The sequence below is a fragment of the Coenobita brevimanus genome, chromosome 68 (genome assembly GCF_032717465.1).
Source record: "Coenobita brevimanus isolate Jiangsu-jjx chromosome 68, ASM3271746v2, whole genome shotgun sequence".
NCBI classification, from domain to species: domain Eukaryota; kingdom Metazoa; phylum Arthropoda; class Malacostraca; order Decapoda; family Coenobitidae; genus Coenobita; species Coenobita brevimanus.
Window position 1 is genome coordinate 19611676 of NC_137021.1, and position 72089 is coordinate 19683764.

The following is a 72089-nucleotide window of genomic DNA, read 5'->3' on the forward strand; positions in this document are numbered from 1 at the left end:
AATGCATATAAGATACAGTATTTCAGACGTCACATATATAGTTCACACTGCAAAGTCACACATATATCCAAACACTTTTTGGTTAAAACTATGCATAAATAACTGTTACTCAAAATAAAGAGCATTATTAATATAACCATAGAACAGCAATAATAACAAAACATTATATATATATATATATATATATATATATATATATATATATATATATATATATATATATATATATATATCCTCCATGAGTGCCACAGTTGCCTTGACATTGGCACTAGCAGCCTTACCACTTACCTTGATGTTATGGAAAGAAATAAAGTTTTTAAACTGCAAAAATCAGCCATGACTAGTATTAAAGTGCATGTCACATTCAGGATCGTTACTCTCCTTTAGCATCACAAAAAGAATACAGGTTGTAGGCTTGGTTTCGAAATAAAACGAATGCATCCTTGGTAGCAAACTGTCATACAGTCTGGCATACATATTTTTGCAGTGAAGAGAAAATGTAAACAGTAACATATAACAATAAACAGTACATTCATATATCGCTAACATATCTGTTTATTGTGACTGTAAAGAATTAGAAATTTAATATTCAATACCATAATTCATAACTATGGCAGCGCAATCGGTTTATTATGTGAGCGAGTCTTGGTACGACTACTGTTCAGCCGTCGTTGGTTGCAGATTGAAAGTACTTGTGAGAGCTTAATGGGGCATTCATCATAAGTTCGAGTTGGTCTTAAGTCTAATGGTCGTAAGTTGAGAAATATCGGCATTTATATCGGCATATGAAGTATGTGTATGATAGTTATAAGTGTTATGTGTCAGACTGGTAAGTGCTTTATTTTGCCAGTCCAGCTACAGTGCAATTTATAGACCATTTTGTTCCTCCCCCCACACACCACTGTACACGGTGCACCTGGGGAAATGACAGCAGTGGGGGAACCCAGCACGCGAGAACAAGGGACGCGAGCATGCCTTGGGACATGGCCAGTGCATGGCACAAAAAGTTACCCCTTTACCCCTATTCATCATCTCATTGACTAGCACCAGTGCTTGACCCTCAGGGGTTATTTGCAGTGAAAAGACGAAAGACTGGTGAGTCTTTTGGTTTATATAACCCTTCGTTAGTCAGGTGGGGTGTTTTGGCACCCCATTTTTTTTTTTTTAAAGCTCATATTTCCTAGCCGGTAATTCGAATACTTTTCTCCGTTCCAGTACTTTCATGATTCAGTGAGAGGAGGGAGCATGTGGCTTGGTTAGGCCTGCCTCTGCTGTAGTGAGAGAGAGGGGCACTTCCCCCCCCCACCCCTGGGGTGTCCAGTCACCCCATCAGACTAACCATTTAGATCATATTGTGATATAGATTGTTTTTTTAAATCTTATGTTTGCATATTGTTTATCATTATACTTATTTTAAAAATCACAAAATGTATTTTCCTGTGCATGTTTACCTGACAAATGAGATATGAGTCCATTTGTTATTTTTTTTACAGATATAATCTATTGTATTTTATTATTATAAATTAATAAACACAATCTACAAGGTATTCAATTTTTTCATTAGTGATTGCAGAGATATGCTGAAGCAGCAGTATTAATATAGTTTACATGTTAGTAACACTACATGTATTATTGTACTGGGGTGTTGTAACACCCCACCAGACTAACGACTTTTGAATACTGCACAGGACTAACGAAGGGTAAATGTTCTAGGTCTAATAATTGCCAAGATATGAGGCCTTGAAAACAGGCGAGCTTGTGAATTTCATCATGTTAGAGCAGGCTGAGTCAAAATCTAGCCAAGTTCAAAGGATAAGTCACTGTCCCTATCTGGCAGCTACATTCCACTGTGCTGGGTACTTTATTTAATAAAACATTCCTCACTTGACTGCTTGCTCCATCTCACATTTCACCAGCCTCCCTTTCATACTGATTTACCATCAGGCACACTGAGGAAATCTGGTATGCAATGAATTGGGAATAAATAATAAAAAATGTTTAAGGGCAGCAAAAGAGCAAATGAATGTGGTATTAGGGGGTAGCTACAGCCAGAAGCACAACAGTGCTTCAGTTAAGTTCCCATTATTTCCGTGTGAGCATGCATTTGGTCTGACATTCATTAAAGATTATCAGCTATTATCTGTCTGCTAACCAGTACTTACTGAAGAGAGGGAGGAGTGGAAGATGACATATAGTAAGAAAGTAGACCAGTGTAACTAGGCTAGTACGGTAACTTTCCTGGTTCGGCAGTTACCATATTGGCCCAATAAAACTTGCTGGATTCGTGAGCATACAAAATATATTACTTCATTTGCAAAATTATTACACTGAAATTGAAAATCCGTCGTTAAAACAAGTTTACATCAGATTTTTAGTAATTCAAATGACGACATGTTATGGAGTAATAGGTCCAAGACGGACTGTGGAGAGACACATCATGACATCCAATTTATCAGCCAATCAGAAACCAACAACAGTGTTGCATCTCTAACTATAAACAGGGTCTCTCTCTCTCTCTCTCTCTCTCTCTCTCTCTCTCTCACACACACACACACACACACACACACACACACACACACACACACAAAAGCCAAACAATGCATCCTAACGCGACTGTAAAAAGATGTTGCTTACTGACCGTAGATGGTTTTGCTTCCAGAAAAAAAGTGTAAACTTATGCCTACTGATTACACGAGGGGGCATTAAAGTAGACAATTGTTGTGCAGTCTGCCCCGGGAATACGACCTGCAACAGTCAATGTTACATCTAGGTTGCCAACTGCACTATTGTGTGAGCAGGGAAAAGAGAGAAGTAAATATTGTCCAAGAATCTGACATTCCCGTATCGAATGCGAGTTCTACCATTTGCAAGCTGGATCTGATAACAATACACCACCGGCTCTCCTGCAAAGAGAGAATTAATTAGACTTAGCAGGTGACTAAGTCTGAAATACAGTATTTTCAGTAGAGTGAGGGGATAAACTGAGTCATGAGAGTGAGAGTACAACCCTGGTGCTTCCATATAATGATGTGCATACTGGTCAGAATCGTCGAGGATTGGTATATAATAACATGCTTGCCGTTAATCAGCCTTCACTGTCATTTCTGAGTTTAATTTCTCACTCTCTCTCAGCCATGGCACTATCCCCTTCTTTTCTGTCTCTCCCATTTTCCTGTTCTTTCGCTTTATCTCCTATTTTTCATTTGTGTGTTCTTCCATCCCCTACTTCGTCTAGCACACGAAGGGCAGTAAAGTAAGAAAGTCATGCCCTCTTTTCTTTTTCTCCCACACCTGGGCTCTCACAGGTATTGCTCTCTCTCTCTCTCTCCTCACATATAACATAAAAAATATCGTAAAGTCAAACAGATAGTCGTAATAATTTAAGCTCAGCAGAAGGAAACGTCTTTAAAGTATATTTATTATAAAATTAAGTATCTTGAAGACAATATCCTATAACGGGACAGTCAACATGAACTTTGATCAGAGAGCTCCTACTTAGCAAATATGACCGAGTCACAAAAATGTATTCTTTCTCTGGACAGTATCCACTTACATTTATGAATGCTTTCGATATAGTGCCACACAAGAACTACTATACGTACTGTACATGCAGCTCGTTCAAAAGCTAAAAACTGATGCTATAATAAATAGGTTGATAACTGCTGGCTGAAAACCAGGGTACCATAACTTATCAGCGCATAACTGACCGGAATGACGATTTGAAAGTTGATCTTCCTGATCGAAATTACCGAATACAATATATATATATATAAACACACACACACACACACAATATACATGTGTGTGTGTGTGTGTGTGTGTGTGTGTGTGTGTGTGTGTGTGTGTGTGTGTTAAATCATATGGTGACACACTAAAACTGAAAATCAATAACCTAGATTCCTTGCAGAACTTGGAGGGTCATGAACATTACGTTACTGGATCGTATGCTGGTGCAGTTCCATCCAGTTGACACCAAGTTGTAATTTGGCATGCATAGGTATGTAGAGCCTAAGTGTGATGTCATTTTACCACGGCAATCATGTGCTGATTCTAAATAAAGCCGATGTCGTTGTTTGTCCCATAACGACAAAGCCACAGGGGTTACTGCACATTAAAAAAGGTTTGATTTGTTACAGGCTGCAATAACCAGTCAGAAACTTAAGGTGAGTTTCTTTTTCTTCTGTTCCGGGAGGATGAACAGAAAATAAAACGAGGGAAAAGGTAAGTATATCCCAGAAATTTCCCACTCCATCGTCACCAAAATGTAGCAGCCATTTTAGCTAAAACAAGCAAGTAAACAGTCCCACTATTTAAAAAGAAAAATACTGCCGAAAAATGTATTGTTCATGAAAATAAAACAAAAGACAAGAAAAGTTGTAGAGTTTGAGGAAATATGCAGAATTTATGGAGAGTAAACCAGGTCCTGGCACTACCAAAATTATCAGCTCTGCCAAAATAAGGAAATATTATCCTCCAGTCTGTTAGAGAATGCCGAAAGGGAACCTAAACTTTATAAAACTGGAATGAAATATGAAAGAGTAATGTATTTGCTAAATTCATGCATGATACGATAATGTGCATATTCTTTCCATGGGGTCTGTACATCCATTTTTTTTTTTTTTTTTTTTTTGATGTATGACTGCCATATATGTGCAGATGTTTTCTGGTTGGAAGTTGAATCAGTCACTTTAGAGGACTGAATTTTTGTCATTGAAAAACCACGAGAATTAACGAAACTCCATCAGAATTAAACTGACATTTACTTGGCTAATCACTTTCATCGCAGTACATGTGAGAAATGACATTATTGTACATGTCCTTCAAAATCTGCTACATGAGGACTGTGGTGGTACTTTCTACAAAAGAAAATCTCAGCACTCCTTTTAGGGAATTTTGTGTTCTTTGGAAATTGCAAAATGGTTTTACATTGCACAGGCACTGAAACTGCAATTTTATGCTGTGTCTGGTCAAAGGACAACTTATTCAGCATATATTACAGTCATGAATGTATTCAAAGTTCTGTTGCGTGTTGCACAAAAAGCTGTGCTCAGCTATGTTGGTCCTTTGTACCCTGGATCAACATCTTGTAAAGTTTTTGTGAAAAGATGAGGATAAGCCCACGTCATTTGTCTTGGTTGGCGATTTAATTTTCATCTGATAAAAGGAGATTTATTCGATACATAGCAGTGAAGGAATCTGGCAATGATCCATCATTTCACAGCGATGGAAATTTTATTAGTACTGCGAGTAAAATAAAAATGACAAAGACTATGTAAAGTGCAGAAAACACAATCATTCAAATAAGAAATGCATGCCTGAAAATTTTAAGACAGTGAAATATATACTAGCATGTTTCAGATGATATGCAGCACTTCTGATAAAACTGCTAGCAAGAAAGTTTAATACCATCTTAAATAAAGTACTAATGATAATATATATTTGCTACCATAATCATTCATCTGGTACAGAGTACCACTACATCTAACCTAACCAAATGAATCTTGACCCCAATATCTTAGACTGCCACTGAACGTAACGAAACCAAACCAATTTTGACGATTAGCAGAGGCTGCCATGCACTAGGCCTAACTCATCAAACCAAATTTTGACTTAGTTAATATTAACTACTCCTTAATATGACTGCTCCTAAACCTAATCTAGCTAAGTCTATTCTATCTATCTATCTATAGCCCGACGCCCTAATCCCGCAAAGGGTGGCCGCAGACAAAACGCCTCCAAGTCACTCTGTCACCCACCATTTGACTCCCCTCCCCCCAACTCACCCCCCCCCTCCCTCACATACCTCTCAACTCCATCCCTCCACCTCATCCTCGGTCTACCCCTCCCTCTCCCTCCCTCCACCTCACCTACATACACCCTCTTAGTCAGTCTTTCATTCTCCATCCTCTCCACATGTCCAAACCACCTCAGTGTATTTCTCCTAATCTTTTCAACCACATCCACATCTACCCCACAACGTTCCTTCACTTCTTCATTCGTCAACCTGTCCCTCCATGTCACTCCACATGCTCCTCTCAAGTAACTCATTTCCACTGCTCTCACTCTTGACTTGTTCCCCTCTTGCAAGGTCCACGCCTCGCTTCCATACGTCAGGGTAGGGATCACAATACCATCATGCAGTGACTTCTTAACTTCCATACTCACCTCCCTATTTCTCATCACTGCTTTCAGTGTGCCAACAGCCTTCCTTCCCTGCTGTACCCTTTCACGTACTTCATCCCCCAAAGTTCCATCCTTACTCATCACACTACCCAAGTACTTGAATGCACTCACATTCTCCATATCCTCACCATCCAACCTCACTGCACACTCTGTGACTTCATTCCTCTCAAACACCATAACTTTACTTTTGTTTACATTAACTTTCAGCTTCCTCCTCCTACACACTGTCCCAAATTCATTCACCAAACCTTGCAACTCCCATTCATCTTCACTCAACAATACTGTATCATCAGCAAACAGCAACACCGGAAGCTTCCAAATCTCACCCTCATTCATTAGGGCCACCCCACATCCACTGCCCTACCTTGTACCTCCTTTACGACCCCATCCATATATATATTAAACAGCCATGGAGACATTACACACCCCTGTTTCAGTCCCACATTGAGATCAAAGAACTCACTCAGCTCACCATCCACTCGCACCGTAGCCCTAGCTCCCTCGTACATACTCTTCACAGCACTCAACAATTTCCCCTCCACTCCATATATTCTCAATACCTTCCACATACCTTTCCTATCTATTCTGTCATAAGCTTTCTCCAAGTCCATGAAGGCAGCGTACACTTTCCTTCCCTTCTCTAGATACTTTTCCACTAAACATCTTAGAACAAATATCTGATCTACACACCCTTTTCCCTTCCTAAATCCCCCTTGTTCTTCTCCAACTAGCTCCTCTGTCATATGCCTAACCCTATCAATGAGTATTCTACCATATATTTTACCAGTCACACTAAGAAGGCAAATACCCCTATGGTTACCACATACTTCTCTCTCCCCTTTTCCTTTGTACAGAGGAACAATTATACCTGATTTCCAGTCCTCTGGAACCCTTCCCTCTTCCCAAGCCAATCTACACAACTTCCATATCCACTCCACAACAATCTCACCCCCATACCTAAGCATTTCACCACACACTCCATCAATTCCTGGGGCCTTTCCCAGCTTAATCTTCTTCATCGCTTCCACTACTTCTGACCTACTGATCTCTTCCTCCCTCCTCTCATCTCTTCTTCTCCCAGCCATTCCCCAACCACTTATACTCACACTGCTCTCACTCTCTACATTCAACAAATCCTCAAAGTGCTCCTTCCATCTCCTCAATTTCTCTCTCTTCTAGCTAAGTCATACTCTGATATGACTAACACAGACTGCTACTAGACTTAACCTAACCACACCAGATATTGATCTGACCTAACCTAATCTTACCTAAATTTTGACCTAGATATTATTAACTACTCCTTAATATGACTGTTCCTAAACCTAATCTAGCCAAGTCGTACTCTGATATGACTAACACAGACTGCTACTAGACTTAACCTAACCACACCAAATTTTGATCTGCCCTAACCTAATATTACCTGAATTTTGACCTAACCATCAAACGAAGTGGGACCAATAAATCTGAAATAATAGTAAATGAACCGTAATTTGCTGGTGAGCATAGTGTATGGTGAAGTGTGAACCATTAACAATACTGTACTGTACATAAAGAATGCCAGAAAGCTAAAAAGATAATTGCTAAGCACCAGTGCTTGCTAGACTCTGCAAGTAATTGCTGAACACTAACTTTTCAAATATGTATTGGGTTCTACTGTGCTATTTAGTGGATACAAGAAAAGTACAATAGTTGGCATCAGATGATGCAAATATCTCCCCGACTTCGTTACCAAAGTTTGTGGAAAAACAATCAATAAAAGGGTATATAAACTTCATTTCTGAAAGCAAAGAAATAAAAAAGGATTACTAGAAAAAAAAAATAGGAAAAAGTAGGCTATATAACCAAACCTGACACAAAAACTCCAGACACTGTAGCTATGTATATTTATTTTTGATGTTATCCTTAACTTTATATTGTTACGTCTCCATCCCACATTACCACAGGCTCCAACAGCAGTTGGGGTAACTGCCGGGAGGTTCACCTGCCAACCCGTCAGTATCGCCTAGGTATCGGCATTCCCCCAAGAGAAATGTAAAGGTAAAGGAAAAATTTTAGACTAGTTTGTAAAATTTGGTAGGAGAGAGATAGTTGGAGAATAGTTGTAAGAAAAGCTTAAGATACGTACGTTCACTCCGCATCAACTCTCTCTCTCTCCCCTCTCCCTCTCCTTCCTCCTCTTCTCTCTCTTCTTCCATACATCACATAGGAAACTCTTCATATTTGCCATTCTCTCCCTCACTTTATCCTCATCTAATTCTTCCAATCCAGACAACCATGCTATCCCTCTATCATCTTTTCTTTTCACTTCTTCCCATTTCTCTGTTCCCACAAATCTCATTCTTTCTTCTACCACATCTCTTTCCCTTTTATAGGCCTCACACTGTGTCACTCCATATTCAACAGTCTCTTCCACTCTCTCCCCAACCAACCAGCAATTCTCGCATTCCTTGACTCCCCCATTCCACCTCCATGTTCTTGAATTTAGCTCCCAGGTACCTGCTCTTACCTTAAAGAGAATCTTGCCACCCAATCTCCCATCGTACCATCCTTCTCTCCCCGGTTTCGTTTTCTTCTTATACATCACTAATGTCTTCTTGTCCATTCCGCTTTTCCATTATCCCCAACTCCTGAACACGTTTCTCTACCATCTTCATTAAGTTGCCCCCTCCTAAGTTCTCTAAATTGCCACCCCCTCTCTCTTTCCGTTCTGCTCCTGGTCTGTCTTATACCATCCCTATCCCTAGTCTCCTCTGTCCTCTCCAACATTCTCTTTCCCATCTGCTTCTAACCCCCGTCCACAAGTAGATTCTTCTAACCCAGGTATCATCCTCCATTGCATCTAGTCTCAGCCTGAATTTCATATTCGACTTCATTATTCGTTCTCTAAGGTGCTCCATCCCATATCTCCTCTCACCGCTTCTACCGCTGTCCATTTCTTTGCTCCCAGCCCTAGCCTGCCTACTCTGTTTTGAACTTTTCCAACTGTTCTACTTCCTCTTCTGTACATCCAATTGCCTCCATTCCATACATTATGGCTGGCACTCCAATCCCCTTCCACAATCCTCTTATTACCTCGTACCCATTTGCTCTCTCTTTCACTGCATTTTTTTTTTTAATAACGGAACGGAGGAAGGAAAAACAAATGAATAAAAAAAAAATAATCCATACACCAGATTACTGGTGTCGTCTGTTCATAAAATACCTGTAACATTTAGACTTGAACAGCTATGGGTTGAAATTTGGAGGGAAACAACTCTGGGGTGGAGAATGAAAGAATTCTGGTAGACAGAAGTTCTGCAGTATGGCTGAGTGACATTCCAGTCATGAGCGCTACCAGATGCCCGTGTAGCACGAGGGAAGGCATGGAGAGGTGGCACCATGGACGCAACTTCATCTGAGCATTTGCCATAAAAATATCTGTAAGATAATGCAAGGGAGGCAACATTCCTTCTTACTTGCAGAGGAGGTAGTTTATTTGTAATGGCAGGGTTGTTAATGATTCTGACAGTTTTATTCTGAATTTTGTGTAGTGGTTTTAATGCAACCTCTCCACAACCATTCCACAAGTGTGAGCAATATTCAAGCTGAGAGCGCACAAGACTTATAAATTATAGCCAACTGCTCATCAGCAGTGTTTTCATTAATCTCTCTCTTAAAACCGTTCCTTCTTATCCACATTCTCAGGTATTTGTACTCTATTACTTCCTCCATTCTCTTCCCCCCTAACCACCACTCTCTATCATCCATCTCTTCAACATCGCCTCCTATTTGCATCACTTTGCTCTTATCTCCACTAAAGCTCACCTCCAGTTCCCTTCCATATGTCTACTTCCTTCAGCAGTCTTCTTAGCCCACCTCTAGTTTCGGGCAATACCACCACATCATCTGCAAACGTTAACACTCCAAGTTTCCATCGATCTCCTTCTACCTCCTCTCCCACCTTTTTTACTCTTTGCACCAACTCTTCCACAAAGATACTGAAGAGTATTGGTGATAGAGTGCATCCCTGTCTCACCCCTTTTTCACTCTCACCCAGTCTGTTTCCTATTCCCCCAACCTCACTTTCACTTTTGTTCCTTCATACATGTTTTTTAAGGTTTTCCTATTTTTTCCCGCACTTCTGCCTTTCGTAACACCTCCCAAAGAGCTTCTCTATTCACTTTATCGAATGCCTTCTCTGTGTCTATGAAAGCTAGCCACACCGTCTGCCTCTGTCTTCTTTTCACTTCTAAAATCTCCCCCAGCACAAACACATTATCACTCCATCTCCCTCCTTTCCTGAACGCATTTTGTTCGTCACTTAGCACCCTATTTCTTTCTATCTCCTCGCTCAATCTCTGCTGAACTACATTTGCAAACAACTTACATATCACATTCACTACTGTCACTGGTCTGTAGTTCTTGATGTCCCCCTGGTCTTTGCCTGGCCCTTTAGGTATCATTGTAACTCTTGTCTGTCTCTAATTATCAGGTATCCTCTTCTCTCTCATTATTCCGTTCATTAACGTTCCTCACCATGCATTCACGCCCCTCTAGGTACATCTCGGGAGATAGTCCATCATTTCCAGCTTCCTTACGTCTCCTTAATTTCTTTATGCTTTTCCTTACCTCTTCCAATGTTATCTCCTTGTCTAGCTCCCGTACATTCATCTTTTTCTCTTCCATCTCCACTATCCATCCCCTCTATGTTTCTTCTTCCCTCTCCTCTCCAACCCATTCCCAATATTCCTTAATACCTCTTTCTCTTTCACTGCCTTGAAAGACTCTCCTCTTATGGATAGCTTATCCACGTTTGCCTCCTCCTGCTCCTTCCCTTTGAACCACACAAGCCATCCCCTGCTTCCTTCGCCTTTCTCCCTTTGTATTCTCTACATTTCATTTCTTTCCCAGCCTCCTACTGCTTTACACACTCTCTTGTAATTTCTCTCTATTTCTCGTAATCTTCTTTTGCCTTAATTACCATTCTTGCATCAATCCCTTCGCCTCTTTCATGTTGTCTTTTTAGCCTTTTTCTATATCTATTCACCTCTTTCCTCTTTTTTCTTTCTTGCTTGACTTTTTTCGTCCACCATGTTTTCTCTTCGTTCTCCCGTTCATTTTTACTGTACCAACCCCCTTCGCTGCCGCTCTCATTATATTCCTTTGTAACCTTTCATTTAGCTCCTCCACTTCCTCTGTATTATCCTCGCAATTCCTCCCATTTACCTCCCACCTTGCTTTCTTCAGGCTCCATCCTTCACCTGTTATCTTGCCTCCATTTCTTGCCATTTGTGCTTCTTTTTTTGTCATCAGATCAACAATCATCATACTGTGGTCACTGTTAAGCTCAACGTATCCCTCCTCGTCAACCAACAAAATCTTTATTCTGCCCCTCACCTTTAATCATTTGCTAATATGTAGTCAATCGCTGATGCTTCCCCATCTGTCCCCCTCCAGGTTGCCTTTCCCCCAGTCATTGTTAAATCGAGAATTTCTACCTCATTTTATTCTGAAAAGTCCATTAGCAGCTCCCCATTGATAGTGATTCTCTCTCCAAGCAGTCCAGTATGCCCATTCATGTCCTCCATCACCAACACCTCCCCGTTGCACTCCCTCATTACCTTGCTCATCACTTCATATCGTCTTTTTTTTTTCCTTCCCTCTCAACCCTCCCCTTTTCTACTTCCATGTAGCATACCATTACCTCCAAGTTCCTCTCTTCCCTCTTTCTGTTTTCCAGCTTTATTGCCAGCACATCCTTCTGTTCCTCAGTATCTCCCAGTTGTAATTCAGTTACCTTCCATTCCTTTGCAACTAGAGCTACACCTCCATCTTTCTTTTTTGTCCTCTCCCTTCCCTTCCTTCCAAATTGAATTTCTCACTCATTTTCTCCACCCTCCCTCTCATACCTGTTTCTGTCAATGCTAAAAGTTCTAGGTCCCTTTCTTCACACTCATATATCACCTCGCTCCACATATCCGTTCTCCATGCCTGAACGTATATATCCTACCTTTATTTTCGACTCTTCCTCTCGTATTTCTTCTCTCTTGCTGATCCGCCCTCCATTCAATTTTTATGGTACTCTCTTTTTACTCTTTTGCTCTCTAGGTTTCTCCTCTGCATCTGCTCTCCCTTTGATCCCTGTTTCTACTTCTCTTCCCTCCTAATCATTGCTTTTTATTGGTCTATCTGATTTTCTTTTTCCCTCGCTCCTCCTCTCTTCTCGCCTTATGGCCTCCTTAATCCTTCCTGCTATATGCTCATCTGCTTTCTGCTTTAAATGCCATCCATTTTCCTCGAAACTCCTTGTGTCCACTACCCCATCGAGGTCCATGAAACTCACCTGTTTGATTCCTTCCTTCTTGAATTCTGAGTTCATCCACTGTGTGAGTTCTCCTGTCTTCTCATTTGTAGCCAGCCTAACTTTTTCATAGATCCAGCTTTCTTTTGGCGTCTTCAAAATTCCCACCATTATGATGTTAGCCCACTTGTTATGTTCCCTGATAATCTTAATACCTCATTCTATCTCACTGATCGTTCCCCTTACTCCTCTTCGTTCAAGCGCATTTCCGCCTCCCTGAATTATTATTGTTCCTTCCCCTCCCTCGCATCTGATATCTCTCGCCTGCTTCATCACGTCACGTATACCCGCCCGTCTAAGGCTAATTTCTTCTGTGTCTACCTCCTCCAACCATTTTTTTGTTGTCCTGATTGAACTACCACCACACATAATCACTTTCTTTTGTTCTTTTTCCAACCTGTTATACTCTCCTTCCATTCTCTTCGTTATTTGTGTTTCTTCTTTCCCGTCTCTCTGTCTTATCCTTCTCCCCCCTGCTGTTCCTTGCTCCCTGGGATCTATGTAGTACCGATACCCCCTGAGACGGGCTCCATTCCCCCCACTTTCCTGCACTTGTTCTTTCCTTTTCCTCCCTCCTATGTGTAGTCTAATCATCTTCAATCTCAGTTTTTCTCAAGCGTTCTCGCCTCTATCTCTCCTCCACTGTCTATATTCTATCCTGATTTGTTCTATACAGTGCAATACAGTGCCTTCATCATCTGACTCTGTACACTCTCTCTCCTCCTTTCCCCCTGTAGCCCCTGGCATGTCCAAATTCCCTGAAGGTGGCTGGCTTCCTATGGGAATCCCCAAGAAATTGTTCAGGTCTGTATGATCCTCTTCCGTTCTTGCATTATTTCCCCGAGTTATTTTTGATTCACTCCCTTTGTTGTATTTTCTGTGATCCTGGTGCCAGTTCCGGTAGTCCCTTTTCATGACATGCTTCTTCCTTTCCCTGTTCCTCTCGCTCTCAACTGCCCTCCTTGCTGCTCTCTCATACATAAACTTCCTGTTCCTAGCTATCTGCCATCTTCTGTTTTTATCTTCTCTCACGTGCTTTATCTATTCTTATTTGTTCTTGACTTGTCTCCTCACTCATCACCTCCCCCTCTTCCTCAATCATCCCTTTTCTAATAGCATCCCTCACTCTCTCAATTCTTCCCCTCTCCACTGTCATATCTTCCGCTCTCTGACCTTCTGCATTCCCTTCTGCACTAGACTTGGTGGTAATTCGTCCATTTGTTCCTGTTTTTTCTATCCTTTGCCCTATGGCTCTTTTATTTTCTTCTCATTACCCCCTTCCACTATCCTTAGTAGTCTTTCCGTAAGAGCCACCTGATCTCTGTACCTTTTTGTTTCTCCCTCCAACCTCTCCTTTAGGGTTTCCACCAGAATCAGAAGGCACACCCTGCACAACATTCCCTTCTTTTCTATGCTATCCCTCCTCTTCCCCTCTGCGTCCATTTTCACCGCAGCCACCCAGCGCTCGCATCTTTCCTATTGTACCATACTATCTTCATCCAGCACCTCTGGCCCCTGATCATCTCCACTCTCTGATCCAACCTCCTTTTCCCTTCTTTCCCCTTCATTCTTACTCGTAGGCCTAATAATCATAGACTTCACCTTAAGCCTAGTAGACCTTGATCTACACGAACTCCTTGTCACTCTCTTGCTCCCTCCGCTTACTCCTTTAGCACCCATTCTCGCCAGTCTCCCTGTACTGTTGGTAGCACACTAAGGGAAGCAATTGTAAAAAGGAAAGAATAGGGTACTTCACCGAGCTGACCCTCTTCACGTCAATCTTCCTCCAGAGCACTGTCCAGGCCCCAGCACAGAGTATCAGTGCACAACTAAGAAATAACGAGTGGGAAAATGCCGGGTAGGTGTCTCCCTTGAGAGTCTTATCTCCTCCAGTTTGTTTCTCACGTCTCTTGTATCAGCTTCCCCCAAGATACCCTGCATGAGACGATAAGTTGAATGTGAGCAAGCTTCTCACGTTCGTTGTCTTTATTTACCAAGTGGGTACACGATATCCTCGCCAACTACACTTCACTGATATGTACCAGAGCTACACTAACTTCGCAAGGCCACGAATCAGACTAAACTCAAACTGAACTGAATACCCTCTAGTCGCTGCCCCATCCTTTAATAATCTTGCATTACACTCGAATCTGCGAGTATACTCTAGCTACCATAGTTGCCAAATCAGAGACATCCAAAACATTCTACAGTAATCTTACATTATGTAGCACTCTAAATTCTTTGGCATGCAGACTTAAATTATATTACATAATTTATCAAACAATCACATAAATAAAACGTTACTGAGAAAAAAGATCATAAAATTTAATACATAACTTTACAAAATAACTCTGCTTACAAACAGCAGGCTAACTGGCAACTCCGACAAGTGGCGGAAAAATTCAAGAATCGGGAATACTCCAGCACTACCTAACTGGCAAATCCCTCTTCTCAAACTGCCCCCTCCCTAGTCCTTTGATATCCCGACAAAATTACACAATACTTACAAGCATAATCATTAACACTACTGAAACACCTAATTGTACACAAAATAATCATTCAACTTACCGGGTCTTCTTCCTATGCCACTTCCAATAATGTCCCTGCTCTTCCACACAATATACTCCTCCTGGAATGTCTTGGTCTTCTTCCTGATTCACTTCTTCCGTCGAGAAACTGTCACCAACCTCTTGTACAACCTTGGCTGTGGGTGAGCAAGATTCCTCGGAGACATCCCAGCTGTACTGTCCTGGCCCATGGTACTGCCAGACTATTAACGTGTACCACCTTTGGGCTAGACTTCCTGCCTCCCCGAATCCAGTACATTACATCTGATAGGCGTTCCAACACAGTATAAGGCCTGTCCCATGAGCTCCGCAGCTTCGGTGTGTCCCTTCTTCTGCTGCGGATTGTATAACCAAACTCTGCCACCACCCTTGAAGCTCACCTCATTTGCCTTGGCATTATACTTACACTTCATCACTACACCTAAAAACTTTAGAGCTTCTCACACTTGCTGTACCTCAGCCAGCCTTTCCTAAAGATGCTTCACATAGCTGGAGGTGTCTGTAGGCAGCTCCTTACCAGGTGGTCTTTCTATTAATGAGTCAACTAGTAAACGTAACTGGTGGCCCAGCATCAGTTTTGCAGGGGTGTAGCCGGTAGACTCGTGGGATGCAGACTGTTATGCCATCAGCTAACGCAGGTAATTTCTGGTCCCATACCGTTCATCCCTCTATGCAGTACTTGGCCAGTTCTTGTCCCAGGGTCCAGCTGAATTTCTCCACCATCCCATCTGACAGTGGCCTTAATGGGGTCGTCCTGGTCTTCTTGAGCCCTTGAAACTTGCAGTACTCACGGAACACAGCAGACTCTAAGTTTCTACCCTGGTCTGAATGTAGCTCCTGTGGCATCCCAAAACGATAGAAAAATTGGTCGACCAACACCTGAGCAACAGTCGCAACCTCTTGATCGGGGGTGGCATAGGCTTCTGACCACTTTGTGAAGTGATCCATGGCAATACATATGTACTGGTTTCCTCTTTCAGTTAGTGGCAGAGGTCTGGCAATGTCCACCGTGAATCTTTCCATCGACATACCCACTTGGTACGGCTGAAGAGGGACGGAACCACTTTTCTTGGTTCCCATCTTGGCAAAGCATTCATCACAGGCTCAACACCACTCTTCAGCATCTTGACGCACGCCAGTCCAGTAGAACCTCTGTTGCAGCTGACTTAGAGTTTTCTTCACTCCCAGGTGCCCACTAATGATCTGGTTATGGGACTCTTCCAAGATCTCGGACCTCATTTTCTTCAGAACCACAAGTTGCCAATACTTGCTGATGCCATCGCCCATCGGATGTCTCCCACTGTTGCTCCAGTAGTCTGTGGTTCAAACGAAGAAGGTCCCACTGACACTAGCTCCTCTTGGTCGCAAGGCTGAAGCTGGAAACCTCGTCCCAAGATGGTCACATTATATTCTGCTGCAGCCACTCTAGTGTTGGTTGTAAATCTGCATCCTCCATCTGCATCCTCTTCAGGTCTTCTCCATCTGACACTGGCCCTGCCACTGCAGTATGGCTGTATTTCTTGCTATGATCTTCTCTTTTACTGCACTGCCGGCACTCTGGGTCACAAGGCCGACTCAGCATTGCCATGTACCCACCCAGGACGATGCTGCACCTCATGGTTGTGCTAGTCCAGCTTCCCAAGCCACCGTGCTAGTTGTCCTTCCGGATTCTTTTAATGTCTTCGCCACTTCAGTGCTGCATGGTCTGTCCTGATGATGAAGTAGGACCCATAAAAGTAGGGATGGAAGAAATCAAGGCTGTTCATCACTGCCAAGAGCTCCTTATGGGTCACACACTAATTTTGCTCAGGTGGGCTGAGCTTCTTGCTGTAATATGCTATCACCTACTCCTTGTCATCCTTCTTCTGCAACAGGACTCCACAAATACCATGGTCACTAGCATCACAGTCCATGATAAATGACGGACTCTAATCTGCATACAGCAATACTGGAGTGCTTGCCAACGCATGCTTGAGTTCATGGAAGGCCTTCTGAGTCACTGCAGTTCAAATAAACTTCTGCCTCTTCCCTAACAACTTATGCAGAGGTGCAGCTATAGTTGCAAAGTTCTTGACAAAATACTGACATTAGGTACACAAAACCAGGAAACTCCGTAGTTCCTTCACACAAGTTGGAGTCAGCCAGGTTTCCTCAGTTCTCTGGATCTGTACGGATGCTGCCCTCACCTACAATGTGTCCCAGGTGCTTCACTTCCTTCTGGAACAAGTATAATTTCTTGGGGTTAAGCATGAGGTGCGCTACCCGGATCCTGTTGAGTACTTCTGACAGCCTCTCCAACTCTTGGTCAATAGTCCGTCCAAACAAAATTACATTGCCCAGATCAATGAGAGCTATCTGCCAGTGCAGGACTTCCAGCACACTATCCACGAGATGCTCGAAATTAGCTGGGGCATGCACAGGCAAAAGGGCATCACTTTAAACTGCTATAAACCCTGCCCCTACAAAGGTCTGTTCTCTCATTGTCCTTCTGTGCAACCCTGACCTGATGGTATCCTGCTTTCATATCTAGGGTGGAGAACCACTTGGCACCTGACAGAGCATCCCATGTGTCATCAGTTCTTGGCAAGGGGTATGCATCCTTCACTGTCACTTCATTCAAGGCTCCATAATCTAGACAACACCTTATTGAGCCATCCATTTCTCCTTACCAGAACCACTGCTGATGCCCAAGGACTGCTGGACTTTTCTATCACTCCTTGACTCTGGAGATTCTCCATCACCTTTTCCTTTTCTTGTCGTTGGAGTGGCGCCATCCTCTGCGCTGGCTGTTTAATCAGGCAGTAATCCCCGGTGTCAATACAATGCTCTTCCAAATCAGTGCACCCCAGGTCAGGGTCTTCAGTGGAGAAGACATCAGCAAACTTTGTCAGCAGCTGCTTCAACTTCAGCACTTGTGAGCCATCCAGGCATTGGCAACTCCTTGAAAATAGGTCTTGTAAGTTGTCTGGCATATATATATATATATATATATATATATATATATATATATATATATATATATATATATATATATATACTGTATATATATATATATTCTTTGACTATACTCCTTTTACAGACCTTCCTCTGTTGCCACTCAGGGTCCACCATCTGGCACAGTCCCACAATTTCTCTTTCGTTGATCCCCTGTGGCTCATGGGAGAAATTTGCCACCACAACCGGCACTTTACCTGCACCTGTTACCACCAAAGTTCTCCCCACCATTACTCTGGACTTTTTCTTGCACTGTACATCAGGCTCCACTACCCCTAGACAGCTGTCAAAAGAGCCACTCACCTTGCACTGAAGCAACAGTTCTGATATTGGGGATATCACTGTTGTGTGGCACACCCTTACCTCGCCACCAGAACTGGTACATCTCACTGCCTTGACGGGAACTGACTTTCCTCGAACCTTTGGCTTCATGGAGCAGAAATCTAGCTCACATCCCATGGACATCTGATAATCCAGATGAAGAAAACAAGGATCCTCCACCTCAGCTACATAGACTGGATGAGTGACCTCTTGCCTTGCCACTTCAGTCCAGACATCCCAGGGTTCCCTCAGTTCTGCATGGTGCCCAGTTATGCCACACAATTGTTCTGATGACTCAGGCATCACAAAAGTCTGCTGTAACTTATCTGATATAACACATCAGGCATCACAAAAGTCTGTTCTGAGGCTGAAACAATCACCAGGGAACACTTCATGTCGGCTATTCTTCCATCTACATGGACACTGTCGATCGAAGTTCTCTTGCATTTTCTTTGTGGTGAGGCCACGTGGGAAAAGCAGGCTGGTGGTTGCCCCTTAACACCAGCCTCCACTAGTTTTCTTATTCTATATGGTCTTCGATAGCCTTCTTCTTATCCTCCTTTTTCTTCTTTGAACACTCAGAACTGAAGTGTCCTACCTCACCCTTTTGTTACAAATGTAGATTTCCTTGCAGTGTTCTGTTCTTGCTCCTTCTTCCACGTGTAACAATCCTCTTTCTTCTGTTCTGGATTCGTGCAGAACCAGCACCCTCCTCCGATCTTCTCCTGTTCCCTCTTCCACTTGTAGCTGTCCTCTTCCTTATGTCCTGGCTTTTCACGGTATCAGCAACTTCCTTCAAATTTTTCCAGGTCACATATCTGCCCTTTTCTTGCCTTGAGTCCTGGATCACAACCTGCCTGAAAAGTGGACATCCTGGACCTGACGTAGGACTCAAATTCTAGAGCCCTCGCCAGTGCTTCCTGCTTGCTTTTTGGTTGTGCCTGCTTCACTTGCACTTTCAACTCTGCAAAATCAAGAGCATCGATGAACTGGTCCCTCAGAAGAATAGTCAGCAGGTTAGGTGCTGCTCCAGGGTATGCCTTGTATGCCATACTCTCCAGGTCATGAGCAAGCTGCCGTAGGGATTCGCCTTGAGCCCGTACACGGATCCGAAATCTTGCTGTGTAATCCTCAGTCTGCGCTCCAGTACTTCTACTAAGGACTGATAACTATTTCTCTCCTCAACTGACATCTGGCCTAGAATTTCCATTGCGGCACCCTTGAGGCTAATAGCCTCACTGCCGTCTACCCATCATCCCAGCTATTCTGATCAGCAAGTAGCTCAAACTGCACATGGTAAACTCCCCAAGATACTCTGCCATCAAATTCCTGAGGTTTCTTTTCAATTGGACCCTATTATAGCCATGCACTTCATTGGTTTGGGTCTAAAAACTGGGGCATCATAATTAAGTCCAGGACTTAAAACCTCTGCATTCCGATTATTCAGTCCTGTAATGCTACCTTTAATGTGGATGCTTGGAATTCATCAAGATCCACCATACACTTTTTTTTTTCCTTATGCTCCCTGTACACTAACCTGAGGTCCAGCAGTGCAATATTTCTCTACAGCCTCAATTCTCTCACATATTAACTTCAAATGGCCGTCTACATGCTTCAACTGGTGGTCTGCTTGCTGTCTACAATCCATCATATTATTGCTTACCTCACACTTCTCCTGCTGTAGCTCAGCATAAACTTCCTCCTTCAAGTGTTGTAATTCTTCCTTCATTTCTCCCATGAAAGCATCTAGCTGTCCTTGTAACCTCAGTTATAACTCCCTCTGTTGCTCCTGTAATGCCTCTAGCTTTTCACTTTGTGCTTGTATTAATTGTTCTTTGCATTCTTTCTTTCCTTCCTTCTGTGCCTGTAATTGTTCATTGAGTTTTTTCTGTCCTTCATTCTGTGTTTGTAGTTGTACACTTTGAGCTTGTAGTTGTACAATTTGTCCTTCCAATGGCTTCAAGATTGCAGCCAATGACACCTCTTCCTGCCTAGCCTGGCCTCTTGTCTGTATACCTTCTTCCTCCATGTCAAAGGTTTGACTCACTGCAGCACTTTTCTAATCATCCACAATCCTGACACCACTGTTACTTCTCCGTCCCTCACTGCCACAGGCTCCAACAGCAGTAGTTCAATATAGTAAGGATGTTGCCAAGTGAGTTGTTCCTCCTAGAGGCAAACTTTCAGTGTACAACAACAAGAACAGCACAGGTGTTGAATGAAAACAAGCTTCTCACATCCGTTGTCTTTATTTACCAAGTGATTGCACGGTATGAGGGAGAGGCGGTGACTCAACAGGTAGAGAGGTGGCCTGTATTCCTACTGGACCCAGGTTCAAATCTCTGCTGGGGCAGGGAACAGTTTATGGATATGAATTTCACAAAATCAGACTTTACTGATCTACCAGAAGACCTGCTGACATGTCGTAAAAATACCCCCACTAATACTAATACACCAGTCCTGTATGAGACAGCCCTAGCATGTATTCAATATGGACGGTGGGTGTTAGCGCTGAAGTGAAGACATGTAAAGTATGGTATGTAGGAGGACTACTGGGCCTTGAGAGCAGGTTGTAAAGCCTATCCCCAGAGTTGGACACTTAAAAAAAAAAAAAAAAAAAACTACTGTACACTTCACAGATATCATAAACACCAGAGCTGCACTAACTTCGCAAGGCCACACTCAAACTAAACTCAAACTGAACTGAAAACCATCTAGTTCCTTCCATATCCTTTAATAATCTTGCATTGCACTCGAATCTTTTAGTATATTCTGGCAACCACAGTTGCCAAATCAGAGACATCCAAAACATGCCAGAGTTTTCTTACATTATGTAGCACTCTATATTCTTTACCATATAAACTTAAATTACATAACAATCACATAAAACATTATAGAGAAAAATAAAGCCTAAAATTTAATGCATAACTTTACAAAATAACTCCCCTTACCAATAGCAGGCAAACTGGCAACTCTGACAGGTAGTGGAAAAATTCGAGAATCGTTGGGAATACTCCAGCACTACCTAACTGGCAAATCCCGCTTCTCAACACTAGATTATTAGAAAACTTGAATAAGAAAAGATTAATACATGATCACATTTATAGTGGCTTTCACTTCCTTTCATTAAAATTCTTCCACAGAGATGAAAGAAATAAAGGACGACATTGTAAAAACCACCGTGTTGGATATTTGTTTAGAACCTGCAGACCGCTGTCACTGCAACGTGGCATCATCGCTTCGAGTCTTTATTTACTTCATCATTGTTTTGCTCATTATGAAAGTGTTACCGAAACATGATGGGTTCAGAGATGCACCAATATTAAGATAAATCCTATGGGGTTTTCAATTAGCATATCAAATGAGAAATGAATAAACGAATTTAGATTATCTTGCTGCATTGTGACATTGAGAGATGCATTTGTCTTACCTGCCACCTGCATGTTATGATTATTTCATGAACCACAAACATTCTTTTTGCACTGTCTCTTTGACCAGAATGTGCTTATTGTAAACATTTTATAATGGCTTTTTCTCATGTAAATGTATACCAGTGGTGGGACAAACACCACTGGTACTGGACGCAGTACAGTACTCATCTCTGTTACTCAGGCCTTTGATACTGGCAAGTCCTTCAGCCACTTTCCTGGGATATAAGGCCAATGCACCACACAGATTACCACTTTTACCTCTCCTAGGCATTACCCTAGGTATTCAATTTAACTCCCAATGAAATTTGAAAATGTGGATGGACAAGTAGGCTAAGGCCACTGTAGCCAGCTGCCCAGACCTGGATTTGAACTATGGCGCTATCAGCTCATCAGTTTTATGGCTAGCAAAGGTAACCACTTGGCCACAGAGGCTGATGGTGTGTTGGGTGCTGGTGAAACCGATACAGTACGGTCGAGATGCAGACAAGCTTTTTAAAATAATGGCTGAAAATTTGCTGAATCACCCACTTTTGCCAATAGAGGACAGTTTTTATAATAATACCAATAGCATGTAGCCTACTACTGATGTACTGGGGTAGGACACTGGATTTTACCATTTTCATACAAATTGTTGGTATCAATACCTGTTCAAGATTACTAAGTTGTGAGAATATATAACACTTCCAGGCAATGCCGCCCTCATTAGAATTTTATAAGTTAAAGCAACCGTTGTAAGTAGGCAACCAAAAAACCCACATGGATTCAGAATGGTAATTTCCTTCTCGCGTGCTGTGAAAGCAGCAATTATACATAGTCTGAGCCAGAGTAGACGGTTACTTGTTGTGACTTGACAGGGTAAGTACTCAAACATTCCCACAGGCATTCACGCACAACTGTCAGTTTACGAAACCTGACAGTTTGTCGATGTTGTATGACGGTAATTGTTTTATTTCCCACCGGCTTGGAATAGTGATCGTTGGGTGGAAGATTTTTTTTTTTTTTTCCTTGTGTTAGATTTTATCGAAAAACTATTACATACATAATGTAAGATATGACAAGCAACTTGGAAAGGAACAAGAGGACTACAGTATTATTGTTTATAATACTTTCCACTCATTTGTACACAAGAAACCCAGGAAGTCCAAGTCTATGAGTTCAACTCACACGCCGGCAGTGCCCATCTTTCATAGTAACAGTTTCGAGAAAATTGACTTCTTTTTTTTTTTGTGCTACGTGATGTTCCCTCTCTCTCTCTCTCTCTCTCTCTCTCTCTCTCTCTCTCTCTCTTACGACCCACTTAAGATTATGGTAGTAAGTAGCGAGAGGGTAAGTTACGATGTAGAAGAAATGATTGGGAAGGAAAGGAGAAGAATAGCAGGACGGAAAATGGGAGAAGAAAGAGCAGAAAATGAAGAAGAAGAAAAAAAAAAAGGTATTGAGGAGATAGTTGAAAATAAAACTAAAAAGAAATAATTAGAGAAAAGAATGGAAATGGAAAAATGTCAGGGGAAAAATGTGGAACATATGGAGCGAGAAATGGTAGATAGAGAACTAAAGAATGGATGAAAGCGAGTATGATATATACTGAGAGAGAGAGAGAGAGAGAGAGAGAGAGAGAGAGAGAGAGAGAGAGAGAGAGAGAGAGAGACTGGATGTAAAAAAAAAAAAATCTATTTTCCAGTTACAAAGATGGGGGAAAAAGAACCAACAATTAAACGACGAAAGGCCATTTCTTATTTAAACATAGTCGTCTGGCGATGGATAGAATTAGTCTCTTCAGTCCAATGATTTTTTTCATATTGATATACATTTCATCAAACCATTTATTTCTCTTAAAGAGATGTTTGATGGAGAAAAATGCTTAGTCGCAAAGTTGGAAAAATCTCTCCAAAGCTGAACACATGTGTCTGAAGATAGCAAACGTAGGATAAAGAGGTATGCCTTCATATTGATGGAGTAAAACTTTAAACAATCGTCTTCGCTGGGTTAGTGAAGACTGCTGTTAACCTGTACACGAGGAGATGATACTCCTAAACTGAACAAACTCATCTGAGGATTTGAAGAATAGACATGTTAAGATTTCTGTCTTCGTCAGAGGGTGAGTAGGCTGGAGAGGAAATAAACTCATACCAATTCGCTTATCTTAACGTATACTACGTAGCTAAATGTATCGTTAAAAAAAAGTTACAGTCGTCATTCAACAGTTTGACATAAAATGAACTTTGAACAGCTGTTCCTAATGTCTTATTACTGTATAATATAGTTATGTGCTTAAGTATGCGACTTTGAGCATGCATTAGACATTTCGTTCTCACAAAGACATCAGGCCACCTACACGCAACAAATGGCGCTATTTAAATTAAATTGTCATCACTTGAACGCTAATATCATATGCATCAACCATGGTAGGGGTGACTCATTAAGAACTGGAGTGATTTGAATAGATGAATGTGTCTATATCATATCAGTGGTTCTTGTTGAGGATCAGTATTTTTTTTTTGGGGGGGATGGGCGGAATTCAACCCTCTTATTCACCCACCCAAAATTGTTCCCGGACTCGGATCGAGTGTGATATCACGTTTATTCGGACAGCAGTTCACTACATCATGAGCTCCCCGCTGCGGGGGGTCACCTTGACATGGTGGTGGGGCTTGAAGAGTGGTTGGCAGTGCCACCTACTTTGGAGGCATGCCTACCTTTGTAGGATTTGGCATTTGTCTGCCTCGTGGACCAAGCACCCCGTACATCACTGGTGGAGGCTGCTGATGATGTTCGTCCCTGCCCATTTGCCATCTAGGGCGAGACTGTTGCCTCCCCAAGTGTTAGCCGTGCATGGAGTCCCATAATGCTGTGAGACGTGAGTCCTGAAAGTTGAGCAATGCACCCTGCAACTAGCAATACACCTTATTCTGGCTAGATGAGCGGCCTAGTTGGGTCCGAGCAAGTCAATCAGCTGGTCATGTATTGGCTAGGGTCAAGTGGGCAGCAGGGGGCCTGGTGGCTCCTATCATCCTGGAGTCATCCTTGCCCAGGTCCCCTGGTGGTTACCCGCGTATACTCTCCTGCTACCTCTGGGGTCGCCAGTGGTGTTGTTCCTGGCATACGACCTCCCTTTATTGGGCTCTGTGGGAATGAAGTTTTTGTAGAGACATGGCTTCAGTTAATAAATATTTTGGTGACTGGCTTTGTCCCTGGTAACTCCCTTACTGCCACCTTGGATCCTTACCAGGCCCCTGGTGAATGTCCTTCTTTGCCCCAGCGTTCAGCTGGGACCGGGAGGCGGTCACGTCAGGAAGGTACGGCTATGGGGTTAAGCACAGAAAAGCCAGTGCTGGCATCGTATGCCAAATATCTGGTGCTGAAATCCTCCGTAGGAGGGTCAGTCCTAGATATTGATATATTTGCATTGCACCGTGCCATAGTGTCAGCTTGTGGAAGACAGCCCAAGATCTCATCCCAGGGGGATGGATGCATTCTAACTGAGGTGTCATCCCCAGAAGAGAGCTTCCACCTAGTGGCTTTGACCTCTGTTGCTGGCTCTGCTGTTACCTGTGTTCCTCATGGAACCTGTAACAAATGCAAAGGAGTCGTTTTTTCTCGTGACATCCTCCGGTACTCAGAGGAGCGAATGTTGGAGGAGCTGCAGTGGTTTGGTGTGGTGAAGGTTGAACACCTTCAGAAAAAGATAGATGGGATATTGACCCTGACTCCACCTTGACTTCTGATAGGTTGACGTTGCCTACATTTGTGAAACTGGCATGGCCATCACCTCCCGTGAAGCCGTACGTGCCAACCACAAAGCGCTGCTTCCACTTCCAGGGGTATAGACATTTTAGCCAATTTTGCTGCTGTGCACAGGCTGGCCTTCCTGGTGTCTGTATCTCCTGTGGAGGACCAAGTCACACCAGTGACTGTTCAAGACCCCTTATATGCTATCACTGTGGGGGCCCTCATGCTATATCTTCTGAAAACTGTCCTCGCTACTGCCTGGAATAGATTTTGTTCATTCGAACACTCGAGAAGGCTTCGTTTCCCCAGGCTAAGAGAGAGCCCAGACTTGCTTCTTCCAGCCCGGTGTTACTTATGCTTCTGTCCTTTTTGAAATGCCGGCACACCGCCCTATGTCTCAGAGACGGCCTCAACCCAATCCAGTGCCCACATCATCAGCTAGTTCTTTGTAGGATGGTGTCCCTGTGGTTCATACTCTTTGTGAAAATGAACCTCACCCGCCCCCTACTCTGACTATTTCCATCCGCACTTTGGTGGCTGATGGTTTACGCACCTCCGTGGTGGTGGCGGATATAAACGTTGACATGACTCCTCCGCCTTTGTCCAGTATGCCCGAGGCTCCATCTGTATCCGGCAAATGTCATCATGGTTCTTCAGAGTCTTCTGAGCCTGAAGACCGGCCACCTAAAGTCTCTGTTGCTGAACCTTGTGTTACCTCTCTTCTGTTCCTTCTGCCTCAGAGGCTGAGGGGTCTAGCCAGGTGGAAACTGCACCTGATGGTTTGGTGTCCGTTGTTGAACCTTGTGTCAATCTCTCTCCTGTTCCCTTTGCCCTGGAGGCTGAGGGGTCTAGCCAGTTGGCAGCTGGACTTGATGGTTTGCCTGTGGTCAGGTCCCCACTTGGGGATGGTGTTGGACAGACTGTTCGTGCTTCAGTTCTGAAACACAGAATGTCATCCTCGCAGGACCTTAATCCTGTGGACACTTCTTCCACTTCTGGGGCTTCTGATGTTGGCACTGGCCGTCCTACATCAACCAGGGAGGCCTTAGTGCCACTGGCCAAGCCCCTTTCCAAGCCAAGTGTTATTCCACCTCAGAGGAAGAGTGTTGTAAAACTTTCCTCTTCCTTGTCCTCACATTTGCCCACGGATGTTTGACATAAGGTGAAGATTCCTGGTGCTGGGCAGTCTCTTTCCAAAGGCCTTCCTAAGCATCAGTCCAAACCTGCTTGCATGTCAGGGGATGTACAGTCCTGCACTTAATCATCATCCCTCCATTATGGGTTCTGTCATCTAGTGGAATTGTCAGGGTTTACATGCTAGCTATGAGGAACTGTGTCATCTTGTTTCTCAATTTACTCCTCTATGCATGTGCATCCAGGAGACCATGGTAGGTGATCCTGTTCCTTCTGGTCCTTCTGGCTCCCATGCTTTTTATTCTGATCCTGTGCCAGGCCAAGGTGGTCATGGAGGTACTGCTATCTTCCTTCGCCAGGATATTATATACAGTCACCTGGATATCTCCACTCCTTTGCAGGCTGTTGCTGTGCAGATGTTTTTATGTCTGCGGTATACAGTTTGCAGTCTTTATCTTCCTCCTAGTGCTACTTTGAAAGGGCAGGTCTCATAAAGCCTTATTCATGGCCTTCCTTCTCCTTTTCTGTTACTAGCAGATATGAATGGTCACCATCCACTATGGGATAGCAGTGAAGCTAACCCTCAGGGTGTTATGCTGGCCTCTTTAGTGGAAGATGAGGAGCTGGGCATTTTAAACTCCAATAAGATGACTTATTTCCATAGTCAGACTAGAACTTTTACTGCCATTGATTTGTCCTTATGTTCAGCTGATGCTGTTTTACATTCTACTTGGGATGTGTTGCCGCCTGTATGGCAGTGACCATTTTCTGATGCTCTTAACTGCTAGTGCAGGTGGACCCCAGCCTCGTCTTCCTTGCTGGCTTCTGGATAAGTCTGACTGGCCACTTTTCAGGGATTTATGTTCCATTGCCCTTTCTGTCAGTGGGTTTGGCTGTCTTACTGAGGCGGTGTCTTATTTCACTGACGTGTTGCACATAGCAGCCCTATTATCTATTCCAGTAAGAGGAGTCAATTTCTTAAACATCCATTTCTTTGGTTCTCTGAGTGCAGTTCCTCAGTGTGAGCCAAATGAGTCGCCTTATCTCGACTTCTTCGTCACGGTGGGGATCCTCAGTATTTGATGACATAGCGGAGGGCACGAGCTCGAATAAGGCGGGTTTTAAAGGAGGCCAGGCATTCACCCCGGAAGAGTTATGTTTCCTCCATCAATTCGAGGACTTCCCTCACTCAAGTGTGGAACCGTGTAAAGAAAATTTCAGGAAAATTTACTATTCCCTCCCCTCCTATTTTATCTGCAGCAGGTGGAACTGTGGCTGATCCTTTTGCTGTTGCAGAGTTGCTCGTTGATCATTTTGCCAGCGTGTCACGGAAGGATGCAGATTTGCCTTCGGCATGTCAACGTCGGCGCCTACAGTCTCGTGGTCTCAGTTTTGCCTCTTCTGAAGGAGAACCATTTAATGTCCCTTTTTCTGTTTCTGAACTCACGGCAGCTCTGTCCTAGTGCCATGAATCCTCTCCTCGTTGTGATGATATTCCTTATGTCTTTTTATGTCACCTGTCTGATGAGTCCCTTTTGTTTTTGCTTTCATTACTTAATAAGATCTGGTGTTTTGGTGAGTTTCCGGCTTTTTTTTTAAAGTAAGAGAACAGAGGAAGGAAAAACAAATGAATAAAAAAAATAACCCATACACCAGATTACTGGTGTCCTCTGTTCATAAAATATCTGTAACAGTTAGACTTGAACAGCTGTGGGTTAAAGTTTGGAGGGAAACAACTCTGAGGAAGCGAGTTCCAGAGAGATGCAGTTCGAGGAATGAAAGAATTCTGATAGGCAGGAGTTCTGCAATATGGCTGAGTGACATTCCAATCATGAGCGCTACCAGATGCCCATGTAGCACGAAGGAAGGCATGAAGAGGTGGCACCATGGACGCAACTTCATCTGAGCGTTTGCCATAAAAATGTCCGTGAAATAATGCAAGGGAGGCAACATTCCTTCTTACATGTAGGGGAGGTAGTTTATTTGTAATGGCAGGGTTGTTAATAATTCTAACAGCTTTGTTCTAAATTTTGTCTAGTTTTAATGTAACTTCTTCACATCCATTCCACAAGTGTGAGCAATATTCTAGCTGAGAGTGCACATGATTCTTATCAATTATAGTTAACTGTTCGTCAGTGAAGAAGTTACGGACTCTGTACATTAATCCAAGTTTCTCTGAGGCGGTTTTAGCAAGTAATCTAACATGAGAGGTCCAGCTGAGGGCGTTGTTAGGTGAGACACCGAGAATTTCAGTACTTTTGGAGATTGGATTATTAGCAGCGCTGAAGGTAATGTACGAATCTGGGAATATCTGCCTATTAGTAAATTGTATATATTTAGTTTTACTAGCATTAAGTGAGACAAGGTTTTTTTGTTCCTATTCACTGATCGTAGATAGGTCTTGATTTATGGAGATGGCTGTAATGAGTTGAGAGGTAGAGATATTAGACTCTGTAAATGGGTGTCTGATTGTGAATGAACACTGTAATGTTGAGTCATCTGCATATGAATGGATGGAATTGTGGGTGACAGATAAGAGATCATTAATATGAAGTAGGAATAGGGTTGGCCCCAGAACTGATCCCTGCGGCACGCCGGCGTTAACTGAGTGGATAATGGAATATACATCATCTACTTTTACTCTTATTTTCCTGTCACTAAGATATGAGGAAATCAAAGGAACAAAAGACGTTAGACCACAGCAAGGGAGGTTGGACAGTAGGGAACAGTGCCAAACAAAGGTCGAAAGCTTTAGAAATATCAAGGGCTACTGTATGAGTTTCTCCATGTAGGTCAATTGATTGATGGATGGTATGAGTTAGGAGATTGAGTATGTCAATGGTGGATCTTTCGTGGCAAAAACCATATTGTCTATCACTAAGTTGCTAGATTCAAGATGTTTATCAATGTGCTTATTAATTAAAGTTTCAAATACCTTACCAAGAGAAGATGTGACAGCTATTGGTCTGTAATCAGAGGGGTCAGAGGAACTTCCTTTCTTCGGAATTGGGTGGATTTGGCTTCTTTACATGAATTTGGGAATGAAGAAGAACGTATGCATAGTCTGAATAACTTAGCTAGAACAGAGGCAAGTTCAGGGGAACACTTTTTCAAAACAATTGGCGGAATTCCATCTGGGCCTGGAGCTTTATTGGTAGGTAAGTTGTCTAGGATGGAATTTACGTATCTTGTCTGTATTTTAAGTTGGGCAATTTCGGGCGAATCAAGTTCTAGTACTGGGACAGTCTGGCTGGCATCCTCTGTGGTGGAATTTCGGGATAATGTACTGGCAAAAGTATCTTCTTTCCCACGCGGGTCATTTTTAATGTTGCCATCTGAAGATTTTAGTGAGGGAATGGAAGATGACTTGTTAAAGTTATTATTGAAAGAATTAAGAGTTGACCAGAATATTCTATTGTCTTCAGGCTTGTTACGTATTTTTGATGCTTGCTTTTGAAGAAAGTTTGATTTAGCTAGATTTATTACAGCTTTTTCATTATTTCTAGCAATTTTAAATTGAGAGAGTGATTCAGATGTTTTTGATTTTAAATAAGAGTTATATGCTAATGACTTCTGGGCTGTTGCTCTGGCACAGTTGCCATCAAACCATTTTGGAGAGTTCGATCTTTTAATGAACTGTTGACTTGGTATGAATAAATCCATACCAGCTAGTATTAAGTCACAAATGTGGGACTGGGTGGAATTGGGATCACCAGAGAAGAAAGACTGCCATGGAATGTCAGAAAGATAATTTCTAAATCCATCCCAGTTTGCCTTATCAAAGTGCCATTGGGTCACCCTGACAGGTTCAGAACGGAGAGGTGTGAGAGGTTAACTAATGAGGCTTTGATGAGATTGTGATCGGAGGATTCAAGTGGTGACAGTACCTCTATCCTGTATTGATCTGGATTATTTGTCAAGAATAAATCCAAGAGATGCACATTATGGTCAGGTATTCTGGTTGGTTTCTTTACCAGCTGGGTGAGATTAAACGATTCTGCAAACAGCTCGCACTCTAGACCAGCGTTATCAGTCCTGGCAGAATGCAATAACCATTCATCATTATTTATGTTAAACTCACCCAAAATGGTAATTTCAGTGCTAAGGGCAAGGTTAAGGTTACTCAACTGTGTGGATATGTTTGGGTGTTGCTGTAGTCATCCCCATCCCCAAACCAGGTAAGGACCATTTACAGGTGACAAATTATTGACCTATTTCCCTGACTTCTTGTGTATGTAAAGTTCTGAAAAAGATGGTCAATGGTAGGCTTGTGTGGTTTTTGGAGAAAGGTGACTTCTTATCCCTGGCCCAGTATGGTTTTCGAAAACAATGATCTACCTCTGATGCACTACTGTCCTTGGAATCTTCTGTCTGTGAGGCTTTCTCCACTAACCATCACCAGATCACGGTCTTTTCGATCTGGAGAAGACATAAGCCACTGCCTGGCGTCATGGCATTTTACTCTCTCTTCATGAGTTTGGTCTTCATGGGCGCTTGCCTATTTTTATTCAGCAGTTTTTATCTAATCATTTTGTAAGGTCCAAGTGGGAGTAGTGCTTTCTAATGCCCGTGCACTAGAGGATGGAGTATCACAGGGGAATATCCTTAGTGTTACTCTCTTTGCTGTGGCCATCAACAACATAATTAGTGTACTTCCTGATGGTGTATGAGGCTCACTATACGTCGATGACCTCTCAATTTCCTTCACTGCATCTAGAATGTCTCTGATAGAGAGGAAGTTGCAGCTGCCTCTTAATAGAATTTCTGACTGGACAGAGCCTCGTGGCTTCCATTTCTCTTTAACAAAGACAGTGGCTATGCACTTTTGTCGTCTTCTGGGTTTTCACCCAGATCCTGACTTCTATCTCTATGGTTGGAGAATATACTGTGTTGAAGAGACGCGGGTCCCCTCTTTACGACTAATCTGGGTTCCTTACATTCGTTCTGTTAAGGCGGCTTGTCTAAAAGCTTTGAGTCATTTGAGGGTTTTGGTTCATACTTCTAGGGGTGCTGATCGTCAGACCCTCCTCCTCTTGCACTGGTCTCTTATTCTTCCTAAACTTGAATGTGGGTGTGAGGTCTACTCCTGTACAACATATGCCCATCCCAGTTCTTAAATTATGTGCATCATGCTGGTGTATGTCTGGCAACTAGGGTATTCAGTTCATCCCTGATTTCAAGTTTGTTGGTGGATGCTGGTGTATTCCCCGTAGATTTGCAACGCCAGTCGCTGATGATGAGGTGTTGGTATCGTCCTCACCGCATTCTGGACTCAGTTTCTTGTGCCATAGTCTCCCAGGATTCATGATCTTCTGTTCATGACTCCCGTCCTAGTTTCCCGAAGCCCTTTGGTCACAGGGTCTGGTCTGTTTTGTTAGTTCTCTCTGTTCCGAGACTGGCATTTTTTCCACATCGGTTCCCAAGAGTGGTTTTTTGGCTACTCCCTCATGTGACATTTTGTAGGTCCATTGGTGGTAAAAAGGGCTCACTTCTGTCTCAGGTGTCCATTTCTCTTTTTAAAACATGCCTCCACTCATGAGGGTTCTGTCCCTGTATATACTGACAGGTCTAAGACTGATACTGGAGTAGGCTTTGGTGTTGTCTTCCCTTCCTTTAGTAGGGGCAGTAGCCTTTCTGGTATTACATCAGTGTATACAACGGAACTGACTGCGATATTATATGCTCTCAAAATCATTTTTACTCTCCCCGATCTGTTTTTGTGATTTTTAGTGACTCCCATAGTGCTCTCTCTGCACTGGAGTCTTTTAATGCATCCCATCCATTGGTTTTATCAATTTTAGAGTGGCTTTTTCTTCTTGGCTGTCGTGGCCATCATGTGGACTTCTGTTGGGTGCCTGCACATGTTCGTGTGGTGGGGAATGAGAGGGGAAATACATTAGCTAAATCTGATGTAACACCTTACTTGTGATTGACTATTCGTACGTGTTGGTAGAGACACTGGGATGATGTTGCTCATAATAAACTAAAAGAATTCTTTCAGAGAGTGATTGTGCCAAGGGTTTTCCCCCTCCATGCACTGGTGAATGGAGGTGCCAGGCTTCACATTGGGCGCTCTTGGCTCACACATGGGTTCCTGATGAGTGGTGGGACTCAACCGTACTGTCCGTCACTTGCTGGTAGTGCCCAAGTCTGGGGTACCTATGTCAGAGATTTCTCCATAGGCATAAGGGGGCAGATGGTGCCTACTGTCTGTACTAGATTCTTGGGGGAACCTCCGGCGATTTTACTAGTGTTTTTAATTTTCTTTAGGATGCAGGCCTCCTTCCACTTTTATAAGTAATTGATATATTATACTTTTTGTATTTTCAGTGTTTTATTCCTCCTAACGGGTATTAACTTTGTTTTGAATGTGCACTTTTTATTTTTGATGTCTTTTACTTTGTTGTCCGGCGGCAAATGACCCTAGCGGTTGTGCTGCCAGATTTTAATTATATTCAATCATTCAATCAATCAGTCACTGCATCATGACCACCACCTCTTGAACTGTGTGTCGTAAACATTTTTTCCAATTTACCCAGCATGACATACCCTAACCAATATATTTCGCCGACGCCGAGATACATTATCAGGAAACCTGTGTGTAGCTTTTCTTTACTGATGTTGGTCGTACCTAAGAATCGGAACAGATACGAAACAGTAGTATTAATGAGGGATTCTATTAAGCGTTGAAAATGCTCTTGATCGTCCTGAAAATATTTTACCTTTTTAGTATGATTACATTGTTTTTAATCTTGTAAACCAAGGACGATGTTTTTCTCAGTGCTACTGACGAGGATACCATTTTCGTTGCTCAGAGTAGTGAGTAAGTTTCCAATGTCCAGTTTGATTTCTAGAGATGTTTTTCGGCCATTAATAGGCCATCTTCAAGATATGCTGCTTTGTGGAATGCTTAAGCCGGAATGAAAGTTGGTGGCAGGTGGCAGTGTTTACGAAGTATGTATGCTGGAGCAGGTGATGGGGGATGACAGGTACTCAAGCCAGTCAGAGTAAAGAGCACACCTGAGGGTGCTTAGCCAATCAAATAGCGACATACCATTTCCTCCTTCATGGGAAAGAAGATTCTGAGAGTTGTATGTTTATGGAATATGTTAGTGTAAATGTAAACAGTTTCTGCCATCCTTAGCCTCCTTCTGTCAGTTTATTTTTAATGCAGGCTAATACTGTGATCGGCAAACTGAAAAATAAAGATGCATTTATGGGAAAATTCGGAGAAGGAGTGAGGAATGACAGAGGTGAAATGTGGTAAATTTTGCTGAAACGCATAACATGAGTATAAGGAACACATTCTTCCATACAAGATCAGAGAGATAATAGATCTGGTGATGATCAAGTAGAGAAAAAAATAATGAAGTTAACTTCATTAGCCTACTGCAGATAAGAACATCACAATCACTGGACACACAGTCATCAACAAAGTAAACATAGGAAGTAACAATAGAAGGGTGGTTGTACAACCAGATTCAATGTCAGAGGTGAAAGAAAGATGTTGGTTGACAATAAATGATTATGCCCAATAAAAGCAAGTACAAACAAAGCAACCTTTCAATTAGAAATAAATACCAGATTTCAGGCTCTATGTAATAAAGAGCACAGCACTGATGAGTTGAACATTACACTTATTTTGAGTCTGGAAGAATATATATGGACAGTGTGCCCTCTTCAATGCAATAATGTCAGTTTAAATTAAATTTTCTCAAGTCATTATTGCCAAACTGTCATTGCCCAAGTCCCGCCTTTGTTTATATCACAATTTCGCTCGTCATCCTCACCAGGACGTCATCATCAAGGCCCCACTCCCGGTGTGTAATCAGACCTGTCACTTATTTTGACCTTGGTTAAACAAACAAAAGTCTTCAGGGAATCAGTGGTGGCGGTAGGAAAAGCTAATACGACCAAAGCCTACAAGTATTCAAAAACGACCCTCTCTTTCATGAAAAACGAAATGAAAATGGTAAAAAAATGAAATAGAAAGAGCAGAATTAAATAATGTTAGTAGTATGAGACAAAGAGAAGGAAAACAAAAGAGAAGTATTTATTAGTTCACTAGCTGTCTATCTATTGCCAGACGCCTTAATCCCGTAAGTGGTGGCCACAAACAGATCGCATCCATGTCGCCCTGTCCCCCGCCATTTCACTGCCCTGCTTCCAGCTCACACACCTCTCTCTCATGTACCTCTCCATTCCATCCCTCCATCTCATCCTTGTCATCCCCATCCCTCTTACCCCTCCACCTCACTCACATGCACTCTCCTCGTCAGTTTCTTTTTCTCCATCCTCTCCACAAGGTCAAAACACCTCAGTGTGTTTCTCCTAACGCTTTCTATCACATCTATATCCACACCACAAAGCTGCTTTACTTCCTCATTTGTCAGTCTGTCTCTCCATGTGGCTCCACATGCTTCTCTCAAATAACCTATTTTCACTGCTCTCACTCTTTGTTTGAGTCCCTCCAGCAAGGTCCAGGCTTCACATCCATAGGCTAGAGTTGGTATGACAATACTGTCATGCAGCAACATTTTCACTTCCGTGCTCACTTCATTGTTTCTTATCACTACTTTCAAGGAACCAGCAACCTTTCTTCCTTGTACCCTTTCAAGCACTTCACCTTCTAAAGTCTAAACTTCCATCCTTACTCATCACATTAGCCAAGTACTTAAATGCACTCACATTTTCCATTTCCTCCTCATCCAGCCTCACTGTACATTCACTGACTTCATTTCTCTCGAAGACCATAACTTTACTGTTCCCTACATTCACTTTTAGATTCTGTTTCTTGCACATTCTCCCGAACTCATCCACCAAGCCTTGCAGCTCCAGTTTGTCGTCACTTAACAATACAGTATCATCTGCAAACAACAGTACAGGGAGTTTCCAAACACTGTCCTCGCTCACTAGGGCCGCTCCAACATCCACTGACCTACCTTGTATCTCTTTTTTAACCCCATCCATATACAGATTGAACAACCATGGAGACATGACACATCCCTGTTTCAATCCAACCTCCAAACAGAAAAATTCACTCAGTTCACTATCCACACGTACTGCAGCCTTAGCACCCTCGTATATAACACTTCACGGTATTCAACAACTTCCCATTTACTCCATGCGTTCTTAATACTTTCCACAATCCATGTCTATCCACCCTATCATATGCTTTCTCCAAATCCATGAAGGCTGCATACAACTTCTTTCCCTTCTCTAGAAACTTTCCCACTAACGATCCAAGAATAAATATCTGATCTACACAACCTCTTCCCTTCCTAAAACTTCCCTGTTCTTCTCCAACTAATTCCTTTGTTATTTCCCTAACTCTGTCAATAAGTATCCTACCATATACTTTTCCTATAACACTAAGAAGACAAATGTCACTATGATTATACTTTTCCTATAACACTAAGGAGACAAATGTCACTATGATTACCACACACTTCTTTTTGCCCTTTTCTTTTGAACAGGGGAAAAATTATACGTGACTTCCAATCCTCCAGAACTCTACCTTCCTCCCAGGCCAATCTGCACATCTTCCACATCCATTATACTACTCTCTCTCCTCCATGCTTCAGCATTTCATCACACTCCATCAATTCCTAGGGATTTCCCCATTTTCACTTTCTTCATTGCTTGCTCAACTTCCATCCTACTGATTCCTTCCTCACTTCTCACATCTCTCCGTTTCCCAGCCATTCCCCAGCCACTTATACTCGCATTATTTTCATTCTCTATGTTCGACAATTCCTAAAGTGTTCTCTCTATCTGTTCATAAACCACAGACAGACACAAAGGTCTGAAATAGGTCCATAGCAAAATGACACTAAGAAACCAATAAATTATATCCCTGAAAGACAATAATGAAGTCACCAAGTGCAGAGTGAACATGGCGAAGAGAGCTGAAGAATATTGTAAAGAAATGTATGCATCAAAGACAAAATTACCAACAGCTTACCTTTCAACTGACATATGTGTAATTCCAGAGGTAGATAAAGTAAACTTTTAAAAGTACGGAAGGAGGAAACACCTCAGGAGTAGATGGAACAGTAATTGATTTATTGTCGGATGCAAAAGTGAATGTTTGACACTGAGTCTCCGACTTATATCTCCATTGGATAAAGAAGAAAATTCCCGAAACATGGTGTAATGCAATAGTTTTTTTTTTTTTTACCTTAATGAAAAGACTCAAAAGGTATCAGTAGTTACCGAGCTATTAGCTTATTTATCAGTTATTGACAAACTTTTCATTGATTTCTTAACGAAGAGAATAGTAAAAAAAAAAAAAAAAATAGAGGAAAACCGACCTGATGAGCAGGCAGGATTCCGAAATGGGTATTCAACTACTGATCATCTACACACAGGTGCTCAGCTAATAGTGAAAACTTAAGAACATAATAAACTACTGTGTTTAGCTTTTGTCTTGTAAGAAGAGGCTTTCGACTCAGTGGAGCACATAGCAAAAAATGAATTCGCCGTGGGGACAATATGTAAATGACATTGTTAAACTGTTCAAAATCATATATGAAGAGGGAACTGCTGTATTTTAGTTACATAAAATATTAGAAAAAATTAAGCCTGAGAAAGGCATACATTTGGGAGAAAATTTCACCAAAATTATTTACAGCGTGTCCTGAAAGCATTTCCAGTATGTTAAAATGTGCAAACAAAAGGAAAAAACACAGATAGAAATCTTAGACCATTTAAGATTTACGGCTGATATTTTCTTAATCTCAAAAATAACAGAGGCGTTGCAAGAAATGTGAAATGACCTAAAGAGAGAAAGTTTCAAAGTAGAGTTAAATATAAATTATGGAAAACCAAATTATGTTTAATCTAAATACTCCAAAGGGCATCATCAAATTAAATGAAGTAACTCTTCAGGAAGTTGAGTAGTTACTTGGGGCAAATATTAAACTAATGAAGGAATATGAAAACGAAATAGATGCATTGTAATTGTATGGAAAGCTTTAGGTAAACACAGACATCATACAAAGTAGCTTTCTGATATATATGGAACTAAAGTATAACACAAATGCATAATCCAGGTTATGACATACGGATGTGAGACCTGGAAACTGACAATATCAATGGAAAACTAAAAGGGCACACAGTAGAGTGCATACCTCCGCCGAGGCTGGAAAAGACTACCCCCCTGTAAAAGCATATTTAAATCCGCTAGATCCGGAATTTTATGTGGGTCTGCACCAAACTGTACACATTCGTAAATACCAACATCCTAAATATGCCTGATTTTTTCACTAAGGTCCGTGCAATATTCACTGCAAAATTTACGGAATTGTCGAAAAACGCCCTATCTCGCAATGTTAAAGAAAGCGAAAAAAAAAAAAAATCCTGGATCCGCACCTTTATCCGCATCCGTACCAAAATTTAGTGGAGTCTACTCTGGGCCAAGGCCTATTCTTCCACCAAGTTTCGTGGAAATCCGTCCAGTAGTTTTTGTGTAATCTTCATCACAAACCAACCAACCAACAAACAAACTAACGGACGGGGGTGAAAACATAACCTCCTTGGCGGAGGTAACAATCGAATGTATATACAAGGAGAAATGGAAAGGACAGTGTTAACCCGCCCCGTCCCGTCGACGTATGGGTACGTTGCAACGATTTGCATTTGCCAGTCCCGGCGACGTACCAGTACGTCATGCAATTGCAAGGTCCCTAATTTGCACAATTTTCAATTTTCGCGCGTGATTTTTTGTATGTATACACGGGACACCTTCCTCTATTCCTCTACAAGATGCCAAGCAGGGACAATGCCTTACACCACATAACCTCCCCCCTCCCCCCCTCATGCCATTGTCTCGGCAATTCACCTGTTACCAGTGATCTGGCTAGTAAAGATATTCAGGGCCAGAGTGATTCTCCAATCGATGACAATGTGGAGGAGAATGTTTACATAGCATTGGAAGAAGAAACAGCCAGAAATAATGATCAGGTAATGTGGCAAAAAAAGGTCAGGTATGGTGATTAGTTAGTGAGTGAAACAATGCTTATAATGCCTTTATTACTGCTTGAAAACCAATATACTCTCATACTACATATACATTTGTACCAAGTAAATAAATAAATACCGTTTATGAGTGGATAAAATAGTTACCCTCCCATAGAACTCGTTTTCTTTGGTGCCAGCATGTTAGAAAACCCAGTCAGGTAAGGAGGAACCCCTACCTGGATTGGGTATTTTAAACCTCAGGTGAGCGATTTCTCTATGAATTTTCGATGTTTCTCACCAAAAGCATAGGTTTTAGCAAAAAAAAAAAAAATCGAAAATACCTCGGGACTGGGGTGCGGAGGTGCGGAAAACCTCGGGACGTGACGGGTTAAGAATATCTTTGAGAGACAGATAGAGATCAATGAGAAAACAGACCAAAGTCAAGGACATTACAGACGTTATAAAAGAACAGAAATAGAGATGGACATGTGGTGTTTTTTTTTTTTTATGCGAGGAAGAAGGAACCAAAGGCCATGAGCCCGCAGTAACAGTTCCCTCCAAGAGAAAAACAAAATACAATAGAGAGCCAAATTCAAGATCCGATCATTTTGAGGTGCCTGGACACACTGCGTTTGAAAGACTGGAGATCATAGGCAGCAGGAAATACAGATAGAGGGAGACAGTTCCAGAGCTGACCTGTTGCATAAATGAAAGACTGGGAGTAACGGTTAACTCTTGCATTAGAGAGTTGGACAGAAAAGGGATGAGAGTTTGCTGCCAGACGGGTGCTATGCGCCCGTCGTAGAGGTGGAGGAATGCAAGCAGACAGTTCAGAGGAGCAGTGACCATTAAAGTAGCAATAGAAAAGAGATAAAGATGCAACAGTGCGGCGAAGAGACAGAGGTTGAAGGGAGTCAGTAAGAGGAGGAGAGTTAATGAGACGAAAAGCCTTTGACTCCACCCTATTGAGAAGAGCTGTATGTGGGGAGCCTCCCCACACATGAGAGTTGTACTCCACACAGGGGCGGATAAAACCCCTGTATAGAGTCAACAATTGTGCAGGGGTAAAGAAAGAGCGGAGTCGGCTTAGCACACCCAATCTCTTGGAAGCAGATTTTACAAGAGATGTAATATGATCTTTCCAAGATAAGTCCCGAGTAAATGAAACCCCAAGCATGTTCAAGGATGATGCAGAATTAAGCTGAATATTATTAAACATTAGTGGGTATACCTGTGGAAGATTTTGTCGGGTTGATAGGTGTAAGAACTGGGTGTAGCGAGAATTAAGGATAACTGAGGGAGCAAGAGGCTGACTGACTGGACTCCAAGCGATTGTAAGCAAAGCAGGATAAAGGTAAGACAGGAGGTTGAGAAACGAGATAGAGAAATTTGCAGAGAACATCTGGGAAAGATAAGCTCACTAAAGAAATTCGGGGAGAGGGTTGGAGGAGGCCTTTGTTCAACAGTGGATTTGCAATGGCTTATGATTATATTTAAAACAAGTATATCATATATATAAATGTATACCGGTATATCATACATATATATCATATGTATAAATAAATTTGTATATCTAAATATAAATATATGTATATTAATCACATGTTTATATGCTACCTCCCTTTGAGGCTAAGATACGAATAAATGTGTGCGTGTGTGGATGTGTAAATTGGGAGTGTGTCATCTTATCTCGGCTACCTCCCTTTCTTTGGAGGAAGCTGCCTAGGTATATAGATAGATAGATATATGTTATCATATATAAATGTATAGGCAAATATTTACACACACACACACACACACACACACACACACACACACATATATATATATATATATATATATATATATATATATATATATATATGTATACAGAGAGAGTATATGTATGTGTGTGTGTGTGTGTGTGTGTGTGTGTGTGTGTGTGTGTGTGTGTGTGTGTGTGCTTGCCTGCAAAAATTTGGGGACTAATATCCCTTCCATCAATAAATGTTTGCAAATACCATTATCTTTGTTTCCATACCATTGCTAAGCTCACAGTGACCATTTCTGACCAAAAGGTCGAAAAAATTATTTTCGTATATTTTCGTGTGTCACCATTTCCGACAATTTCACTGTTGCGTCGCGCACAATCATTTTTTTTATTTTTTATTCTGACACTCCCCGGACTTAGACCGACCTAATGCAAAGAGAATTAGGTCGATATCAGTTACCGTACCATTCTCATGAAAGAAATGAAAGAGCACAGACAGATACACACATAGACAGCTTTTCCAAAAATTTCGCGTCGCTGCGTAACGCTATCTATCTCTATCTATAGCCCGACGCCCTAATCCCGCAAAGGGTGGCTGCAGACAAAACGCCTCCAAGTCACTCTGTCACCCACCATTTGACTCCCCTCCCCCCAACTCACCCCCCCTCCCTCATATACCTCTCAACTCCATCCCTTCACCTCATCCTCGGTCTACCCCTCCCTCTCCCTCCCTCCACCTCACCTACATACACCCTCTTAGTCAGTCTTTCATTCTCCATCCTCTCCACATGTCCAAACCACCTCAGTGTATTTCTCCTAATCTTTTCAACCACATCCACATCTACCCCACAACGTTCCTTCACTTCTTCATTCGTCAACCTGTCCCTCCATGTCACTCCACATGCTCCTCTCAAGTAACTCATTTCCACTTGTCTCACTCTTGACTTGTTCCCCTCTTGCAAAGTCCACGCCTCGCTTCCATACGTCAGGGTAGGGATCACAATACCATCATGCAGTGACTTCTTAACTTCCATACTCACCTCCCTATTTCTCATCACTGCTTACAGTGTGCCAACAACCTGCCTTCCCTGCTGTACCCTTTCACGTACTTCATCCCCCAAAGTTCCATCCTTACTCATCACACTACCCAAGTACTTGAATGCACTCACATTCTCCATATCCTCACCATCCAACCTCACTGCACACTCTGTGACTTCATTCCTCTCAAACACCATAACTTTACTTTTGTTTACATTAACTTTCAGCTTCCTCCTCCTACACACTGTCCCAAATTCATTCACCAAACCTTGCAACTCCCATTCATCTTCACTCAACAATACTGTATCATCAGCAAACAGCAACACCGGAAGCTTCCAAATCTCACCCTCATTCATTAGGGCCACCCCCACATCCACTGCCCTACCTTGTACCTCCTTTACGACCCCATCCATATATATATTAAACAGCCATGGAGACATTACACACCCCTGTTTCAGTCCCACATTGAGATCAAAGAACTCACTCAGCTCACCATCCACTCGCACCGTAGCCCTAGCTCCCTCGTACATACTCTTCACAGCACTCAACAATTTCCCCTCCACTCCATATATTCTTAATACCTTCCACATACCTTTCCTATCTATTCTGTCATAAGCTTTCTCCAAGTCCATGAATGCAGCGTACACTTTCCTTCCCTTCTCTAGATACTTCTCCACTAAACATCTTAGAACAAATATCTGATCTACACACCCTTTTCCCTTCCTAAATCCCCCTTGTTCTTCTCCAACTAGCTCCTCTGTCATATGCCTAACCCTATCAATGGGTATTCTACCATATATTTTACCAGTCACACTAAGAAGGCAAATACCCCTATGGTTACCACATACTTCTCTCCCCTTTTCCTTTGTACAGAGGAACAATTATACCTGATTTCCAGTCCTCTGGAACCCTTCCCTCTTCCCAAGCCAATCTACACAACTTCCATATCCACTCCACAACAATCTCACCCCCATACCTAAGCATTTCACCACACACTCCATCAATTCCTGGGGCCTTTCCCAGCTTAATCTTCTTCATCGCTTCCACTACTTCCGACCTACTGATCTCTTCCTCCCTCCTCTCATCTCTTCTTCTCCCAGCCATTCCCCAACCACTTATACTCACACTGCTCTCACTCTCTACATTCAACAAATCCTCAAAGTACTCCTTCCATCTCCTCAATTTCTCTCTCTTCTCCACCAACAATCTATTATTCCTATCTTTCACTCCCCTACTATTTCCCCTTTCGCACTGCCTTACTTTCTTTACCTCCTTCCAAAACAATTTCTTACTCTCCCTCCATTTCACACTCAGATTCCTCCCAAACTCTTCATCCACTTTCTTCTTACTCTCCTTCACCAGTCTCTTAACTTCCCTTCTCCTGCTCACATATACCTCTCTCTTCTCTCTCTCATCTTCTCCCCTACCTCTACTCGCCAACCATTCACTATATGCCTTCTTCTTTTGTTCCACAGCTCGTTTCACCTCATCATTCCACCATGCTGTCCCTTGCACACCCTTGCATCTCCTCCTCACTCCACAAACCGCCTCACACGCTGCGCTTATCTCTTCCGTGAATATCTTACATACGTCTTCCACCCCTTCCATCTGCTCTAGCTCATACCTTCCCAATCTTTCTTCCACTATGCTCTTATACTCTGTCCTCTTCTCACTATCTTGCAATTTCTCCACTCTTCTCACAGGAGCTGCTTCCTCCTGTCTTCCCCTTCGCCTCCTCAACCACTTTCTTTGCAGCTCTACCTTGGCCATCACTAAGTGATGGTCCGAGACTCCATTCCCCCACCCTCTCCACACCCTTGCATCCAACACTTGTCTTCTCATTCGCTCATCCACACACACGTAGTCTATCATTGCCTTTCGTTCAACAAGTTCACCATCCATCCTCCTCATTACTCTCCATGTATACCAGTGGATCATCTTATGATGAAAGTAGGTGTTGGCTATTGCCAACCCCTTACCAGCACAGATGTCCACCAAAGCACTACCATTCCGATCTACTTCCGCTGGCACACCCCACTGACCAACCACTCCATCCACTCGTACATTCCCGACTTTGCCATTCATGTCTCCAATCAACAGCACTTTCTCGCTCCTCTCAAACTTGTCCATACATGCTTCTACTCTCACCCAAAACTCATCTTTCACTCTTGCCACTCGATCCTCTGTTGGAGCATACACACATACAATCGCCCATGCTTGTATACCTACTTTCATCCTCACCCATACAATCCTTGCACCCACTGTTCCATACTCTCTTATATTCTCCTTCCACTTCTTGCTTATCATCAGACATACTCCCTCTCTTGCCCTCTCATTCTCACTGACTCCCGCACATATACCTACACCGTATTCCCATTCTCTCACCCTTTCTTCTTTCCATTTAGTTTCAGTCAATCCACATATATCCACTTTTGCATCCTCAAGCACCTGGACAATCTCTCTCTCTTTCACTTCATCATTCACTCCTCTCACATTCCACGTTCCTACTCTCAGAACGCGCGATCAACATAATTTTTGTTTGGTACTTTTCTAACACTCCCAGGACTTTCCCCAACCTAATGTAGAAAGAACTAGGTGGATAACTATTACCGTTCTCGTGAAAGAAGTGAAAAAATGCACAGGGCAGACACACATAAACAGCTTTACGAATGCAACAAATGGATGTGTTGTTGGAAAACCATACGTTTTTGCATCAGCAGCAAATTCCAGAATCATAGAAGTCTAAAAGCAATAAATTCAAGCACGAAAGACTGTATAATTAGGAAAATTCAGGGTGTTCCAGAAGTTGATGTATTAATTTCAGGTGGTGATTCATGACGTGATTGTAAGACATAAATGCTGTATGAACATATATCAGATGACTAACGGTAGCGGGATACAGGGCATATCAGTCTGAATCGTGAATATTCGGGAAAAATTACGTATGGCCACATGTGACCATCATTTATGGTATGGTATACCCAAGCGCCGACACAGTATCAACGGTGTAGGGGACCTGTCGGACAACCAAATAGAGGAAGTTGCTTGCCTTCAGTCAACGGGTCTGCTTGGAGAGGAAGACCAGCGTTGAGCAGCACCAAGAACACCAACCGTCATCCAAGGCTTTATTACTGTTTCTTACTAAAGAATAGCCGACAAATAATTGACAACTTCATTATAAAGTGAAAAGAAAATAGAGTACAGAGAATGATACTACAGAATGAAATAAACAGTCTAAGATGTTCAGCACTTATAGGGGAGGAAAAAGAAATTGGATATTTAAGTGGGCAAAGTGTGCAATCGATTCCGCTTTACAAACAAAGCATTCAAGTGGAACTTTACGTTTTTTTATCAATGCAAATTCGTGCCTCACTACCCCTGCATTCTGTAAATCTAACTGATCTGAGTACGTGAAGGGTGTGGTGAAGAAAGGCAAAAATAAACAGTGTGGTACAAAAAGAAACAATATTTTTTAGCTATACAACAAGCATAATCAGTTCATTACATGTGGAATTTTTTGGTCGAGTCGTAGAGGGATCTGTGGTGTTGCACAACATGGAAGACCAGCTGTTGTTCTTCATTCTTCGTCAGACCACAGTTGTAGTCTATTGCCAGTTTGACTGCACGCTCAGCAGCGTCATTGGCCACTTTGAGGTGGGCCATGACATCAGGAATGGGGCAGAGATCATTGATGTTTGTCAGTGTATCCAGCTTCAAACACTGGAAGAGGTTTTTCGACTTCTGGGTGACAAACTTAGAGATTCTCAGATCTGATGCCTTAATAATCGTCTTCATGTTTAAACGGCGCAGACCCTTCTTCCTCGGCAGTGCTGTAGTCATATTTTTCAGCATTTCCTGCTTTTCCTCAGCAGAGACTTTATCAGAATACACGGCTAGTGAAGTCAAGTCCTCACTGAGGTACCAGAGGTGGCTTTTGATTTTGTCCAGTGCCTTCTTTGCTACAGCGGGATCCACCTCTTTGAATTCATCAACCTTCTTCAGGAGATTGAGGATACTGATTGGAGCGTCGACAGCATTTGGGACTTCAAACCAATGCATCACATAGATGGTGACGAGGAAGACACAGATGCATTTGATGGCCTCCTTTTGATGCCATGTGAAGGGAAAGGAGGTTGCATCCTTCAGTTGATTTCTGAAAAGGAAGATCTTGAGGCAGTAAAGGCCTTTGGCCATCCAACGTGCTCAGTGATAGGCACCTGGACGGTGAAAGGTCATTGGAGCTGGCTTCTTGCCGAGGAAAGCCAAAAATAGCCGGAGGAGCTCAGGGTAGTCATCATGGGGTTGCGTTCAATCCATGTGGCTGAGTATGAAGTGTTCAATGTCCTCAGCTCTGTTGGCAGTCCACAACTGAGATTTTTCATGTAGGTCATCATCGTAGGGATCGAAGGAATCTGTGTCAATTTTGTTTCAGATCTCTATGAATCGACCGAAGAAAGGAATTTCAGGACCAGAAGAAGAGAAGAAGAGGTCAAAGATCCCTGCCACTATGAGTTCACACATGTGGTGCCTGCATGCCAAGAACAACAGTGGGACTTGGAGACCTCTTTCAATGACAAAGCAAGCTCTGCTGTGAACCCCAGTGTTAGACACTGTAGTATCAATACAGCCCCGCAATCAAGAGCTTCACTTCCGGCCATTCATCTACAGTCCTTAGCACTACTGCTCCTATTGCTTTGCCCGTTCCAGCAGGGATCTTAGGGATCGCCAGGATCTTCTCCGTACCAATCCCGGTTACAAGAATCGCCATGCGATCACTGCTGCCGCTATCACCGATGTTCGGCAAGAGTTTTCCATCAAAACGGAGAATCAAGAGTGTTCGTGGCTGGATTTCTTTTTTGATCTTTTCAGCGAACTCAGTCCTTAATTCCTTCCCAACAGAGTTGAGAGATCCGACAGACTACGTGAGTTCCCCCCGTCAAGCCCTTATGCGATCAAGGCGGGAGTTACCACTTGCATTGCAACTCACGTTGAAATGATGTATGGATTTGAGAAGGGCAAAGAAAAATTGCAAAGTCTGGTGTAGTTCCCACCAGTAATGGAACTAAATAAGCACTTTGCCCTTCAAGTTCCTGAAGGTTCGATTTTTCTGAACACCCTAATTCTAATTCAAATGTTCTATAATCCATAACCGTTGGCTATCTTTTATATGTTCATAAGGCCTTTATGCCTTGGACCTCAGGAAGTACCTTCTGAAGTTAATTTACCAGCTTCAGGGACTCTATGAAATAACTCAAACAGCTTTAACTTTCAGGAACTCCAGACTTCAGAAACAAGTGCTGTTAGTGATGAAATAAGCAAATCACACACAACCTACACAAACCTATGATGCCATTGTCTCTGAAACTCTTGAACAATAATGAGTGAAATAAATTTAAAGCGGAGTGCAATAAACAAATATACTTTGCTATGTTTTACACAAAATATGAGGCAAATCGACAAAGACTTTGAAGGAAAACCATTCGGTAATAAGATGAGATAAAAGCTGGAATGTACTTCTTACGTACCGCAGTGCATCTCGTCTGACTTATCCCGGCAGTGGTAGGCGAGGTCGCACTTGTGGATCAGGTTGATGCACTCACCCCCGTCACACTGCCATTCACCCCCACTGCACTCTGTCCACGCTGTATGAGAGAGAGAGAGAGAGAGAATAGGATCTTCCATTAAATTAAATCCATATATCTCACAGATTGTAATTACTACCACCCTTAAAGTTGATATAAAAAGTTTTTCAGCATCATATATCTATCTACAGCATCATATATCTATCTATCTATCTATCTATCTATCTATCTATATATATATAAAAATATATATGTGTGTGTGTGTGTGTGTGTGTGTGTGTGTGTGTGTAATTCACCGGGTCGGTCAGGATCACTTGATGGTCGTGATTGTCAGCTTTTACCGTCCCGGAAGGGAGCTGAGACCTCATATAGTCCGATCTAAGGGCAAGGCTGTGACCACACACGCACACACCCGTCCCCTTGCTCAAGGGGGACAGTAACCACCCACTTCGTCAGTGAAACTTTTCGCAACTTGAGCGAGACGCGAACTCCCGTCCACCAGTTGGCAAGCGGGAACGTTATCACTGCACCAGCGAGCGGTGTGTGTGTGTGTGTCCATTTATAATTAAATATATATAAATAAGTAAATATATATGAATACACACACACAAACACACACACACACACACACAAACATAATTTTATATATATATAAAAATATATATATATATATACAAACAGATCATATATATATATATATATATATATATATATATATATATATATATATATATATTGTTACGGAACAGAGAAAGATAATGTACACTTTAAGTGAGAATCCTAAAAATCACTACTGTCCCGTAAAGTTCCAGGTTCAAAACAAAAGAGTTAGGTAAAATTACAAGTTAAAGTTTAATGTTCAAACTAATAACTAAACATTCAGGACTCATAAGGATAATGTAATGGCAAAAAACAGGTTAAATATCTGGTTAACTGCAATAGCCTCTATTAACACGAAATTAGCAAGAGTAAATTTATCAAAGTCAGCCTGATAAAATGAGAATACCAGATAATACTCAGTGAATGCAAGATATATTATTACAGATACAAAATATTATTACCACTGCCTGACAATATGAATTACAAAAACTTTACTAGGCCTACGAATCAACACCTTATGCTATACAGTACAAGAACAAAATGTAATAACACTCATACTCAAATTACACAGCTGCTAGATGGTTGGAGACTTCCTGAGCACTCACAATAATAACAACTGTACAGGGGAGGACAGAGATGTGAGCAAAATGAGGAGTAGATCTAAGTGGCAATTAATGCAGAGACTGAGCTCATTATATAGGGGCCAGCAGAGCTTGATACAACTTGTACGAAGGACGCGCAAATGAAGCCATAGAGGACAAAGAGTTGACAATCCTGCTCTGAGCAACAGAAAGAACGACTTACTCTGCTATAAGGGAGGAGGGGGGGAGTGAGGTAGATCACGCACTATGGAAGCCACGAGGCGAATCGTGATCAAACATGCAGCATACTGTGCGTTAGAATTATACAAAGGATGATGAAATCATAGGCTATGTAACACCTCCCCACAAAGAAAAAGAAATTTACAAAGAAAATTTCTTATTACTCTAAAACAATCTGTCTAAAGTCTAGATAAGCAATCTGCAATAACATTTTCTTTCCCCTTGACATGTTGTATGTCTAATGAATACTCCTGAAAAAGTAGACTCCATCTTGTCAATCTCATGATTTTTATCTTTAAACTTACTAAGGAATTTCAGTGGGTTATGATCGGTATAAATGACTATGGGGTCAAAACCAGAACACAAATAAAATGAAAAATGCTGTAAACCCAAAATCAAGGCCAAAAGCTCTTTCTCAATAGTTGAGTAGTTCTTTTGAGGTTGAGTGAACTTCTTACTGTAATAAGATACAAGCTGTTCAATACCCTGATCATCCCCTTGCAGCAAAACAGCCCCAGCTCCTGTATCACTTGCGTCAACAGCCATCTTAAAAGGCTTAGCAAAATTTGGAGTAGCGAGCACTGGCTGACTTAATAGGATAGCTTTAAGTTTGCTGAAAGAGGATTCACAAGTATCGGTCCAGACAAATTTAACTCCCTTTTTCAGTAGGTCTGTAAGTGGTGATACAAGAATTGAAAAGTTAAGAACAAATCTCCTGTAATAACCTACCATTCCCAAAAATCTTTGTAGCTCTTTCCTACTTTTAGGTCTGGGAAGATCACTTATAACCTGAACCTTAGCTCCTGGTGGTGCAACATGTCGATCACCAATTACGTACCCAAGGTACTGAACTTTAGCCTGACCAAACTCACACTTTGATAAATTAGCTACAAGGTTAGCCTGAACCAAACGCTCAAGAAATTTACTGACATGGCATAGGTGATCTTTCCAGTTGTCACTGAAGATTAATACATCATCAGTATAAACAACACACCCTGCCAAACTCTCTGTTACAACATTCATGAGCTTCTGAAATGTGGCTGGTGCATTCTTCATACCATATGGCATTACAGAACATGCAAAAGTCTTTCCTAGTGTTACAAAACATGAGATCTCCCTAGCACGTTCAGTCATAGGTACTTGCCAGTATCCCTTTAACAAATCAAACTTACTTATGTACAGTCGCGAGCAGATGAAATGGAGACACCAGCACACACACACCTCTGGGTCGCTTCTACCCGACTAGTTACTAGGTGTGGGGAGGAGGGGAGTGAGAGAGGAAGAAGGGAGGGGGGGAGGGAATGGAGGGGCTGGTGGAGGGAGAAAGGGCAGGGGAGGGTACGAGAGGCGTAACCATGGCTGTCCAGGTTTTACTTTATCTTAAGGATGTAGGATTGACTTTGGCCGAGCTTAATTAATCATGATGTCATACATATCACTGATAAGGTAATGGGTTTGTAACTTTAAGTCGTTTTCCATTTAAGCGAGAGAGCAATATATTGTATTACACATGAAGATATGGCTAGCTTTGCAGCTCAACTGTGGCTTCATAAGAATCAAGGCAAGAGCTATGCCGAGTTGAAGAGGGACAGGGAGTAGGAGAAGAAGAAAGGAGATGGTAGGCTGGGGAGGGAGGGGGGGAGGGGGAGAGCTTTTGGTGAGTGGAAGGGGAGGGAGAAACAGTCTTGGCTGTCTGAGAATGAAGGTGGTTGCCAGGCATCACATTTTGATATTGACGAGTTTGTTAGTCATTATTCCCATTCTGGCAACATTCCTGGTGTGTGTGTGTGTGTGTGTGTGTGTGTGTGTGTGTGTGTGTGTGTGTGTGTGTGTGTGTGTGTGTATAAAGGGAACTGCGGTTCACATGAATGGAACCCTCACTTCACCAGAAATGAGCTTATATTCTGGAAGAGGGTTTGTCTCACTCCGTTCCTCACAATTTTCTTTTATCATAAAAAACATGAATACCTGTGGTTCTCGTATTTTATATTATTAATAATTATTGCTAAAACACATTAAGCACTGAAAATAGCTCATTCATTAAAGAATTTGTAATCATTACAGTTGTAATATCGAACAAATTCTGACGTATGATGACTTAACTAAAAATCAATACATAGCTTTGTAAATGTTAAATCCATCTAATTCGGTTTCATATGCTTTTGATCCCTAGCATTCCCAAGATAAAAAATGTGTATAACCATGGCTAGAGTCTGATGACATATAGCAAGACATATTTATGCCGACATCCTGAATGACGAGCACAATCAACCTATTAAAATGTTCATCCATTAATTGTTGGGCACCAGAACCATCACAGACAAGTGTTAACCCGACGTGCACATATTTTCTTCACCTTTGGCTTATGACTACATTACTATTCTCCTCATTCCCCAATATTTTCCACCACACCGCTCAAACAGGTGTTACCCCCTCCCTCTTGAACCCCTTCCAGTTTCACCTCTCACCAATGAACCCCTCGAATGGAACTCGCACCTGGGGAGGAATACTTTTGAGACAGAAAAGCCTATTATAATTTGGCACGGGTGGAGGGGAGGAGAGAGAAAGAAAGGAGATGGGAGACTCTGGAGGTGAAAATAAAGGGGTTTAGCCAATATGAACCATTAGGTTAACGCTTTGCCTGTTGTATAGAATCTTAAGAAGCCACAGTTCAGCTGCAAAGGTGCCAACTTCATCTATGACACAACAAACTACTCTCTCGCTTCAAGTGAAAACAGTTTTAAATTAAAACCCATTATCAGTGATGTGATTGACATCATGATTAATTAAGCTCTCCCAAAATCAAACATTAATCCATAATCAAGATAAATTAAGACCTTGACAGCCATGGTTATTGCCGCCCCTCCTCTCCTCCCTCCCCTTCCCTTCCCTTCCCTTCCCTCTCTTGATCTTTTTCCTACCACCAGCCCCTCCATACACCCCTCTCCCTCTCTCACTTTCCCGTAACTCGTCGGGTAGAAGCGACCCAGAGGTGTGTGTGCTGGTGTCTCCATTTCATCTGCTCGCGACTGTACCTAGCCTTTTCGATCTTGTCTATGCAATCTTCCACGCGAGGGAGAGGGTAAGTGTCTGTTTTGGTTATCTGATTAACACGTCTGTAGTCGATGCAAAGCCGCTGTGACCCACCTGGCTTAGGGACTAGAGTGACAGGAGAACTCCACTCGCTCTGACAGGGCTCAATCATCTTGTGGTCTGGATGAGAGGAACTTTCACTGGGTTCACACGGTAAGGAGGCAGTTTAATTGGCTTTGCGTCTCCAACATTGACATCATGCATCAACACAGTGGTTCTTCCTGGAGTGGCACGGAACACTTGCGGGTACTCTTGCAGTAATGCCGAAAACTCCTGCCTTTCCTCTGGAGCTAGATGAGAAAGCTTAGTCTGGAGATCATTCATGATATCAGGATTCTTCCCCAAACTATCACTCAGGCTCATGCTGCATGGGAGAGCTTCACTTGCAGACTCGGGTGGAACAGCTACAGCGCAGACTGGGTTATTTTCGTCCCGCCTGTGATATAACTTTAGCATGTTGATGTGACAAAGTTGCTTGTTCTTTCTACGATCTGGTGTGGCGATGACATAGTTGACATCACTGAGTTTCTTCTCCACGAAATAAGGACCACTAAACTTGGCTTGAAGAGGTTGCCCATGCACTGGTAGCAGAATCAAAACCTGATCTCCTGGCTGAAAGTGGCGTAACCTGGACTTCTTATCATACCAAGTCTTCATCTTCTCCTGAGCAGCTCCTAAATTCTCTCTCGCCAGCTGTAAAGCAGTGGACAGCCGTTCTTTGAACATCATCACATACTCCAGCAGGTTGACGTCATCTTCCTCCGACAGCCAGCATTCCTTGAGTAGCTTAAGGGGTCCTCTTACTTCATGGCCAAACAGTAGTTCAAAAGGTGAGAAGCCCAGTGATTCATTTGGAGATTCTCTTGCGGCAAAATACAACGAATGGAAGACCTTTATCCCAATCTTTCTGATGTTCCAAACAGTATTTCTTGAGCATCGATTTGAGTGTTTGATGGTATCTCTCCAACGCTCCTTGGGTCTGGGGATGGTAAGCTGAAGACGTGATCTGGGTGATGCCCAACTCTTTCAGAGACTGCTTGAAAACATTTGACGTGAAATTACTTCTCCGGTCTGACTGTACCTCCTTGGGCAGACCAAACTTTGTGAAGAACCCTAGCATTTCCTTAACCACGTTCTTTGCTGAGATATTTCTAAGTGGAATGGCTTCAGGATAACGAGTAGCCATATCAATCAGGGTCAACATATAAGAAAATCCTGAAGAAGTCTTAGGAAGAGGGCCCACAATATCCACCAACACACGGGTGAATGGCGTCTCAAAAGGAGGAATGGGAACTAGAGGTGCAACCTTTTCGGTCTGATTACACTTCCCCACAACTTGACAGGTGTGACAAGACTTACAATACCAGGAAACATCCCTGAAGATACCTGGCCAGTAGAAGTGTTTCAAAATGCATGCCACAGTCTCCCTCACTCCAAGGTGTCCTGCCAAACTGGAATCATGAGCCACTCTAATGATATCCTGCCTACAAACACAGGGGATGACAACTTGATGTACAACCTCCCATTCACAGTCAGCTGATGCTGTTGGGGGTCTCCTCTTCCTCATAAGTACTCCTGACTTTATATAATAACAAGTAGAAGCACCGACTGACTCTTCCTCACTGCAAGCAGAGTTAGCTAGACCTTTCAACTCAGGGTCAGCAACCTGCAACTCAACCAACTCTTGACGAGACAAATTATCAACACTACGGGGTACTGCCTCATCTGGTGAGTGGTCCAAATTAGCAAGAAAAGTGTCAGCTAGGATAACATCATCATCATCATTATCCTCTAAGTCGCCAGTAACTTTTGACTTAGCCCTAGTGACAGCACATGCAGGGAACACATCAGGGACATCACAATCCTGGGTCGCAGCCACTGGCTCACTAGACAACTGAGGAGCTGGACACACTTGACTTCCACCAATATCATTCCCAAGTAAGAATGTTACACCTGACATTGGGAGTGTCTCAACCAACCCAACCATAACGGAACCATTAAGAAAACCAGACTCTAAATTCACTCTGCACAGAGGGACAGAGAAGTAATTATTCCCTACACCTTGTAAGATTACAGTTTCATCAGAGGAATTAACATTAGAGCCTAGAACACTGGTCAGCATAAGGGATTGGCAAGCACCTGTATCACGATATATTTTAACTGATTTCCTGTCATTACTGTCCAGAGGACTGACAAAACCTTCAGACAGGAAGTTAGCACATGAACTCTTGAGAGTGTCACCCACATTACTGCTCAAAAGAGGAGCTTCATCATGTGAATTTAATTTACCCCTCGAAGCAGGTTCAGTTAACTCAGTTAAAGAATTCTGGGAACTCTCAAGGGTGGACACTAGACCAATTGACTGAATATTTAAAGACTCCTTTTTGTTCACATCACGCTATCTCCTGAAACATTTCTCAGTAGTATGGCCAAGCTTACTACAATAAGTACATTTACTTTTCTGAAACCCAGAGGTGAAGCTGGTATTTACTTCCTGAGAAACATCATCTTTATTCTCTTTCCTGTTACCTGTACTCTGAGTAGAGGCAACGTACTTACTCTCAGCTTTCCTTTTTTCTTCAGAATATCTCTTGTGAGTGAGAACATATTCATCAGCTAAAACTGCAGCATCAGACAAATTATCTATTCTTCTCTCATCAAGATATAGGCTTACATCTTTATTAATACACCTTTTGAAGTCCTCCAGCAAAATCATCTGCTTAAATTTGTCAAAATCAGAACCCACATTCTTAGAATTTAACCACTGCTCCAACAAATCTTCTTTGATTTTTGCATACTCAACATGGGATTGCTTATCTTGCTTATAAGTTGTCCTAAATTTTACTCTATAGGCTTCAGGAACAAGCTCATAGGCCTTAAGAATCAAGCTCTTAACTACATCATAATTATCAGATTGATCCTGAGGCAAAGATGCATAAGTTACTTGAGCTTTACCGGTGAGAACAGTTTGAAGGAGTACTGGCCAATACTCTTTGGGCCAATTAAAACCTGTAGCTACCCTCTCAAACAACTGAAAATACTTTGTCAAATCAGATTAATTAAAAAGAGGGATAAGTTTAACATTTTTAGCCACATCAAAATCATCAGAGCTAGATGATCCAGTTCCACCTTGTTTCATGCGATACTCATGGTCTGCCTGAATCCTAGCAAGTTCAATTTGTGCCTGAGCCTCCTGAATACGAGCATTTGCCTGAAATTCAGCCTCCTTAGCACGAGCCTCCTGCAGGGCTAGCTGTAACTTAGCTAATTCAATCTGCGTTTGCTCATTTAGAGGAGTTACATTAAACAAGCTTTCATTAATCATGTCAACAATTTGATCTTTAGAATGATGAGAGTGAACAGCAATTCCCAATTATTGAGCAACAAGCTTAAGTTCATTCTTTGTTCTGTTTTCTACATCACACACTGTTTGCACATTTGACAAAAAATCTTTGGCTTCATCAAGAGTAGTAATTGTAGACATCATGAATAAATCTCCCTGTAAAACAATTAACTCTAAGCCCTTGGCCACCCCGTTAGGGATACATGGCGTCTGGCAATGAATGAATGAATGAATGAATAAATCACTGTCACAAAATATCAAGCAATATCCTTATGATAATATCCTGAATATCCTGATAAGAGGTCGCCAAATTTATGTTACGGAACAGAGAAAGATAATGTACACTTTAAGTGAGAATACTAAAAATCACTACTGTCCCGTAAAGTTCCAGGTTCAAAACAAAAGAGTTAGGTAAAATTACAAGTTAAAGTTTAATGTTCAAACTAACAACTAAACATTCAGGACTCATAAGGATAATGTAATGGTAAAAAAACAGGTTAAATATATGGTTAACTGCAATAGCCTCTATTAACACGAAATTAGCAAGAGTAAATTTATCTAAGTCAGCCCTGATAAAATGAGAATACCAGATAATACTCAGTGAATGCAAGATATATTATTACAGATACAAAATATTATTACCACTGGCTGACAATATGAATTACAAAAACTTTACTAGGCCTACGAATCAACACCTTATGCTATACTGTACAAGAACAAAATGTAATAACACTCATACTCATATTACACAGCTGCTAGATGGTTGGAGATTTCCTGAGCCCTACAATAATAACAACTGTACAGGGGAGGACAGAGATGTGAGCAAAATGAGGAGTAGATCTAAGTGGCAATTAATGCAGAGACTGAGCTCATTATATAAGGGCCGGCAGAGCTTGATACAACTTGTAAGAAGGACGCGCAAATGAAGCCATAGGGGACAAAGAGTTGACAATCCTGCTCTGAACAACAGAAAGAACGACTTACTCTGCTATAAGGGAGGAGGGGGGGAGTGAGGTAGAACACGCACTATGGAAGCCACGAGGCGAATCGTGATCAAACATGCAGCATACTGTGCGTTAGAATTATACAAAGGATGATGAAATCATAGGCTATGTAACAATATGTACATATATAAACATATATACGTATATATATAAATATATATATATATAAATATAAATATATATATATATATATATATATATATATATATATATATATATATATATATATATATATATCGTTATCCGACCTTAAATTTACTGAACCATTTTTCCCTGATCATGAGAGAGAGAGAGAGAGAGAGAGAGAGAGAGAGATGAAGCAGGAGGAAAAGGAGTATGAAAAAAGTAGGGAACTGGAATGGAAGTAGAAAACAAGGAGGTTAAGAAAGAATGGAGGACGAGAGAAAACAGGGGAGAGGGAAAGTACGCACTAGTGAGGAAGAAGCAGGAAAGAGCGAGAAGAGAAATGAGTAAGATGAGATAGAGAAGAAGAAGTACATTAGAGTACATAAGGAATACGAATAACAGAGCCCTTTTGCCCCATAACAAGGTTATCTTCTGGGGAAATAACTGTTTTTTTTTTTTTTTAAGTTAAGCAACGTGTGAGAGAAAAGAAGAGAAAAGAGAAAAACTCACCACCTTCTATCATAACTCGTGGTAAACAATCAGAAAAACGGCAAAAAACACAATGATTGTTGAAAACAACAATCATGGAAATTTTTTTCGGAAAGACAGGAAGGAAAATATCATGCACTATACTGTCTGTAATCCTCAGTTCTGAATATGAAGGAGCGTAGACAAGGTAAAAAAAAGTATCTGTACACAGGGAGTCCGATGCCTACCGTATACATTCAACCAACCGCTGATGTTGTGGGAGGGTTGGCATGCCTGGGTCATTGTGTATGAACATAAGTCCTTTCGAACATTCAATACTTACTATTGTATGTAATATGACACTGGCTGGTCGTGTAAGGCATGCACCTGACAGCAGGGCTACCAACGTGTGATGATTTGGCCACTACTTGTCATTGTCCTTCGCTCTGTGTTGTCATAATGATTCGTGCATATAGCGCACTGATACTTTTGTTATCTTGTGTACATAATCGGAGAATGTTCACACAAGTTATCACTATTGGTAGGATACACGTCAACCTGGAATGAACATACTCACTTTGTTATTATTTATAATCTTGAAATACATCCGTAACCCAGTTTTACATGTATCCATGGTTCTTGCAGTAAAGTCTGTTGTTGGTGCTGTAATAAATTTTTCCACGGTGCGCATATTAAATCAATATCTGCCTTTAATAGTGTTGCACATTTTACCATTAACATTGACTCCATTGTTCATCAACGCAGTGAAATGTGGAGATGGAGAGGAAGGAGGCTGAGGGAGAGGTGAGAGAGGAGAGGGAGGGGAAGCAAAAGCGAGAGAGAGAAGGGAATCAGTAGGCAGATAAACAAAGGAGACAGAGGCGAAGGAGAGAGAGAGAGAGAGTACGGGGGAGGGCGGAGAGGAGCAGAGGAAAGGGAGGACAGAAAGTAATAAGACGAAATGGAGAAGGAAACAGGGAAGAGGAGGGGAAGAGAAATGAGAGGTGGAGAAGCAAGAAAAACTTTAAGGTATATAATATTATTTTCTTCAACAAACGTTTTAAGAGAATAAAAAAACTGGATAGTTTCTGACATCGATACATATGTAGTATAAGGGTAAGAAAATAGGCATCTGTTTTATCCGTCCCATGTAATTTCCCTGCACGTACGGTATAAGACCTATTACATCCCCCGTCCTTTCACCATACTCTTCGAGTACGTTCAGCCATAAGGAAAAGTTCTACGACAGTTTTCTGCCATGTCAGTGTCCTTCCTTCCACATTTCTCATTCCTCTACCCCCCCCCCCCGCCAAAAAAAAAAAAAGAGTATCTTCCTTCTCCTACTAATTTAGTGTAGCCTATGTGCCTGTCACATAAAAACCTTCCGTTCCCACGGCCGGCACAGAAGTGTTGGTTAGTTTGTGCCCATGGCAGTACATGACCTAGTTGGCTACGCACATCCTTCATCCCTGAATCATAATTCCCAAGCATAGCACGTAATAGTCTTAGTACATCCACTGACTTCGCAGTTTCTCAGGACGCACTGAACAAGATTTATCACGGTCTTGGTCCATGTACTACAGTTTCCCAGTCCGTACAGTCCATGCCCAAGTAAGCTGTACATATCATCCCTCCACATTATTTACCTGTGTACTTACAAGGCCTTTGTGGTAGGTGGGTGCATCCATCATCCACTCATAGGACGTAGTATTACCTTGAAGTGCCTCTGAGTGACAAACCAAATGGTGTCCTGTGACCCAGGAAACCATTTAACGTTGTGAATGGTAACCGTATAACCAGAGAGCACCGGGTGGTCTTGTGAGCTAAGTCACTTCAGGGGGATGGAACCTGTTAAGGTTTCCGTCTGAAGGCTGAGTGAGGTTCCTTGCGTGCATAATTCTACTCAAGAGGAATTGATGTTAACCACGTTGTCGTAAATTCCTGGCGTGAGTAGCCTAGCCCCGGGGTCCCTGTGCTTTTGATTGAGTAAAAAAAGCGATTGGGTGATGGATGATAGATGGACGTGCAAGACCTGTTACACACTCAACCTTGCATCATATTTTCCAAGTACTTGAAGACTTCTTACATGCTTAGGTACTGTACCATAATTTTCCTCGACAGACACTCATCAGGACGAAATATTCTGATACATCGGGCACCGTTTGATACACAGTTGCTATAAATCCTGTTCTTGGTATTTATATCTAGCGGTTTGGTCTCGTGGACTGAACAGAGATCGAGAAACTGGTTGGGAGAGCGTACGATAATGAAGTGACTGGACGGGAGGAGGAGAGGAAAACCGATATCAAAGTTGAGGGATGTGGAGCAAAGGCTTGTAAGGAAGGGCTTGTGTACGGATGGATGGGTCGTAGCTGAAAAGGGAACATAAAAAGTTGTCGTGATGATATTTATCGGAACCCAAAGGCGGCATACTGGAACTATTTGCTATACAACTGCCTCAATAAATTCCTAATTATTTACTTGTACCTTCTGTCAAAAGTTGGTTGTGCTGTAGCAGAATTTTGTAAATGAATGACACTTCGTAATGTAACGACGGAGGTAAGTGGTGTTTAAATTTGTCAGACGCCACTGAAAACTACCACCAGCAATAAATATGAAGTATATGCAACCAAAGAGCTACAGTAGAATAAAAAGCTTTTCGAAATAATGATAACAACAGCAACAACAACAACAACAACAATAATATTAATAATAATAATAATAATAATAATAATAATAATGATAATAATAAAATAACTAGAACACCGTAAAATCGCCCAAGGACAATTTTTATAAAAACTTCCCTCAGCTATTGCCTATTAGAAGTCCAGCTATAAAGGGACTTTAGTTCAAGCTCACTGATTTTGCGCATGGCACCTTAGGTAATCACAATCTATGAGTTCACCATGTTTTGTGGCTCTAGCTTTAATCTTTCATGGAAAATCAGGCTACATGCGGAATATCCGAAAAACTTTCAATTTTGACCCGAGGCGATCTCAGTCAATAATCAAGCGATTAGAACCATACTCCTTTCTGCACTGCGCTCCCCTTAAGCCTGTAAGGTAATAAAATTTCACCTTCCAAGGTTAAGCGATTCTTGAGATAGCTATTTGACTCACTTTTCTGTGTTCTGCGTAATATTCGGAAATCCGATTGGCGGATTTCCAATGTATTTGTCAAAAAAAAAAAAAAAAAAAAAAAAAAGCGGACAGCTGTCCGAATAAGTTGACCAAGTTTGATGTGTCTAGGCAGAATAGCCTTCGAAATATCGCACTTTTAAAATTAATAATAATAATAATAATAATAATCGTAATAATAGTAATAATAATAATGATGATGATGATGATGATGATGATGATGATAACACTGCTAAATTTTGATAAAGAAAAACTTCCCACAGCCATTGTCTACAAGAAGATCAGGCTACAAGAAGGGATCTTGAGGCCAAGATGACTGAAACTATGCTTGGCATCTTAGGTCATCACAGTCTTTATGTCCAAAAAGTTTTATGGCTCTAGCTTTAATGCTTCATGGAAAATAAGGGACCCCCGGAGTATCTGGAAAAGTCCCAGTTTTATACCCCAGGCGAGGTCAAGGCCAATGATCTTAGCATATCACTTACATCATCACCACGTTTAGTGGTTTAGCTTTAATTCTGCATGGAAAATTTGATTACGTCTGAAATATTGGGAAAAGTACCAGGTTTTGACCCCGGACGAGGAAACGGCCATTAATCTTGTTCAAGTCACCTTAGGTAATCACAGTCAATAAATCCACCAAGTTTGGTGGATCTAGCTTTAATCCTTCATGGAAATTCAGGTGACATCCAGAATATCTGAAAATTCCCAGTTTTTTTACCTCAGGCGAGGTCAGGGTGACTGATCTTCTGCATGTCACCTTAGGTCCTCATAGTCTATAAGTCCACCAAATTTGGTGGCTGTAACTTTAATGCTTCATGGATAATTATAGTGATATGTGGAATGTGCAGAAAAGTTCTCAGAGAATAATCAGCCAATTGAAAACATTTCCCTCCTGGTCCGTGTCTGCCTAAAGGCAATATTGTAGTAAAATTTCAGCGTCTTAGCTTAAGTGGTTCTTGAGACAGCATAGCTGACCCACTTTTCTGGGTTTCGGATAATATCCGGAGATCCCGTTGATGGATTGTCACCATATCTGGCCAAAAGAAGTGGACAAACATCCAACTAAGTTGACCAAGAAGCCAAATAGCCTTTAAAATATCGCGATAAGTAAGAATAACAAAAATAGCTAGAACACTGTTAAAAATGCCCAGTGACAGTTATAATAAAGAAACACTTCCCACAACCATTGCCTACTAGAGGCCGAGTTATAAAGAGACCTTGAGGTCAAGGTGACTAATTTATGCATATCATCTTAGGTCATCACAGTCCAAGTCCTTCATGATAAGATGACATCCGGAAAATCCAGAAAAGTCCCAATTTTTTACCTCAAGCGAGGTCAAAGTTGCATGATATTGTGCATATCACCTTAGGACTTCACAGTCCAAAAGTCCATCAGGTTTGGTGGCTCAAGCTTTTATCATTTTTGGAAAATTTGATTATATCCAGAATATTGGGAAGACTCCTAATTATTACCCCAGGCGAGGCCAAGGTCGCTGAACCTGCTTATGTCACCTTAGGTCATCACAATCTATTAGTGCGGCAAGTTTAGTGGTTCTAAATTTAATCCTTTATGGAAAATTGGGCAACATTCTAAATATCCAAGAAAGTCCCCCCCCCCCGCTTTTTTTTTATTACCCCAGGTGAGGTCAAGGTGACTGAGGTTGAGCGTGTCACCTTATATCGTTACTGTCTATAAGTTCACCAAGTTTGGTGGCTGTAACTTTATTCTTTCATTGAAAATTAAGTGACATCAGGAATATCCAGATTTTTTTTTTTTTTTTTTTTTTTACCATAGGTGATCTCAGACAAAAATCAGCTGATTAGAACCATACTCCTTCTTGCTCTGCCTGTGCTTTAGGGCTATACTATAGGAAAATTTTAGCTTTCTAGCTTAAGCGGTTCTTTAGATAGCGTGGCTGACTCACTTTTCTGTGTCCCGTTTAATATCCGGAGATTCGGTTGATGGACTGCCACTATATCTGGCTAAGTTGACCAAGTTTGAAGGCTGTAGGCCAAATAGCCTCTGAAATATCACATTTTTAAAATAAGTAATAATAATAATAATAATAATAATTATAATAATAATAATAATAACAATAATAATAATAATAATAATAATAAAAACAGACAGTGCTATACTGTTGCAACTCTTCATCTGACCAAGCACATACCCCCCACTTCCCTGCACACCTAACCAAGTGCATAATGGCCCTCACCCCACCTCCCAAACTTTTCTTTTAAAGGTGGGCGTAAGGAGAATGCCTTGAGGATACATAACCTACGCCCTGCAGATTCCTTGCACAAATTTCATTGAAATCTCTGGAAGAGTTATTTTATTTTTAGTTTTTCATTATTAAAAAAAAAAAATACTTAAGACACAGCATTCTACCTATCAAAAGACACTAGTTCACTATAAGACTCATAACTAAGTGAAACATCTTGACTCTGTAGTGAATGCTTTCTGAGCTCTGTCCCGGAAATGAAATCTCTACACCCGGCCAGCCGCCCTGCCGTCCTGCCGCCCAACACTATGGACGGACACCTATTGATCCCAGTGATAACAACACCCTCCTCTAACTTTGTCAGGTGAAGGATAATACTACAGTACTACTGCTACTATTGCTACTACTACTACTGCTGCTACTACTACTACTACTACCACTACTACTACTACTATTACTACTACTACTGCTACTACTACTACTACTACTACTAATAATAATAATAATAAATGAAAAAGAAAACTTCCCACGGATTTGCGAAGTTTTATCAATAGTAACTAGAACACCGTAAAATAGGTCAAAGGCATATCTGATAAAAACTTCCCACAGCCATTGCCTACTAGAAGCCGAGCTATAAAGGGACGTTGACATCAAGGTAACTGATTTTGTGCATGTCATCTTAGGTCATAACAGTGTATAAATCCACCAAGTATGTTTGGTGACATCCATAAAATATCCGAATAATCCCAACTTTTTACCCAAGGCCATCTAAGAGAATAATGATCAATCTGGACAATATTAAGGACTGAATTCTGGCCATGTTCCATCCATGTCTATGGCATATCATTTTCAGCCTGCTAACTTAGGTGGCGCTTGAGCTGTCGGGTCCTTTTTTCTTTTTTTTTCCAGGATCCTATCCGGATTCCGGATATATGATAAGATGAAGTAGCCAACCAGTATTATAATATGGCAAAAAATGATCACTGTAGCTTAGACAGTATATGAATGGCAGCGATTTAGATCTTCCCTAGAGTAATAATAATAATACAATCAAAAACAATAACTTCCCACAAGGATGTGGGAAGTTTTAATAATATACAGTTACCATTAATGTTATTGCAGAAAACAGTCATCATGCGTCAACCTACATTACCGCACATATACACGTGAAATCTGGTAAGCTGTGTCTGCCTCATGGACCTCAAACCAATTAGAGTGCCACTCAAATCCATCTCTGCAGGACGAAGACATAGTCATTCACAAATATTTACCCTGTCACTCAAGTGCATCTCTGCAATACAAAACCATAGACATTTACAAATATTTACACTGAAATTAAACTGCTGCCACACTTTGCAGGAGGTAGAACAAGGAGTATACGCACTTCTTGAGGAAACTGTACCGTACACAGAAACTTAAAGCCCCGTCATCTACAACTGCTGGTATACAGGTCTACAGTAAACACAATCTCTCTGCCCCAGCAGCCAACACCCTATGAACACCTACTACAATTGTGCTCATCGTCACCGTCCAGACAGTCCTGCTTGCCGTCACAGATGAGGAAGGCCGGAAGACAGCGACCGTCAGAGCACCGAACCCCATCTTCACACTGCACCCCCCCACCTGAAGACACACACAGAAACAGATATAACCTTTAAGGTGATTTATATAATACTGAGGTAGTAATATTGAGTGAAAAAAAAAAAAGAACTACACTGTGGTGAATAGAATAAGCGACTAAAACTGTTAAACAACAACAACAAAGAAAAGCTAAATGGGTTATGGCATTAATATGATTTGCACTAGACCAAATTTATTCCAGTAACTTGCTGGAACGCCGATAAACGGCGTTGTTAATTAAAAATAAATAATAGTTCCTGTGCAGAAAATAAATTAGAATCCTGTGATTAATAAAATAAAATGGGCATTGCACTGATTTCTGTGATGTGTAATACCAAAGTGCTTCACGGGAAACAGTTGAATATTTACAAACCACGGCTCTGTAGAGGAGTCGGCTGGAGATAGGTAGCTTTGGGAACACACTGTTGTGCCAAAGACATACTTAGTCCCAGTTATTATCGGCCTGTTTTACCACAGTTATGAAAAAAGTAAGAAAAAAATAATAAAAATAAAAATAAGCCCAGTCGCTTCCACCACATCCTCTCCTTCACAAAACTTCGGAAACTCTCCCAGTGTTTATTTGACAAAAATAAAGTTTAACAATTTCACCTAAATTCAGACTGTCTTTCTGTTAAGCTGGAACGACACCTGCTTTCAAAACTTTTTCCTCCCTCATTCCCCACATATTGCTAGCATCTCTCTCTTGCCTCTTCCTGTCTCACTCCCCGTTTCCCACTTACTGTCTGCTTCCCTCTCTGTTTATTTTTATGAGGTGGTTAACTGAAAAAAAAAAAATATCATGCAGGTACAGTAGGTGAAACTTTAAACAGTACTAGAGTATGGCTGTATCCCCTTCCCCCCCCCCTCCCTCCTCTTCTTCCTCCCTGCACGTCTACTGCTACCTGTCTATCTCCCTCTCCCTCGTCTATCTTTCTATTCTTTCTATATTGCCTTCCTGTTTCCTTCTTTCTGTAATTCCCTCATGTTCATTATCGTCCCGGCCTACTCTGGTTTTCCCATCATTATTTTCTCCATCTCCTTCAGTTCTATTTGTTTCTTCTTTTGTCTTCCCTCCCTTCCTTCCTCTGCCTGATTTCGTCGGCTATCTCCCCTTGTTTTTTCTTATCTTCTCACCATTTAGTTTCCTTCCTACCTCATTCATCCCTGTCTACTGAAGCTTCCACTATCTTCTTTTCATTTTTCCTTTGCTTGCCCTCAGTTTTATTTCACTCATTCTTCAACCATTCCACGTTTGTTTCATTCATTTTTTCCCCATATTTCTTTATTTCTTCTTTCTTCCCTCTTCCATCTTCCATCTCTGCCTCTCCCTCGAAACCATCCTTCTTTCACCTAGTATGTCTGCATCTGTTTTTTCCCTCTTGCTCCTATCAATCAATCTGCATTTTTTCTTTCCGAGTCTCATTCATTCCTCATTTCCTTTGTCTACTATCCTTTCTGCACTCCCCCTGCCTCTCCTTCCTTGTTAAGGTCACCACTTAATTATTCCCGTTTTCTCCACCTGTCACGTTTTCTTCCCATTCTCCCCTAATCTCCGTCTTCCTTCTTTCCCCCTACCTCATATTCTTTTTTCTTTCCCTCCGCCAATGAGTTCCTCGTTCCTTATAAACTTTGCCTCCACCCTACGTCACCCTAACTGCCTCAGCCCTGCTACCGCTCTCCTCTTTCTTCTTCCCCCTCCTCCGTTTACTACTTGTCCTTATCTCCCTACCTTATTCTCACTTTTTTCTCGTATCGTTTATGTTTCCATGCCTCTTTTATTCTCTTTCTGCGTCCTTCCTTCTCTTTTTCCCCCTTAATTTTTTGTATTTCCCACTCTACTTTTTTTTTCCCCTTCCTCCCTTTTTCTTTCTGTCCCTCAGGCCATGCATGACTCCTTCCCTTCTTGCCGTCCTCCTTTCTTCCCTTGCCTCTTCCTCCACCCCTTCTTCTCCTGTTCAACCTGTATCCTTCCTTCCGTTCTTCCTTAAAAGGTTGTGGTGTCCTGGACAAAGTTGAAATGATGGCATGGAGTGGTCCTTCCTCTGGCCTTTACAGAAAGCACCGCACACACACACACACACACACACACACACACACACACACACACACACACACACTCATGCAGGCGAGCCCTCACAAACACAGACCACATAAAAAAAAAATATTGTAAATTGTTCTGTAAAGGTGATGGATAAAGTGTTGCGGGGAGGTATTTACGTGATATTATTTAATGAGAAACTGAGGGCTGCTCAGCGAAACAGCATGAGAGCAAGAGGTCCCCACGGTGCTCAATGATGCTGTACTCTCGTTGGCTTCAGTGGCTCCTTAGGAAATCTTTCTTTCTTGTTGATTTATACAAACAGTTTATACTGACGTGTATGCTACTGATGCAGATTATGCTTATAAGATCAAATAATAAATAACACAGTGGATAAGTAATTTGTCATAGCAAGTGCAATCTTTCAATCACTTTGCTAAGGAACTTGTATAAGGGAGCTCCCTTTGCTCACAGGTATGTGGCTCCAAGTGTTTTAGTCCCTGCCACAACTAACAGCAGGAGCTTCCAGCCCTCTGAGGAAACCTCTCAACACTGATCAGAAATATCTCACAGGATGGCATCATTCATTTGGTGTTTCACTGAAACCAGTGACCTAAAGGAGCTGGGTCAGTGAATAGCAGCCAGGATGCTGTTGCTCAAGAACTGCCTCGCCCAAGTAGACATTCAGAGCGGGAACAAGAGACGCTTTGATCAAGCGATCATGTTTCTAGGCTGACGGCTTTCAGGGGCCTCGCACTTTACCTGCAAGGTTGTTTCCTCAGCAAGTGAGAAACAGCATATCAACACAGACGGTCAGTGTCTGATGGTGGCAAATATCATGTGGCTGCCCCACACCCTGGTTACATGATGCGTCAGCCCTGGTTAAAGAGTGCTACGTACATTTAAATAGCTAAAGCGATGTTTAAAGCTATGGTGAGAGAATGATTTTTTTTTTTATGCGAGAAAGAAGGAACCAAAGGCCATGAGCCCGCAGTAACAGTTCCCTCCAAGAGAAAAACAAAATACAATAGAGAGCCAAATTCAAGATCCGATCATTTTGAGATGCCTGGACACACTGCGTTTGAAAGACTGGAGATCATAGGCAGCAGGAAATACAGACAGAGGGAGACAGTTCCAGAGTTGACCTGTTGCATAAATGAAAGACTGGGAGTAACGGTTAACTCTTGCATTAGAGAGTTGGACAGAAAAGGGATGAGAGTTTGCTGCCAGACGGGTGCTACGCGCCCGTCGTAGAGGTGGAGGAATGCAAGCAGACAGCTCAGAGGAGCAGTGACCATTAAAGTAGCGATAGAAAAGAGATAAAGATGCAACAGTGCGGCAAAGAGACACAGGTTGAAGGGAGTCAATAAGAGGAGGAGAGTTAATGAGACGAAAAGCCTTTGACTCCACCCTACTGAGAAGAGCTGTATGTGGGGAGCCTCCCCACACATGAGAGTTATACTCCACACAGGGGCGGATAAAACCCCTGTATAGAGTCAACAATTGTGCAGGGGTAAAGAAAGAGCGGAGTCGGCTAAGCACACCCAATCTCTTGGAAGCAGATTTTACAAGAGATGTAATATGATCTTTCCAAGATAAGTCCCGAGTAAATGAAACCCCAAGCATGTTCAGGGATGATGCAGGAGTAAGGTGAATATTATTAAACATTAGTTGGTATACCTGTGGAAGATTATGTCGGGTTGATAGGTGTAAGAACTGAGTCTTAGATGCATTAAAAACAACCATATTATTTTTACCCCAGTCAGAGATACGAGCCAAGTCAGACATTAGGTGTGCCATAGCCTCATCCCTTGTTTGTTGAAGTAACTGTTGAGATGGGCGTTGCGGGAATTGAATGGAAAGGTGAAGGGTGGAATCATCAGCGTATGAGTGGACAGGGTTAGATGTACAGTTTAGAAGATCATTGATGAATAATAGGAAGAGAGTTGGTGATAGGACAGAGCCCTGAGCAACACCACTGTTGATAGAACTAGGAGAAGAACGATGGCCTTCTACAACAGCGGCTATAGAACGACCAGAAAGGAAGCTAGCGATGAAGGCACAGATAGAAGGATAGAAACCGTAGGAGGGCAGTTTGGAAATTAAAGATTTATGCCAGACTCGATCGAAAGCCTTTGAGATGTCAAGTGCAATGGTAAAGCTTTCGCCAAAGTCCCGAAAGGAGGATGACCAGGAGTCTGAAAGGTAGGTGAGAAGATCGCCAGTGGAGCATCCCTGACGGAACCCGTACTGATGATCGGAAAGAAGGTTGTGATAGAAAAGATGCCTTAAAATTTTTCTATTGAGAATTGACTCGAAAACTTTTGAAATACAGGACGTTAAAGCAATTGGACGATAGTTGGAGGGTTGGGAGTGGTCACCCTTCTTTGGGACTGGCTGAATGAGAGCAAACTTCCAGCAAGAAGGAAAGGTACAAGTTGACAGACAAAGGCGAAAGAGTTTGCTTAGGCAGGGTGTAAGCACAGAAGCACAGTTCTTGAGAACAACAGGAGGGACCCCATCAGGCTCATATGCCTTGTTAGTACTGAGGCCAGTGATGACAGAAAATACATCAGCTGAAGAAATTTTAATGTCAGCTATGAGGAAGTCAGAGGGGGGAAGTGATGGAGGAACAGCACCGGAATCGTCGAAGGTGGAATTGGAGGAGAAAATCTGTGCGAAGAGATCTGCTTTATCAGTAGAAGAAACAGCTACAGAACCATCAGAGTAGAAAAGAGGAGGGAAGGATGATGAGGTAAAGTTGTTAGAAAAGTTTTTGGCAAGGTGCCAGAAGGAGCAGGAAGAATTCGAGTTGGGGAGTTGAGAGCATTTAGTACGGATGAAATTATTTTTAGCAGAGCGAAGAACAGACTTAGCACGATTCCGGGCAGAAACGTAAAGATGATGTGATTCAGGGGTGGGTTGGCTCTGGTACCTTTTGTAGGCCCTCTCCTTGTTGCGGACAGCATTAGAACAAGCATGATTAAACCAAGGTTTTCTTGCGTTAGTCAAAGGATATGAGAAAGGAATGTATGCTTCCATGCCCGAGGGAATAACCTCCATAATGCGCAAGGCACACTCAGATGGCTCACGGCCAAGGAAGCAATAATCATTCCAGGGAAAATCAAAGAAGTACTGCCTGAGGGCCTCCCAGTCCGCGGCTCCAAAATGCCACAGACGACGTTTCCCTGGAGGGTCCACAGGCCGTACCGGAGTGATAGGACAGGTTAAGGTGATAAGGTTGTGATCGGAGGAGCCCAACAGAGAGAAAAGATTAACAGAGTAAGCACAAGGATTAGTTGTGAGGAAGAGGTCAAGTATGTTGGAGCTCTCTCCAAGGCGGTCAGGGATATGAGTAGGGTGCTGTACAAGCTGCTCTAGGTCATTAAGGATAGAAAAGATGTAGGCTTGTTCAGGTGGATCAGTGAAAGCAGAGGAGAGCCAAAGGTGGTGGTGAACATTGAAATCTCCTAGAATGGAGATTTCTGAGAAAGGAGAAATGGATAGAATGTGTTCCATCGTAGAAGTAAGATAGTCGAAGAATTATTGATAGTCAGTAGAATTAGGGGATAAGTAAACAGCACAGATATATTTAGACAGAGAATGACAGGAAAGCCGAAGCCAGAGTGTGGAGAATTCAGAAGAATCAAGTTCAGGAACACGAGAGCAAGATAAGTCATTGCGTATATATACACAACAGCCACCTTTGGCTTTGAAATGAGTATAGAGAAAGTAGGAGGATACAGAAAAGGGTTTGCTGTCAGTTGCCTCGGACAGCTGAGTCTCAGTTAGAAAAAGAAGGTGAGGTTTAGAGAAGGAGAGGTGGTGCTCAACAGAGCAAAAGTTAGAGGAAAGACCGCGAATGTTGCAGAAATGAAGAAGAAGTGAGTCAGACGGTGGTTCCAGGCACCTCGAGTCGTCACCGGGAGAGGGGCGGATGGTGGGGGCATTTATGGTCCCCCCCCCCTGGGGACTCCGAGGCTTGGTGAAGAGACGCCATAATTTTTTACATTTTGGAAAGGGAAGTGTAGTGTGTACTGTGCATGTAGTTTGGTGTAGATGGTTGGAGAAATTTGTACTGGAGAGCATGCTGGCCTACTCTCTGTGTAACTGAGACACTGAAAAAGTTCAGCAAAGGGGGATGGTCAGGAACTAGTCCTGAGGGCTGATGAAACGGGAGCTCCAGCACTCCCTGTCATCAGCTTTCCATCCACCTCGGGAGTACTGCCCTGCTCGACTGGTGCTACAGTCTACTCCTGCCAAATGAATGTATATTCTTTTAATTATAATGAATGTATATTCTTTTAATTATAATTACTGTTGAAATTAAAAGCTGCTATCTACTTGCACTTCTTTTTATCGCTACTTCAGTGGCCACTACTCTGAACTGTCTGCTTGCATCCTTTCACCACTAAGGCGGACACATAGCACCCATCTACCAGGAAACTCGCATCCCTTTCCTGTCCAGCTCTCTAATGCAAGAGTTAACCGTTACTCCCAGCCCTTCATGTATGCAGCAGGTCAACTCAGAGACTGTCTTCCTCCGGCCGTATTTGTCACTGCCTATGATCATTTTTTTTTTTTTTTTTTTTTTACGCAGTGTGTCGATGTAAACGGATCTTGAAATTGGCTCTCTGTTATCTAGTTTTTGTTTTTATTTTATTTATTTATTTTTTGTGGGGAAGGAATCGCCTTCGGTTACTTCTTCCTTGCATTAAACAAAGCACGACAGATACAGTACAAAAGCTTCCAACCATTTCCGAAGCTGCTTAATCAATACCTAGAAAAGTAACATTTTATACAAATAAGTAAAGCTGTCTCCAAAAACTGGTCTTTTTCAAAGAAAAATGAACAAAAACGACTCTGAATTCAAGATCCGTTCACTCCGAGGTGTCTGGATACAATTCATTTAAAAGATAACAGATCATGGACAGTGGAAAATACAGAAGGCAAAGGATAACTCTAATAATGATCAATTTCTTATGCGGAAAAATGAAAGTATTGTTAATTTTTGTTTTAGTGAAGCTGACAGAGAAAAGAGGAGCTAACGAAGGCAAATGATAAAGAAAAAAAAAACAGTGATAAGAACTGCTGCGATAGAAGAGAGACATGCAGTACTGCGGCACAGTGAGAAAGACTTGAGAGAATCAAATGACAGAAGAAGGGTTGTTGAGACGAAGAGATTTTATTCTCTAGAAGTGTCGTATGCGGTGAGCCTCCCACACATTAGAACCATACTTCATACGTGGGCCAGTTAGGCTCCTGTACAAAGTCAAAAGATTGTAGGGGTACAGTAATCTAAAACTGTTTCTGCAAGAGACAATGTGATCTTTCCAAGACCCGTCACGAGAAGGGTCCCAAGAATATTAAGAGGTGATGAAGGACTGTTGTGTGTTAATAAAGTAAGGAGATAATCATGTGAAAAATACTGTAGTGTCGAGTTAAAAGATTAATGAACTGAGCTTTTCATACAATAAAATAAATAAGGCTCCTCTCGCCCAAAATAGAAGTAAACGATAGAGTAGATGATAGGTATACCAAAGCCTCGACCCCTGATTGCTGTAGATACCGTTATTGTTGAAGATGTTAGAAACGAGTGGCAAAATTAAGGGTATTTGGGGTAAAGTTATCGATGGAGCTGCGATGGGTCCACTTGTAGCGCACTCGTCTCACGATGCAAGTGCCCTGAGCTCAGGGTCTGAATCCAAGATGGACTGGACATTTTGAGTCGTTGCCGTCCATATGCCTGCATAGGTTCATTCCCTGTCGGTTCTACTGACAGCATTTTTAGATTCACACACATCTGCTGTTTTATAACCATAACAACACTTTGGTTATCAGATGCATCAGTGTCCTTACAGACACCCCTTCCCTGTTCGTACTTTCCTAGCATGGAAAAGGGTTTTGTTGGCTATCACTCTTTTCCAGGGAAAAGGTCCAATCCCTGCAGAGGAACAAATACAGATGAGAGTCCTCAGTGTATTTCGGATAAGGTAGATACAGTTCAGGTCATCGACGAATTGGAGGAGTCCTAATGGACCCAGGTTCGAATCCCCGCTGGGGCAGGGCTCAGTTTAAGGATCTGAATTTCATTAAATCAGACTTTACTGATCTACGAGACGACCTACTGACATGTAATAATACCCCGCCAATAGCAATACTGCAGTTCTGTACGAGACAACCCTAGCATGTATTCAATATAGACAATGGGTGTTGGCGCCAAAGTGGTGACCTGTGCTGCTGTATGGACGTAGGAGGAGTACCGAGCCTTGATAACGGGCTATGAAGCCTATGCCTAGAGTTGGACACATAAAAAAAAAAAAAAGATGAAAGGACAGATCCCTGGGGATCACCATTATTGATGTCTTCCGAAGAATAACGGTACCTGTCGAAAACTGCAGCTGCAGAACGACCAGAGAAGAAACTTCAAATGTAGGCATGGAAAGGACAGACTCAGTAAGAAGGCAGTCTGGAAATGAAAAGATATGTGTCCGACTCTGGTGAAGGACTTTGTGATGTCTAGCACATATCGAAGGTCCCGCCGAAATTCCGAATAGAGGATGACCAATAGTTTGAGAAGGTTA